The sequence below is a fragment of the Mustela lutreola genome, chromosome 13, assembly GCF_030435805.1.
Source record: "Mustela lutreola isolate mMusLut2 chromosome 13, mMusLut2.pri, whole genome shotgun sequence".
Lineage (NCBI taxonomy): Eukaryota > Metazoa > Chordata > Mammalia > Carnivora > Mustelidae > Mustela > Mustela lutreola.
The window spans coordinates 19,941,392-20,010,000 of record NC_081302.1 but is presented as its reverse complement, the minus strand read 5'-3'; the positions used below and the strand labels follow the sequence as shown (position 1 = coordinate 20,010,000).

Sequence of the window (68,609 nt, the reverse complement as noted above, 5' to 3'; positions counted from 1 at the left end):
TGGCCATCTGGCACACTCTGCAAGTGTGTGCAAGGACCCATGATGGACTGCCTCCCCAAAGAAATCATGTTCAGTGCTTATTTTTGTAATTTTCCTAAAGTGGGGGTTTAAATAAGACCCCCTCAAAGTGTTGCCACAGCAATGCATCAGCACTGATGGAAACTACAGTTAAGAATCTTGTTCACAGCATGGGAAGAAAACCACCAACTCCACAAATGTGATTTAATGGAGGCTTATTTTTCTTTTGGTGAACTACATATTACACAGAGAAAAAAATCTTTAGCTTTAGCATTAATTCAATACCCAAACTCATTATGCAAAAATCAAACAGTGGCCCTAATCATATTTTAACGATTTATTCTTGTCCTTATTTTACTACACATGTTCTGTGATTGGAGCAGAGGCTTGATTTGTATTCATACTCTATGAGAAGTAAGACCTTTATAACATGCAAGCTATTTTCAGAACCCTGAATTTTTAGGACCCAAAGGAACTTAAACATCTCCCATTGTTGTCTTCTTTTTCATTCTTTGTGATTTGTTAAAAATATCATTACAAACATTTGGTGCACATCCTTTCTTCATCCCTTATAATTAAATTGTGCACTACTTAATCAAATTGAAAATCACATCTTTGGGCTCAGTATCTAGTATCCATCCGTAGTACAAATAGCATGGTAGTTATTTATGTGAAGATAATATATTCAGTAAGAATATATATATATATATATATATATATATATATATGACTCTGGTCATAGAAATCTACTTATTTTGTTCAAAGATTATGAATGCAAATGTACATATTTCAATGAGCACATATACTACTATAGGACAATTTTAGAGCTTAAAGAACATAATTCATAAAATACTTAATTCTGTGTGAACTTATTGTGAATTATGACTCCAAGGGAAGTGGAAATACAATTTTTGTTAAATTATGTAAATAACACTATGTCATAAATTGCATTGCCATAATTTGTATAACTTGCAAAGATTGCAAATATCATTATTTCCATTGAAAAAATAAAAAAATAAAATGATATAGTAACTCAAAACATTTTTAGTGTGAGTCCTAGTTCAACTTTTGTTAATGGAAATATATCTAAGTAAGTCATGGAAATAGATATTATTGAGAATCTATTATTGAGAATCTATTATTACCTGAGAAATCTGGAGAATCAAATTTTATACTTTCTATAGCCTTAAATACATTTTTTTAAATTAATTTTTTATTTTTTATAAACATATATTTTTATCCCCAGGGGTACAGGTCTGTAAATACATTTTAAAAATACATATTATACATAGCAAAAATATATATTTACTATATACTTACCATCAATAACATGAATTATATTAATATAGTTTATTAATGATAATGATAAAAGTAATAAAAGTACTATTAAAAGTAATAGTGTTAACTATTCATAGATACCAATAATATCAATAATTTATATTAATTCTTTAGAATAATAAAAGTATAAAATTTCATATTATATTTTATACCAATATAAAATATAATTTTAATTTATATTAATACCACTAAAAATTATAATCTTTACATTCTATTTTCTTACCCTCCCCTTCATTTTAGACCTCTTCTTCCCCATCAAAAAACAATCTTTGACTTCAGAGTATATGTAGAGCAAAAGTTTGTGCAATAGAGGTGTTTTCACAGGTATTGAAAGTGGTGTATTGAGTGGTCATTACAGACAAATTACTGCTTTAAAAGAAGTCACCTGAAAACTTAAGGATGTTGCTGGGTGTCCCTAACATTTCTTGCTTGATTGGCTCATGTTCTTAATCACAGGATAGCAACTGTTCCATAATATTTAAGAAATGTTTCCCTATTATAATTGTCATAATGTAAAAATAAGTGCTGTTTCGTATTATTCTGCCTCATAAACAGATTTATATAACATAACTGGGGTATATTATGAATTATTTTATTTACATATTTACTTATGGCATATTTATATGACATTAAAATCATTAATGTCATTTATATTATTAAATGAAATATTATCTGTTTACATGAAGATGATTTTATGTATATTACATTCAGGATAAATTTAAATTGCAATTTAATATACTATTGAATTATAACAGTTTATTATATTAGTAATAAAAACTTATTTTAAGAACTTACTTAACATAACTAGTAGCTTTGATGACTTAATATGCCTAACAATTTTAGAGTAAAAAAGTATTTACAATGAACTTAAAAAAATTTACATTCTTAGACTTTCACATCATGTAATATTCTTAGTATACTGTTTGGCAAATTTGGAAGTTAAGAAAAACTACAGAATAGCACATCATGTTGTTTAGTGAGATTTATTGTTGATGAAATTGCATTAGGAAGAACAGTGATTCTTTTACTAAAAATGTAATGATTGTTAATGTAATATATTCTTTCTGAAAATCAAATTATTGTATAAAACAGAGAAAACAATCATAGTGTTTTAAGATTAAAAGTATTGACATAATATATTGAAATGACTTCTTTCATTTCATGGAAATTAAAATATAGCACTTTTAAAATAAAAGCAACTGCTTATAAAAGTAAAATACAAAACAATGTTAGCCTTAATAAATCACATACCAGGGATCTAAACACATATGAGGTCTCATTGTAACTTCCTTAATATGCCTATGGATTGTAAAAAATATACATGATCACTCTTTCTACTGAGAAACAAAATAAAGAAAAAAATAAAAGGATAAAAGGAGAAGACTGAAAATACAAATGGATGTTATTTCAAAATGACATTAGAACCAAATGTGCTAATGAAACAACAGAAATCACTATCACTGGGCATAAATTTGTACCAATTACTTAAACTGTGAGAATTATTTCTATATTTAATCCACAAATAATATACCTTTGAAGATCTACTTTTTATGAAATATTTGAATAATTTTTCCCTGCAAAGACATCAAATACTAGTAGTTTTTTCTCCATATAGTAATGTTCCAGATATACCATTATGGTTGTCTTTATTTTTCTCTCTCATAGTAATCAATAAAATTGCATAAAGAAAATGTTGTTACATCCCAATTAAAAATAGTGCATTGTATTTGTTAGCTAGCTGGTAGAGGAAGTTATTCTTTGAATATTCATGAGTTCTATTTACTACATATGTATTCCTAATTTTCAAAGAATTTTACTGCTGTAAATAAAGTCTATTAAATAGTAGATATGCACTGTACTGAATTTTATATTTTAAGAATTTAAAAAGTACTTATCTGAAAACCATCATTTCAAAATTGACTTCTTACTATGGATATTTCTTGAAAATCTCACTTCCTTACATAGAGATCTTTTGCATATGAGCAGTTTTAACTGTCGTCTTTGTGTAAAATATTTCCACATCAATATATTCTATCTTGTTCTTTATTACAAGCCTAGTCCTGCATTTCTAACTGCCAAGATTTCTTACACCTAAAATTTAACATAAATTCCTCAAATGACAATCATCATTATTATCCCATAAAATATGTTCTCATCCAGGGAAGTTGATCAAGGATGTCATTTTAAGCTGAACTTTGAAGACCAAGAAGTGTACCACAAGTGGAGGAGAGTCAAAAAGACACTCCAAAAGTGAGAAAAACAGAACTACAAAGATAAATGGGATAAAGCAGGTATTAAAAGTAAACAGCATATTTAAAAACATGTTTGGTATTTTGTGTAATTTAGACTGTCTCCCATGCTTTCTCAATAGCCTACTAAAATAGAGTTTGGAAAAAAATAGAGTTTGAAATTGCATACAATTTATCTAAAACTGTAGTGCAAGCTCTTTAAATAATGTGTGTGTGTGTGTGTGTGTGTGCAGCAAAAAGAATTACACTCACTTTTAAAGCTCTAGTCTTCACGTACTGGTTCATAAATTTGAAGCAGGATCATCTAGTGCCATCAGAAATCTTCCAAAGAAATTGTTTGCTAGTTCTTAGTTTTAGGAGGGTATGAGTATGATGAAGTTCTAGAACCTAGGTGAGCTTCAGTGGGCTGAGGTCCGGAGCCGATGACCAAGAAGGAATTCTTGAGACATCTTTGGTGCAAAATGGTGGTTTATTAAAGCACGGGGAAAGGACCCATGGGTAGGAAGAGCTGCTGCCCCCGGGTTGTGAGGGATGGCAGGTTCTGTACCCTGCGGTTGGAGGAAGGTGAGGGGAAGGGAGGTTTCAACGGAGTTTTCGTATGCTAAAGAAGGCCTACAAGGTGCAGGGAGGAGGTCTTGCCCTTGTGGCTTGATCAATGTCGTCTTTAGGTCAGCCATTAACATAAAGATAGTTGGGAGATTCTTGGTGGAGTGTTATGATCCTGCTATCATTTACATTCCCTTCTACCTCAGCCTCCTCCAGTTTATGGTGGGGAGGGAGACATTAGGGCTTCAGGAACTGAGAGTTATTTGCCTCTGGAAATTTGTGCTATTGATAAGGTAACTGCCCTGTTTGTAGATCTCTAGGACATCTGTAGAGCAAGGGAGATTCCTGTCTTGCAGGATTGTGATCTCTGCAAGTTAACTATTTGTTTATCATTCATGGCGGTCAGGGATGCTTGAGGAATGCCAAACATATTACTGAGGGGAGCGGGTGGAGAGGGGGGTGCAAGGCGCCAGCTTTTGCTTTGTCTTCAGCCAGCCTCATGCTCCCTCATCAAGTAGACAGTTCAGAGAAGACCTGGACAAAATACCCAAACAAACAAACAAAAAAACCTCAGCAGTTCAAACTTACTACTCAAAAGGCAAATTTTAAAAATCAAGTACACACTCAATATGGTATTATAGTCTTCAGAGAGGCAGTAATTAGAATTATTAATTTAACATTCTTTTCTGGCATCTATAAAAGGAAAAGGGATTTATATATATAATGTTACAACTTGGATGGGTTGTTGCTTTTCAGAAGGAAATTTGTTCCTATTTCTTGAATATTTAATAAAATTAACATGTTAATAAGATCATATTGTGTTATTAAAAACATATAATATCACATTATTGTGTGATATATATGTTGGGGTTAAAGTAGAGCATGAAATCGTCTGTAATACCTGGCTTGCTAAAATGTAACAAGGAGGCCACTGGGGCAAGGGAAGATTTGGGAGAAGAGGGTGTGTCTTTGGAATGCCAAGGCCTGGAAGACTACTCTGCCTTAGAAATGCCTCTGGGGCATTCCCTTCGGGAAAGTTGCCTTTGGGGTAAGCTTTTTTAGCCAAAACGCCCCGCCCCACCCCACCCCTTGATGTAAGAGTTGTAAGCTCTGTTTAGCAGACATGCAGATTAGCATAGTTTATCTTTTCTGTAAACAGATCGCCCAGCTTCAGTAAGACCCTTTGTCACACATCACTGTGCTTGAGAAACAGTGATATGGACTTGTGATTATCCTGAAGGACCAATTACGGTGGGAGAAAAGGAAGAGCAAAGGGTCTTGTCTCTGAGCATTGGCCCCCTTGCCTTTTCCTCTCTTTCACAGCAAAATCTGGAGTCATCTTTCATCCATCCCTACAGGGATTGCTGGCCATTCCCAGCAAAATACATATAAAATTGTTATGTGATTATATATATAATTTCCTGGGACCTGGAGATTTCATACATGGGAACTATCACATAGAGAGAATCCTGATATTCAGGGATGCGTGTAGAAAGATATTTGTTGAAACACTATTTAAAGATCTAAAAACTGGAAAGTGTCTCACTCCCACTATCTAGCTTGAGAATCCAGTAATAGAAATTCCAGAGATTATTTTCTCTCCCTCTCTCATTTTAAAGCTCAAGAAATGAAGATGAGATATTAAAGTCACACAGCTGGTAATTTGCTCAGTCATCTGGAATAGAAATACATTGACACACAGTTTCATTTTTACTGAAAAGGAATTTATGTACTGACATAAAATTCTCTTTTCGGAATTAATCTCTGAAGGTCGATGAGACATATTCTCTAAGGGTTCTTATCAGCATGCTCTATAAGAAGAAAAGAAGATGTTGAGGGAGACAGTGTTTCCTTAGTGTAAGAAAAAGCATTTATTTTTCATACTGCATTATTAAGATGCACAGAACATGCTTTCAGAAAATAGCAAAGAATAAACATTTTCATAATAAACACTTTATTATAAAAATAATATAGTCTTAATTAGGAATTTTGAAAAATGCAACAATGCTAGGAACACATTTTTAAATACCATTTAATGATATTTGATTACAGATAACGTCACAGGTAATTACTGCTAAAATGCTGTTAATATATGTTTGTATGTTTTATTTAAAAATGGGTTCATGTGCTGTCTACCAAATTTTTCAATAAATTCTGAACGTTTCTTCATGCCATTAAATACTTTAAATATTTTGCATGAATAGTTACTAAGTAGCTGAAGTAGATTTATTTATTAAATAAATTATCCATATTTGAAATTTGGCCTCTTCCCAAAGGAGTTCCCAAGAATACATTGCACCTATCCATTATTTAGTCAATAAGTATCCATAGAAATAAAATTTAAGATGAGAAATCCAGGTTGTATAAGTTTCTTTTGTTAATTTTTTTGTTAATTTTAGTTTTCTAATTGTTTAGGGCATTATTTATTTTTCCTTGCTTATTAATAAATAAAAATATGTTAGCAATTTGATAAATGAAATGGATAAATCATTATTTTATTTTGCTATGTCCTGAGATTGAACACCTTATTTTTTTTTTTAAGATTTTATTTATTTATTTGACAGAGATCACAAGTAGGCAGAGAGGCAGGCAGAGAGAGGGGAGGAAGCAGAGTCGCTGATGAGCACAGAGCCCAATGCAGGACCTCAGGACCCCCAATCCCAGGGACCTGAGATCATGACCTGAGCCAAAGGCAGAGACTGAACCCACTGAGCCACCCAGGCACCCTTAGACTGAACACTTTAAAGTAATATGTTTATTAGTAGCTGATCTGTGCTTCTTGTAATTTTATTTTTAATAACTATTTTAGGCCCTCTACAATATTTCTTTCTTATTTTAAAGTCTAGAATTCATATTTTTTTTCTTTCCATTTAAGAATTCACATACTCTCATTTCTTGACATTGGTGTTTGTCTAGTATTTTTAAGAATCATATAGAAGACCAAATGACAGAGAATAAAGAAGCTGAGCAAAAGAGGGACAAACAGCTACTGGACCACGAGGGGAGAATTCGAGAGATAAGTGACACCATAAGACGAAACAACATTAGAATAATTGGGATTCCAGAAGAAGAAGAAAGTGAGAGGGGAGCAGAAGGTATACTGGAGAGAATTATTGGGGAGAATTTCCCCAATATGGCAAAGGGAACGAGCATCAAAATTCAGGAATTTCAGAGAACGCCCCTCAAAATCAATAAGAATAGGCCCACACCCCGTCACCTAATAGTAAAATTTACAAGTCTCACTGACAAAGAGAAAATCCTGAAAGCAGCCCGGGAAAAGAAGTCTGTAACATACAATGGTAAAAATATTAGATTGGCAGCTGACTTATCCACAGAGACCTGGCAGGCCAGAAAGAGCTGGCATGATATTTTCAGAGCACTAAACGAGAAAAACGTGCAGCCAAGAATACTATATCCAGCTAGGCTATCATTGAAAATAGAAGGAGAGATTAAAAGCTTCCAGGACAAACAACAACTGAAAGAATTTGCAAATACCAAACCAGCTCTACAGGAAATATTGAAAGGGGTCCTCTAAGCAAAGAGAGAGCCTACAAGTGGTAGATCAGAAAGGAACAGAGACCATATACAGTAACAGTCACCTTACAGGCAATACAATGGCACTAAATTCATATCTCTCAATAGTTACTCTGAATGTTAATGGGCTAAATGCCCCTGTCAAAAGACACAGGGTATCAGAATGGATAAAAAAACAAAACCCATCTATATGTTGCCTCCAAGAAACACATTTTAAGCCCGAAGACACCTCCAGATTTAAAGTGAGGAGGTGGAAAAGAATTTACCATGCTAATGGACATCAGAAGAAAGCAGGAGTGGCAATCCTTATATCAGATCAATTAGATTTTAAGCCAAAGACTATAATAAGAGATGAGGAAGGACACTATACCATACTCAAAGGGTCTGTCCAACAAGAAGATTTAACAATTTTAAATATCTATGCCCCCAACGTGGGAGCAGCCAACTATATAAACCAATTAATAACAAAATCAAAGAAACACATCAACAATAATACAATAATAGTAGGGGATTTAACACTCCCCTCACTGAAATGGACAGGTCATCCAAGCAAAAGATCAGCAAGGAAATAAAGGCCTTAAACGACACACTGGACCAAATGGACATCACAGATATATTCAGAATATTTCATCCCCAAGCAACAGAATACACATTCTTCTCTAGTGCACATGGAACATTCTCCAGAATAGATCACATCCTCGGTCCTAAATCAGGACTCAACCGGTATCAAAAGATTGGGATCATTCCCTGCATATTTTCAGACCACAATGCTCTAAAGCTAGAACTCAACCACAAAAGGAAGTTTGGAAAGAACCCAAATACATGGAGACTAAGTAGTATCCTTCTAAAGAATGAATGGGTCAACCGGGAAATTAAAGAAGAATTGAAAAAAATCATGGAAACAAATGATAATGAAAATACAACGGTTCAAAATCTGTGGGAAACAACAAAGGCAGTCCTGAGAGGAAAATATATAGCGGTACAAGCCTTTCTCAAGAAACAGGAAAGGTCGCAGGTACACAACCTAACCCTACACCTAAAGGAGCTGGAGAAAGAACAAGAAAGAAACCCTAAGCCCAGCAGGAGAAGAGAAATCATAAAGATCAGAGCAGAAATCAATGAAATAGAAACCAAAAAAACAATAGAACAAATCAACGAAACTAGGAGCTGGTTCTTTGAAAGAATTAATAAAATTGATAAACCCCTGGCCCGACTTATCAAAAAGAAAAGAGAAAGGACCCAAATAAATAAAATCATGAATGAAAGAGGAGAGATCACAACTAACACCAAAGAAATACAAACTATTATAAGAACATACTATGAGCAACTCTACGGCAATAAATTTGACAATCTGGAAGAAATGGATGCATTCCTAGAAACATATAAACTACCACAACTGAACCAGGAAGAAATAGAAAGCCTGAACAGACCCATAACCAGTAAGGAGATTGAAACAGTCATTAAAAATCTCCAAACAAACAAAAGCCCAGGGCCAGACGGCTTCCCGGGGGAATTCTACCAAACATTTAAAGAAGAACTAATTCCTATTCTCCTGAAACTGTTCCAAAAAATAGAAATGAAAGGAAAACTTCCAAACTCATTTGATGAGGCCAGCATCACCTTGATCCCAAAACCAGACAAGGATCCCACCAAAAAAGAGAGCTATAGACCGATATCCTTGATGAACACAGATGCGAAAATACTCAATAAAATACTAGCCAATAGGATTCAACAGTACATTAAAATGATTATTCACCACGACCAAGTGGGATTTATTCCAGGGCTGCAAGGTTGGTTCAACATCCGCAAATCAGTCAATGTGATACAACACATCAATAAAAGAAAGAACAAGAACCATATGATACTCTCAATAGATGCTGAAAAAGCATTTGACAAAGTACAACATCCCTTCCTGATCAAAACTCTTCAAAGTGTAGGGATAGAGGGCACATACCTCAATATCATCAAAGCCATCTATGAAAAACCCACCGCAAATATCATTCTCAATGGAGAAAAACTGAAAGCTTTTCCGCTAAGGTCAGGAACACGGCAGGGATGTCCATTATCACCACTGCTATTCAACATCGTACTAGAGGTCCTAGCCTCAGCAATCAGACAACAAAAGGAAATTAAAGGCATCCAAATCGGCAAAGAAGAAGTCAAATTATCACTCTTCACTGATGATATGATACTATATGTGGAAAACCCAAAAGACTCCACTCCAAAACTGCTAGAACTTATACAGGAATTCAGTAAAGTGTCAGGATATAAAATCAATGCACAGAAATCAGTTGCATTTCTCTACACCAACAGCAAGACAGAAGAAAGAGATATTAAGGAGTCAATCCCATTTACAATTGCATCCAAAACCATAAGATACCTAGGAATAAGCCTAACCAAAGAGACACAGAATCTATACTCAGAAAACTATAAAGTACTCATGAAAGAAATTGAGGAAGACACAAAGAAATGGAAAAATGTTCCATGCTCCTGGATTGGAAGAATAAATATTGTGAAAATGTCTATGCTACCTAAAGCAATCTACACATTTAATGCAATTCCTATCAAAGTACCATCCATCTTTTTCAAAGAAATGGAACAAATAATGCTAAAATTTATATGGAACCAGAAAAGACCTCGAATAGCCAAAGGGATATTGAAAAAGAAAGCCAACGTTGGTGGCATCAGAATTCCGGACTTCAGGCTCTATTACAAAGCTGTCATCATCAAGACAGCATGGTACTGGCACAAAAACAGACACATAGATCAATGGAACAGAATAGAGAGCCCAGAAATAGACCCTCAAATCTATGGTCAACTAATCTTCGACAAAGCAGGAAAGAATGTCCAATGGAAAAAAGACAGCCTTTTCAATAAATGGTGCTGGGAAAATTGGACAGCCACATGCAGAAAAATGAAATTGGACCATTTCCTTACACCACACACAAAAATAGACTCAAAATGGATGAAGGACCTCAATGTACGAAAGGAATCCATCAAAATCCTTGAGGAGAACACGGGCAGCAACCTCTTCGACCTCTGCCGCAGCAACATCTTCCTAGGAACAACGCAAAAGGCAAGGGAAGCAAGGGAAAAAATGAACTACTGGGATTTCATCAAGATCAAAAGCTTTTGCACAGCAAAGGAAACAGTTAACAAAATCAAAAGACAACTGACAGAATGGGAGAAGATATTTGCAAACGACATATCAGATAAAGGACTAGTGTCCAGAATCTATAAAGAACTTAGCAAACTCAACACCCAAAGAACAAATAATCCAATCAAGAAATGGGCAGAGGACATGAACAGACATTTCTGCAAAGAAGACATCCAGATGGCGAACAGACACATGAAAAAGTGCTCCATATCACTCGGCATCAGGGAAATACAAATCAAAACCACAATGAGATATCACCTCACACCAGTCAGAATGGCTAAAATCAACAAGTCAGGAAATGACAGATGCTGGCGAGGATGCGGAGAAAGGGGAACCCTCCTACACTGTTGGTGGGAATGCAAGCTGGTGCAGCCACTCTGGAAAACAGCATGGAGGTTCCTCAAAATGTTGAAAATAGAACTGCCCTATGACCCAGCAATTGCACTACTGGGTATTTACCCTAAAGATACAAACATAGTGATCCAAAGGGGCACGTGCACCCAAATGTTTATAGCAGCAATGTCCACAATAGCCAAACTATGAAAAGAACCTAGATGTCCATCAACAGATGAATGGATCAAGAAGATGTGGTATATATACACAATGGAATACTATGCAGCCATCAAAAGAAATGAAATCTTGCCATTTGCAACAACATGGATGGAACTAGAGCGTATCATGCTTAGCGAAATAAGTCAAGCAGAGAAAGACAACTATCATATGATCTCCCTGATATGAGGAAGTGGTGATGCAACATGGAGGCTTAAGTGGGTAGAAGAAGAATAAATGAAACAAGATGGGATTGGGAGGGAGACAAACCATAAGTGACTCTTAATCTCACAAAACAAACTGAGGGTTGCCGGGAGGAGGGGGTTTGGGAGAAGGGGGTGGGATTATGGACATTGGGGAGGGTATGTGATTTGGTGAGTGCTGTGAAGTGTGTAAACCTGGTGATTCACAGACCTGTACCCCTGGGGATAAAAATATATGTTTATAAAAAATAAAAAATTAAAAAAAAAAAAGAATCATATTTTCTTTCTTTCTTTCTTTCTTTCTTTTTAAACAAGGAGTAAGAGAAGTTCCCTGGCCTTCAGAAACTTTTATTATTTTGAAGAGTCAGAGTTTTGTTGTTGTTGTTTTGTTTGTTTGTTTTGTTTTTAAAGATTTTATTTATTTGTTTGACAGAGAGAGATCACAAATAGGTAGAGAGGTGGGCAGAGTGAGGGGGGAAGCAGGCTCCCTGCCAACCAGAGAGCCTGATGTGGGACTCTATCCCAGGACCTCACGATCATCACCTGAGCCGAAGGCAGAGGCTTTAACCCACTGAGCCACCCAGGTGCCCCTTCTTTATTCTTAATGAATTATTTTGTCTTCATAATTCAGATATCAATCCCTTGTATTCATTTTGCCGTTTATTTTCTCCTGGCTTCAGAACACTACTTAATTCATATTCAGGATTTGATGATAAGCAACATTTTATCCTATAGTTTACTCATGAATTTAGCATTGGTCACATTCTCTGTATTTCAATGTAATATTGTGTTTAGTTTATTTTATTACTACTTTTTAGTATCGTGTTTATTTTTAAATGTCTACATACTTTAATTTTCTCCTTAAAACAAGAGTTAAATAATATAAAATGCTCTTTTCTCCATATAACCTTATGTCTCATTCTATATTTCTGCTGTAGTTTGCCTAACACATATCCATTCTTTGCATTATACATGTTATTCTTGTAATTTTTTTTTTTTTTCTGTTTGAGAGAAAAGATTGTCAAATTGCATCAGTCAGTGTTTCTGTCCTGGAAAACACACACACACACACACCCACACACACACACGCACACACACACACACACACACTCTAGAAATTTTAAGTAGGAAAGGAATCAATAGCCATGATTAACTGCTCACAAAATTATGGGAGCACTTGGAGGATCAAGTATTCATGCTGACCCTGAAGGACTATGTGAACATTTTCATCGTGATTATTAATGTATGACTCTGATTCAGAACCACTCAAATCAAGAAGCATTAAATCATAGTCAAGGATGTTTTCTGGATACACGAACTTTCTGTGATGCTGGAAAGCTTATGTCAGAGGTCTTTCTCCAGTGGGCAGTGGCTCTTTTCTCTCCCCATGAGAAATGTGAAAGGAGTGGTGTCTATGTTGTTATCCAGTCCGGTTTGATTCTGATATTTTCCTTATATTTCCTTATATTTTCCTTATATGTAAATGTGTTGAATTCATGTCGAAACCAAGTATTTATGGGAATCTTGAGTATATGAAGGAATTCATGTCAAAACCAAGTATTTATGGGAATCTTGAGTATATGAAGGATGTGGCATTTCTGCATTTGGTAATAACCTACCATGCAGAAGAAGAGACACTGAGTTTCATGTTTCCCCAAGAACCTGTGAGCTAAGGAAAGTTCTGCTTAGTGGAGTGCAGTGGCTCCCACTCTTCTCATCAGTCTTGGATCTCACAATTTCTGTGGGTTTAAATAAGCAATTTAATTAGACATTTTGGAAGTGTGCCTATGTGCATGTGTGTGGCTCTCTTTAAGCTATTAACAACAAACTAAACAAAGAATAAAACCAGGGTGTTTTTTTTTTCCTTTTCCTTAAACTCTGTAAAAAACACCATACTGACTCCAGTAAAGAAACATATGCAAAAATAAAAGGGTAATCCCTTCCATAATCAAAACATGCAGCAGTTTGGTTGTGCAGCTTGTGGACTGCATATCCATCTTCAGAAATATAACTGTGTATAATATATATGAGGGACAGAGAGAGAGACAAAGCAAAGACTTTTTAAAGAAGAAAGATCTTAATAAAATTATTCCTGGCTTAACTTTATAAATTCAGTTCGAGTTTGCAATTGTCTGATTTCCTTCTCTCCCATTCTCTCTCACATATAGCATACACAAACACACATACTTACCCCCTATATAATTTCATTAAATCTTCTCACTTTTCTACTTGTTGTCATTACCTATGTGCCTCATATGGAGTCTGGGGTCTGAGATCGTTCCATCTAGTCTGTGTATCTCTATCTCAAAGTGAACTTTTCTCCAGAACTCATGAACCCAAATGCAATGCATTCCATATACACTTCCCCGAATATAAACCACTCATACCTGCAGAAACCCATGCCATTGACTGTTGCCTGATTCCATGATAATATGAGAAATACTTTTTGATCTGGGTATATGCACATAATAGAATGAAAAACATCAAATTAATGGATGAGAGATGGAGCTTGTGGACTGCATATCCAAGGTTGCTTTAGTCAATGAAATATTGTCAGATTATATAATCACAACATATTTGGAAAATAGTTTAAAAAATGTAGAAGACAGAAAACAGTGTTTGATCTTTCTTAGAAATATTTTTAAAAGGTAATAGGGAGGGAGTAAATCAGGTTGAAGTATGCCAAATATTTTATTGACATTACATAAAATGTGAAAGTAAAATGATCAATTCTCTCTTTCTCTCTCTCTCTCTCTCTCTCTCTATATATATATATATATATATATATATGGGATACCTTAAATATATCTAAATTTAGACTAAATTTAGACTATGTTGCCAAAATGATAAGCCGTATTACAAAGAAATTATTATTTACAGTTATCTTTGTTAGTTATACTCAGAGTAAATATTACAAAAAAACCCAAAGGAATATATCATAGTTTAAAATATATAAAGGTAGTGTGTTCTGATTCAAAAGAAAAAAGACAAATATCCTTCATTTAAAGAACTTCTAGTCTATAATATCCATAGTACGAAGGAGCAGGAGACAGATGAATAAACCCAAAATTACTACAACAGGTAGAGAAAAATATATATAACTATGCTAAGAAGATACAGAGAAGAGAATTTAACCCATCTTCAGTGTTAAGTAAACTCTTGGACAAGTGAGTGTCATAGATTCTAGAGTATAAATTTAATTTACATAAATTCATTTTCCAGGAGTTTGTTCATTTTAGGTCAGCAAGGTCATTGAGTTGAACAAGATATTAACCTGTTACAGGCAGTGTATAACAGTGATACATTTCCACAGAACTGTGAAAAGTGAGGGTGCAATTCTGAATGGTGTGAGTTTCAGTGAATGCAGTACTATGCAATGCGAGAATTGCTTGTACTTAATAATAGATGATTATTCCATATTTTTATTATATAAAATTATTTTATAGCTAGAAACTTCCCTATGGCTTGTTAGAATCAATATATATTATGCGTATGAGTGTGTGTTTACTTTTATGGACTCAAGGACCACATTGTCCAAAAATAGCACTCTGGAAATTACTTTCTTAAGAAAATTATCATTATGCTCTCTAGCTTGGTATTATTCTGAAGAACATTATGCAGAAAATTGTCCTATCCATTTCATGGATATTATGAATAATTGGAATCTAACCAACAATAACAATGATTTCCGTAGACATTTTGTGTAATAGACTGGTAAGAACTAAATTAACCCACTTTCAGCTTATGTCATGTGTGGCCAATGTCTTCCAGGGTTCTGTATTAGCAGATTTTAATAAGGCCAAATGTGATGCTCTGTTGAATATTCAACTAACGGATGGGGCATTTTAAACACCGCATAGCTTAATATTATTTAGCCCAGCAGCCAGGATTCCACAAGTGCTGTGCCAGAGAACTTTCTCGTCCAGCGTGCTGCCACCAGATGGTATTCATCCTACCATATGTTTCAATGCCTAGAGAAGCATAATGGTACAATGCCTGCTACTTAATTCAATACTGAAATCATGTGAATTAATACATGCTGAGGGTAAATGATAGAAGTGAAGTAATGAATATGGAAAGAGAGCAATAAAATCCGCTGACGGATAATTCCAGTAATTTTTTTCTACTCTGTGTGGCTCTATTTAGGGGAAACAGGATTGAAAATATAAATTAGGATTAGTGGATAACATTTTGTGCTTTGTTAACTTCTACAAATATATATATATATATGACTTAAATACTCAGCAACTAGATTTTTCAATGTATAAAATGAAGAAAATATAGATGATGGCTAGCTTAAAATATTACCTGGTGCCTTAAATCTTACAAAGTTTCTGAGTTTCCTTAGCCAAGGTCTTCCAGGATCTGATGTGACTTTTTCTGCATAACAAAATTAACCTGGGTTTTCATCAATTTTTCTAATACAGGTACAAATAGTGAAGTACATTTTTTCCATTGTAAATACATTGGTTATTGCAAGGAAGTTATAATATTCTAGTCACAGATAATTATTCAATCAAATTTTTATAATAGAGTGAAATAATTTTGTTATAAAAGATTTAATATACAAAAGAGTTGTAAGTTAGTAAAAGACATATCTGATTTAATGTCTCATTATAAACTCACATGTGCCTGCTGTTGCTAAGACCCAAACAGCAGAAGCTATTCATACAAAATAATATTTATTTTTCCATTGAGGATAATGGGTTTGCATTTTTCAAAGCACATTCTTTCAAAAGTCCTCTTTTCAGCCAATGACATGTCTTTGCAGGTAAGCTAACATTGAATCCTAAATATTACTCACTAAAAAGTGACATCAGCAAAATGGTGGAGTAAGAGATCCCATCCTTCATTTTCTCACAGAAAGCAGCAATTACACATCTATCCACGAAGGAAAATAGCTTTGTGAGAGTGCAGGACACCAGTTAAGAAATGATAGCACATAGTGTAGTGAAAACATGGAGAAAACCACAAAGAAAGGGTAGGAAGAACAGTTTCATTTGGTCTGCATTATTCCCTCCCCCACCCCAACCCCACCCCAGGCTACACAGCTCCTGGCCAAGAGGAAATCCCAAACCCATGAGTGCTCCCTCACAGGGAAAAGGAGAGTAGGGTGAGCAACCAGCTTCCCCATATTTTCAGATGGGAGAAAGGACCCACTTTGGTTTCTCCATACCCAGATTGCTCAGGAGATCCTCATAGCTGAGATGTCTGGAGAAGGCTAGGATCAAAGAAGAAGGTCGGGGCTCCCTGCCCTGTAGCAGGTGCCACCATGGGCCACAGGGGTCTGTTCTACAGAGAACACCAATAGCCTGCACTGCTGAGAACCTCAACAGCCATCACAGCTGCCACAGACCCACAAAGCAGGAGATGTTTTGTACAACCCAGGAGAAGGAGTTGCTGCTGGGCTGTCCTTGGTCACAGCCATCTTCCCTCCATGCCTCTCCCTCCCAACTGCACAGGCAAAAATTCCAGATCCATGGTTGCTCTGTATGTGTCTATGCTCCAGAAGCTAACTTCATAGTCACTTCCCAAGTGCCCACCCTTCAGATATTAGCATACTGCTTCAATAGGCTTACTTGTGCCTTAGACACTGGCATTATTCCCCCTTGGGGCAGGCCAGCACCCTGAAACATGAGACCATGGTCACCTTCTGGAAGTCCGTGCTTTGGCCACCAGTTGCATAGCACCTCACTATTGCCAATACCTGGAACGGCTCTAGAGTAGGCATGCCTCTGTCCTAAACACTGATGCCACCATTTCAGGGGCGAGGCCTGTCCCCAGGCCCTAACGCCACAGTCAGTCAATGTGGGCCTGCACAGGGACACCCCAGTTCAATGGCTGCTCTGTGAGTGTCCCTGCCTGACACAATACTCCACCATCACAGTGAGTTCATCCGTTCACTGAATACTGCAGCCACTGCTGCAATGAGCATGCCTGTATGCCGGACCTAGGGCCAAGAGGAATGCCCTTGATTATGACTTTCCTCCACAGCGGAAAAATAAAACAAAAGGACCCCCCGAGCCCTTGCTGCTGTTGTGGACACCCCTAGCTTTGGCCACTGAGGACCTGCACAGTTTTTGCCAATGCTGACTTCAGCTGATGGATCCACATGGAGACTCTTCCACTGTCCCTCCCCAGAGCTAGAACCACTGCACCTCACCCCCACAGCACTTCCACCCACACATAGGTGAAGGTCTTTCCATAGTCATTCTGTGAAGTCTGGAAGAGGTAAATTCTTCCTCAAATGTACAGACATAAATGTAAGGCTACAGAAACATGAAAACATCATAGAACCAATGAAACACAATTAAAAAAAAATGGAGATCTTCAAGTGGCCCAGCAAATAATTTTTAAAAATTAATCTTTAAGTACCTGCGTGGCTCAGACAGTTAAGTGTCCAACTTGTTATTTCAGCTCAGGTCATGGTCTCATGGGTCATGGGATAGAGCCTTGTATTGAGCTCCTTGTTCAGCATGGAGTCTGCTGGAGATTCTCACCCTCTGCCCCTTCCCCACCTGCTACATGGGCATGTGCTTGCTCTCTCATTCTCTCTCAAATAAACACATAAATCTTTTAAAAAAAAAAAAACTTAAACATTAAAAAAAATTTAAAAATCATCTTAAAGAAGCTCAATGAGCAAGAACAAAACTGGATATATCATACTCCTTGATTTCAAAATATATTACACAGCTATGTAATGATGCAAATATAGTGTTGTCATAAAAATAGTCATACAGACCAATGGAACAGAATATAAAGCCCAGAAATAAATCCATGTATTTATGGCCAAGTGATATTTAACAAGAGTGCCAAGAACACATGATGGGGGAAAGGCTAGTTCCTTCAATAAATCGTGCTGGGAGAACTGAATACCCATATGCCAAGGGATGAATTAGGCTCTTATCTCATGCCTCATACAAAAATCAAAATAGATTATAAGCTTAAACATAACACTTAAAACTGTAAAACTTTTATAAGAAAGCATAGGGAAAAAGCTTCCCAATAATGGTCCTGGCAAAGATTTTTTTTGGATATGATACCAGAAGTACAGCTAAGAGAAGAAAATTTGCTAAATTGGATTGGATCAAACTTTAAAAAGCTTCTGCAAAGCAAAAGAATGATCAACAGAGTGAAAAGGCAATCTACCGAATGGGAGAAAATATATGCAAGCCATATGTCTGATAAAAGATTAGCATTCAAAATATATATGGAACGCATGCGACTCAATAGCAAAAGAAACGCATCACCCAATTAAAAAATGGACAAAGGACCTGACACAGATGGAGCTATGCTAAATAATTCAGAGAGAGACAAATAGCATATAATTTCATTCATATGTGGACTTTAAGAAACAAAACATGATCAAAAAGAAAAAAAAAAGGGAGAGGAAGAGAGAGAGGCAAACCAAGAAACAGACTCTTAACTATAGAGAAAAAAATTGATGGTTATCAGTGGGGAAGTGGAAGGGAATGGGTTATATAGGGTATGGGGATTAAAGAGTGCACTTGTGATGAGTACACAGTGCTGTATGGAAGCATTGAATCACTGTATTCTACACCTGAAACTAATATCACACTGTATGACAACTAACTAGAATTTGAATAAAAACTTAAAAAAAGGAAGCCATAAAGATAGTAACAGGTCAGTGAAAAGGTACTCAATCATGAGGGATATGCAAATCCAAATCACAATGACATATCACTTTGCATAAGTTGGGATGGCTGTTATTAAAAATACAAGAGGTAATAAGTGTGGCTGAGGACATAGAGCAAAAGGAACTGCTTCTACATTGTTGGTGGAAATATAAGTTGGTAGCTTCATTACAGAAAACTATACGGGATCCCCGCAATATTTAAAATAAATTATCATATGATAGCAATTCTACTTATGGGTGTATATCCAAAGGAAAGGAAATCAGTATCTTGGATAGATAGATACCTGTCTTCCCATGTTCATTTCAGCATTAACAATGGCCAAGGTAAAGAAAGTGTGATACACACACACACACACACTGAAATACTATTCAACCTTAAGAAAGAAGGAAAACCTGCATTGACAAAAAAAAACAAGGATATACCTGGAGGATCTCATCCCAAATGAAATAAACCAGACAGGAAGATGAATACTACATGACTTCATTGTATGTGGAATCTAAAAATGTCAAGATCATGGAAACAGAGAGTCAAACGGTGTTCACCCTAAGTTCAGGAAAAGGAATATAGGCAGATGTTGGTCAGTACAGAGTATCAATTAAGCAAATTAAAAAATTGTGATGATCTAATGACAGTGTGACTATATCAAATTATCAAGTTGTACACTTTAAATATATATGATTTTTAATTGACAACTATACCTTGATAAAGTTTGAAAAATAAATATAAATAAATATATTTATTTGCCAATTGTAAAATGAAGACATAACTATGACCAATCATTGTCATGTATTTTGCCAATATATAATTTATGAGATCTTGAGACTATTCCTTAATAAAGATTACTATTTTATAACCACAGGTGGATACTATGCTTATCATTTCATAGTTTTGTAAAACCAGAAATCTTCAGTCCATACTATATTCTTTCACTTTTCTCATTCATCTTTCATTAAAGAAATGACAAATCTATGATTAGCATGCAAATCAAAAACAAAATCAGTACACTGTTGGAATGCCCTTTTTTTTTTTTTTATTAAATGTACTTTTCAGCAAGAGAGTTTGTCAAAGTGAATGCGATACTCTCTCTGCAATGGCAGTTATTTGCAAGCAGTGAAACATTAACATCAAATATTCGAAGGAGACTTTTCACAGCTGCCAAGTTAATCTCCTTTAAACCTAAATTCTGTTCATGTTACTCTTTTGCTCAGTAACCATGATTTTCTCCCCCATTGCTTACCAAATTAATTAAAATTAAGATATTTTGATATTTAATCCTGGATACAATATGTTCTCAATCTGCCCTTCCCGTGTTCTCTATCATAGTTTCTCTAAATTGTAGTATACACTTCAGCTAAACTAGAGTACTTATCAACTATAGTCTTTAAACATCTGGACATTCCTAATTTTGAGTGTCTTTAGGTTGTTCATTCTGTCAACTGGAAATTCTTTAGGCATCATTTACTGTCAATAGAAATCCCTCTAAAAATATCTGAAATGTTACTTCCTCCAGAAAATCTTTGTTATCCTACCCGTGATTGCATGTAGCTTCCTCTCAAGACTCTTGATCGTCTCTGTTCTGTGTAGGTATGTAATGACTTTAATTTATACTGTATTTCATTCTATAACTTTTGTTCTCTACACTCCAATACACTATCCTAACATCGGATGCCTGATTAATTACAACTAAATAAAGCCATCTGAACCTTCAGCTATGTTTCCACTGCAGGTCAACTCTGTGTAGTCAGCCTAGTTGACTCTACCTGACCACCTGCCTGTGTCAATGAGATAATGCTTTCATCATCCTCTCTCCCAAGATTGTAGATAAACATTGAACACTGACGTTCTCCTTCATTATTAACTGGATGTCTTCCTCCTTTTCCTAGTTCTTGCATCTGATATCTCCCAGAGAGTCATGGATTTCCTCCTTGATTTATAGCTCAAAGGAAACTAATATGTCATTGTTTAGGATCTCATGGCTTGATGCAATCTCATGAATCAAACTCATTACATATATATATCAACCTGCATTAGATGAATGTATTTTATTATCCCTTGGTAGATTTGTTCATTTGCACTGCTGAACTTTCTCTTAAAAGGGATGATCTTCTCATTCTGATCAATTTTCCATCTCTATCCTTTATCTATCTTAGTATCCACTGTGCCTAGAATTTCACCAAACACGACAACAGATTTCAACTGAGAGGCCATTTATTTATCTTTTGCTTCAATAGGAACATCTACTTAAAAGGTATTTTATAAGGACATATAACCCTAGTGCAAGCTCATATTAAACTGATGTTCCATTGGGATGACACATGCACTATTTCTGACTTGAAAATTGGTTGTGTTAGAACCAGCATCTGTGTCACTATAGGATAGCTCTAGTTTTTCCTTACTTTCATGGGTGAACAAACTGTATGATGCTAAAAAACAAAAGTCACGGAGACTGTACTACAACTTCCCTGTTACTGAAATGATTTTTACCAACCCCTTTCCCTGACCTACTTAGCTAGCTCCTAGTAGCTATTCAGAATTCGGTTAATTATCACCATGGAATCCACCATGATAATTTCATCTCAAGAATCTGCCTACACAGTTTTCATCATGGTAATCTATAATAATAACGCCATTATTATTATTATCATTACCGCTTTGGTAATCTATATTCTTTTACTCATAGGCTTAATCACTTCCTGAAATTAATTGTTCATATATTTATTCACATGTAGGTATTCTACGATTATTACTTAAATAAATGGAGACATTGACCATTATGCTATCATTATAAATAGCATTCTATAAGTAGTTATTAATTCTGACTGGGAAAGAGAAATATTGTGAAATCCTTGGAAAGATGTTAGGTATTGAATTTGGCCCCCAAATGGGTAAAACTTGTTCCATGTGGAAAATATTTAAATATTTTAAAATATTATTTGTATTGGAACTGGCTTTATATATACAGGCTGCAATATAATGCTGTTTCCACATTTTATATAATTTTTTGATCATTTTTCAGGAGATTTTTTTATAAATGTTTTTATAAATGTTTCTTATAAATTGTCAATAAATTTGCAAATATGAAATGTGTTTTGGGTTCCTTAATCCTATCATAATAAAGTGATTCAATATCACTACAAAATCTTTTTACTTTAAACCCACCCCATTATTTTTTGCATTTTTTATCTCCTATATATCATTTAAATATTTTATCATATTTTTAAGTATTTAATATTAAGAGAATAAAGAGTATATAGGTGTGAGATAAAAATTAAATTTCTGAACTCATTCTTATATTGAGAAACAGTAATTCTCTCATCATTTCATGTTTGTTTCTATTTTTGCAGGTCTGCTTTTTTATTTCTAGCTATGATGATCGCCAGAAGTCTTTGTCACATTTTTGTCCTACTTTGTGATTACTTCAGACAAACTGCAGCTCTGAGAAAACAATCTGTTTTCTTCTCTTCTCTCTTATTCCTTGCACCCTTGTTCAGCTTCTCCACTGTCTAAGATGAGAGGTCAATGTCATTTCTAAACCTAAACTCATCCATTCTATTTCACATAGAAGGGCTGCTTTCATTTTGTTTGTGGCCATTATTTCTCAATATCCAGTCAAAGAAACAGGAAGATAATGCTCATGCTTTTATCACATTTTTATTTATTTTGAACCTGTCACTCAGTTCTTGCAGATTTTTATCACAGCCTTTGACTTCCTGTTGATGTTTTTCCTCCCCATGGTCAGATTTTTTAAAATTAATTTTGGTCAATATCAATTTTGGCAAAGATCTTTCAAATTGAATGGTTTTTTTTAAGATAACATATAGGACAGCCTATGCTGGGTGAGGTATCTGTCATAAGTTATATTTTGCAATATACACATACACACATTTACACACACTCAATCACTCACTATTTTAGTTTTCTTTATCTGTATTCCATGAATATAAACAAAAGGGAATGTAAGAATTAGGACAGTGGAGAATATAAATCTTACCGTCCTGATGCATACCACAGATCCTATTACCAGTGTATCAGTTAAAAATTAAGAGAAACAAACAATAAATTAAGGTACAAATGTATGTCTCATATTTATCATCTCATACAAAGAGATATAAGAAGCAAATGAGAAGTTACCAACTTAGCAGAGTTAACAGAACCATAATGTGAATCCTATAATCCCACAGTAGACTCAGTTGAGTCCACTGTTATCACGCATACACACACACACACACACACACACACACAGAAAGTTTTATTTAAATGACATATTTATTTGGATAAGAGATTATTGAAAATGGTCATTCTAAATATCAGGGCCATAGTGGTTTATTATTTGCATTTTTATTCTTAATAAGCCCCTATTAGTGTTTTATTCTTAATATTTTTTGTTGTATATGTTGAAATGAGTCACAGTAGAGTTAGCGATTATATTTTTATTCATTGAAAAAGTCAATCTTTTTGTAAATGTTTCTAGTTAATGTGGAATAAAATCATGAGTAATCAAAATCTGGTTTTTATTTGGAAAACAAAATGTTAATTTTTTTTTTTTTTAATTTAGCTAGTGGCTTGAGTGCCTAATTCTATCTCTTTTTCCTTCGATAGAAACATATACCAAAGACTTATATTAGGAAGCGTAGGGGAAGGGCAAGAAAGAATCTTTCAAAGGGGGTGTGGTTTTTGCTTTTGCACAAGGTGAACAAGGAAACATCTTCAATAGACTGTTACTTGATAGAGTCCCGAGGAATATGAGGGTGTGGGGAAGATTATTCTAAGTAGAAGGAAGACCAAGTGAATAAGGTCTAAAGAGTAATTTTCTCAGTGTTGTCAAAGAAGGGAAAATAGTGCCCTGGATGGAGGTGAATGAGAATGACCAAGATTTCTAGACTGAGCAGCTAGAAGTATTTAGTTGCCATTAACCTGATTGAGAGAAGAATGTAGATGAAACAAGTTTGGGGGTGGGGGTCAGCAGAGTAAAGATTTGGACATGTTAAGTTTGAGATAGGAGATCAATATTAAATTAAATGTCAAGAAAGAAACATGTACTTTAGAACATCTGTCAGAATTGGAGATATAAATTTGCAAGTTTTTATGGAATCTGGAAAAAATCACAAAACAAGGCTCTATAGAATGAAAACGGGTGAAGGCCAAGGCCTCTGCATTTGGGAACTCCTCCAAAAATAGAATAAGTGGAAGAACCAGCAAAGAGACTAGAACTAAATAAGAGGGATATATGAAGCCAAGGAAAACCAAGGCAGTATGCAATCAAAGAGGAGAGAGACACCTCTTTGAAATAGTGCTGATATGTTGTCATTTACTGGAATGAGCAATGGGGAAAGTAAGTTGGAATGCAGATTCAAATCAGACTGTTGCAGTTTCTGACAGGAATTAAAGAGTATTTATAGATTATCCTTTATATATATATACATGCACACATTCACATACACATAGACACACACACATAGACAAATAGATATAGATAGATGATACATATCTATATCTATCTATCTATATAAAATATATAATTAAAATAAATTTTAAGGAATGGCAAAGAAATGGGCCAATAGTGAGGCAAATGGAATTTTGAAAGTTTGCAGAAGTTATTTGGTTCAAAAGGAAGATATGATATTGTTTTGACATCGACAAGGATATTTTAGAAGATGGGAAACAGGAGATATTCTAGAAGGGAAAGTGTGAACAAACACAAATGGAGTGGTGTCCTTGAGTAAGGCAAGAAGGTCTAGGGCCTGAGTGCACTGCACGGGTAGAGATTGCTCATTTATGGTTCTAGGAAAAAGGAAGGCATATGGGTGCAGTCATTGTTAAGAAAGTACCATGTGCTACATTAAAGTAGAGCAGGACCTTGAGCAATAGAGCACCAGGAACCATCCTTCTCTTAGGTGCAATAGTATTGACCTGTATGATGTCAGAGTTAAGAGGACATAGGATTTGTAAAACCCATGTGATTTTTTGGGTCACTTTCTGACCATTCCTCCACAGTGTAATTTTAACTGTATAGTTAGTAAAACAGCTAGGATTCTTGTTACTGATAATTTTCTGCCTTACAACACTAATGAATTAATTCACTAAACAACACAAAACCTTTTAATATGAGATTACATGCTTCTGGTTGTTTTTATTAATATAACTAATGTTTATTGGGACTTAAAATATACTAGGCATAGTTATAAGCACTTTACACATATTATCATTTAATATATGACTTTTTGAAAACCAATGTGCATTTATTAGCATTCATTTTGGATTAAGGAATGTAATGCCTAGGTTAATTTTTTTTTTTTCCTCTTTGTGTCCTGTTCTAGTATGCTGGTATTTTGAGTATTAAAAATGAAAATCCTAGCCATTGCCCTGTCAATATTTCTCTTCTACCACTCTATACAAAGCAAAATGTCCACTTCCTTTTCTCACAAATCATACAAAGATTGGGGGGGGGAATAAAAAGATTTTGGTTTGATTTAGTTAAGAGAAGACAATGAGTTCCCATTCAAATAAATTGTTAAATCTCAGAAATACCTAAGCCAGCACTTTGATTTTAACTGAATGCTGTCACTCTGAATCTTATCTTGCATATGGCTTCTTGTGGATTAAAAAAAAAAAAAAATAGACAAACAACTTTATATGTTATTACTTTTAATACACCTTTCTTCTTGATTCTTTAATCTCATTCTATTTTATTTTTAAAGATAGTTGTATATGAAAATTTAATTTAAAAAATGGATTTATACACTATTTTTTTAAAGAATTTGATTGGATTTAAACAATCATTAAATGAAATATCCCAGTAAATAAATGTGAACAAGAGAATAACAGTAGAGTTGAATTCTTTGTATAGCATTCTACTGAGTCTTCTGGGTTTTTAGAAATCACATAGTTCACAAACATATACTGATATTTGGGATGCTTAGGTGGCTCAGTCAGTTAGGTCTCTGCCTTTGGCTTAGGTTATGATCCCAGGGTTCTGGGATCTGGTGCCACATGGGAGTCCATACTCAGTGGGAAGCCTACTTCTCCCTGTACCTCCTGCTCCCTCTGCTTGTGCTCCTGATCTCTCTCCCTCTCTCTTTCTCTTACCAATAAATAAAATTTTTAAAAAAATACATTGATATTTAATATTAAATTCAATATCCATGCAATTTCAAAAATAATTCTGCTTGTATAGTATATTGAAATCAATATACAAAAAGTTAATGATATATATAATACTTTAAGCAACTGTGATCATTTAAAATCCTACCCAGGAAATATTTAATTTTATTATAATACTCATAATGTTATTAATGAGAAATGTTTGCATTTGCTTTGATTTTTTTAACCTGGAGGAGGAGAACACCTGGTAATAGAATGTAAGCAAATTGCTTTTAATTCTTTTATATTCGTTATATTCCATAAGACAAATAGTAGGATTACTTGGATGGACTAGAAACAAATATTATTTCTGTATTTCTGTTTAATTCTTATTTCTGGCAGTTCAATTTGGTTACCATGATCCTGATGAAGACAACAGAAACTGATAAATACTTAAAATACCTGGAATCTCTTACTTTTTAAGAGAAATCCCCCAACAAATGGTCATTAAATAAAACTCTCTGGAGGTGCGTGGGTAGCTTGGTCCGTTAAACCTCCAGCTCTTGGTTTTGGCACGTTCATGATCTCAGGATCCTGAAATTGAGCCCCACTAAGGTGGCTCTGTTTGAGATTCTCCCCCTGCCCCCACCTTTATCCCACTCACACATGTGCACACACACTCTCTCTCTCTCAAATAAGTAAATAAGTGAAGTCTTTAAAAACAAAAACCTCTCTGGATTAGCTACATGGAATGTGTTCCAGTCTGGGGACAAGAGCTTGAATAACAAGTATATACAGAATTAGTTCACAATAAAAGGGCAGGGATTGAGTAAAAATTAAGGATCAACTTTTAGATCAGACTGGAGTTATCTGGGTTGTATGAAGGTACTGCTTTTCTCCACCCTAACAGAGAACAGAGGAATAAGGGAATTGGAGAAGTGAAACCTGAACCTAGAGCAAAAAAAAAAAAAAAAAAAAAAAAAAAAAAAAAAGGAAAATAGTAGCAAAATATACCAATAATGAAATTCAAGAGAACTTTTACATCTAGTTGACTCTGTGTGTGGTGTGTGTGTGCGTGCACGCACGCATGTGTGTGTTGAGGGAGGGGCATGTCTTCTTTGAAATGTGTCTTAAAAATCAATGCTAGCCAGTAGGTATTAGAAATGGGTACTTCAGTGATGTGAGTGTGTATATCTTTGTGTCTGGGTCTTGGGAAAAGGTTACTTACCATGAAAGATGTTCTATAAGGAACTGAGAAAATAAAGCAATGCTAGTGTGTTTTAAGATTGGCACTGTAATCGTGCTCAATGAATCATGCAAGGAAAGCAGAGGGAAAAGGAGGTAAGAGCAGTTTCTGGATATGAATCATGTGAAGTTCTTATCATGGTGACAGGTATTTGTATACATGGAAAACACTAAACTTTACCTTCCAATATAACGTGACTTGAACTTCAGGCCTCTGATGTATTACCAGTACCAGATGTTTTAGTTCTGGAAAGAAATATATATCATTAGTCTCCACAAATAACTATAATTATTAAATTAAAATGTCATTACACAATCTGTAAATAGAAGGCTGGGAGTGACTACATTCTGTGATTATTTAGTTCTATGCCACTGTTTCACTGTAGTCTTAAAGAGGCTAAAATGTAGAGTGGGTGAGAGTGTGGGGTCCCCAGCAAGGCTGCTGTGGTTCTCCCTCCCAGCTATGAAACTGACTGGCCCTGCTACCTGACACACAGGTCATAGTCTTCTTTGGCCCCTATGACTTCATCAGTAAAATGAGTACAGAAACAGTATCGACTTCATGGACATAGTGTTAGAATTAAATACACAAATACTCATAATGGGCATGTGTTGGGCACAGCAAAGATGGCGCTGGCCTGCCTTCTCTTCCGGCTAGAAAAGGCGCCACCGTGGCAGTATTGGCGCCAACGTGGTGGTTTCGGTTCCGCATATCTCTGATATTTCCTCCTCTCGCCCAACACACCCTACCCAGTTACTGACTACGTAACCAAACCCCATAGGCTCTCTCCCCGCTGACCTCATTTCCCATCCCCTACCCAATATAAGCTGCAACCCTGCTCAATAAAGTGAGATCCTGCTTCGACAGATCCCCAGAGTCTGGTGTGGTTTGTTAATGCGCCTGGACTCGCGACACTCGCCATCCCGCTCAGCCCCAAGGGGAGCTACCAGCTGGCCCGGACGCTCTCCTCGTGCCTGTCGGCCCGCAAAACCTACCGGAGTCCGACAGGCATGAAAAGTGCTTGACATTCGAGAACCCAATAAATGTCCAATCTCATAAATATTGGTGAGTAAAACTGTGATTTCAATGTGAAAGATAGAAAAGAAACCCTTTTGCAAAGTATCTATGCAGTAATTTAAGCTAAAGATTGCAGGAAATTGCTATTTATGACAATCTTCCAACTATCAAAATAAGACTTAAGATTTTTCATTTAAATATCATTTCCATTTCTGTGTAAAATGTAATGATTCTTAATACATAATGGTATGGAAAATTTTAGCTTGTACAGAAATTATCAATGAGAACTGTTTTATCCCTAAAGAGCAATTTGCTATTAGTGATAGTGAGATGGCACAACGCAGGTTAGGTTATCTAAAGCAAAATTATTTTTTATCTTTTACTCTTACATGTTAAATTACTATGATATTGCTACATAGCACCTACATATCCTTGGGATTTCGTTTGTAATTCTAGAGCAATATTAACATTAAAAGATTAGCCAATAAAGTCATTTTGACCCAAATAACCCAAAGTTTGAAATAAAGGAACAGGTAATCTCATTTCATTTAAATAAGACAATTGTAACACAATTTTTTTTTTTTAAATGTATATGTTGGGATTTTTTTAAAGATTTTATTTTTGGGGCACCTGGGTGGCTCAGTGGGTTAAAGCCTCTGCCTTCGGCTCAGGTCATGATCCCAGAGTCCTGGGATCAAGCCCCGCATCGGGCTCTCTGCTCTGCAGGAAGCCTGATTCCTCCCCTCTCTCTCTCTGCCTGCCTCTCTGCCTAGTTGTGATTTCTCTCTCTGCCAAATAAACAAAATCTTAAAAAAAAAAAAAAATTTCATTTTTAAGTAATCTCTATACCCAAGATATAGAGGTTGAACTTACAACCCTGATTTCAAACATGTTATCCCCTACTGATTTAGTCAATGAGACACACCTATATTAGGATTTTATATAGAACTTGGGATTCCAGTTTATATTATTATAGCCTTATGGTGAGCTTTGATAACAAAAGTTTAAAATCGCTTAATAATTATTTTATGAAAGGAAAAGTGGTATATAATAGTAAAACAAAAGATATAATGTAGTTTTTAGCAATACTGAGTTCTCTCACACCACATTTCCATGGTAAGATTAGAAAATTGGGCCAGAAGAAGAAATAAACCAAAAGTTTGCTTTATACAGAGGTAATTAACATTTATTATATTGTGGTTACCTTTGGTATTTAAGGAAAGATAAGGTCAAAATAATTAATATTAGAATTCAGAATGGGATATATATTTCAAATATATTGAGACAATAAAGGTGAAAAACATGATTCAACCAGAGAAAGACAATTATCATATGGTATCTCTGATATGAGGAATCTGAAAGTCAGGCCAGGTGGCTTGGAGAGTAGGGAAGGAAAAAAATGAAACAAGATGGGATTGGAGGGAGGGAGACAAACCATAAGAGACTCCTAATCTCACAAACAAACTGAGGGTTGCGGGGGTGCGGGGGGAGAGGTGTGTGGAGAGGGTGGTTGGGTTATGGACATTGGGGAGGGCATGTGCTATGATGAGTGCTGTGAAATGTGTAAGCCTGACGATTAACAGACCTGTACTCCTGGGGCAAATAATACATTATATGTTAATAAAAATAATTTTAAAAATATGATCCATGCAACAAATAAATAAGAGAAATGGTTGAAGGAACTGATTTCTAGATTGTTGGTAAAATATAAACTGCTAAGTCTTTGTTAACATAAATTAAAAATTTTGAAAGGGTTTTCTACTTTTCTATTGTAAATTCTAACTTTAGGAACTTTTTTTTTTTACTTTAGGAACTTTTTAAAAAAGCGACATAGAGAAGCATGATCTCTTAAAGGTATAATATTCCCCCTTTTCTCTGTAATAGAAACTATTTAAAAAACAAAGACCTAATATATTGTGAAATACTCATATAATGAACAAATATTAAGCTGTAACAAATTAAGTAGTGGTGTGTCTGGATGGCTCCCCCGTTTAAGTATCAGACTCTTGGTTTTGGTTCAAGTCATGATCTCAGGGTCCTGGTATCAATGGCAGCCCATGTAGGGCTCTGCACTCTTCACAACGTCTGCTTATCTCTCTCCTTCACCCTCCCTTCCTCCCCAAGCCCACGAGTGGGCTCTCTCTCTCTCTCTCTCAAATAAATAAATAAAATCTTTTTTTTTAATTTTTTATTTTTAATAAAATCTTTTTGAAGATAAATGAAAATATTAAGTAAAAACCTTCATATTCTAAAAGATTACCACAGAATAATCTTTCACACTAATGAAAAAATATCTTAAGATAATTGTTTTTATTATAGAATTACTGGGTGGTTAATTTTCTTTTGGGTGATTTTTCTTTTCCTTAATATTCAATATATATTTGAGGAATACAAAATTCCAAGGATGTGTTAGAATGTCTGCAGTCCATTTAGAGTAGGGTTGTTCAACCATGGTGCTATGGTCTTTCTTTCTTTCTTTCTTTCTTTCTTTCTTTCTTTCTTTCTTTCTTCTTTCTTTCTTTTTATTAACATTTGTTTCAGGGGTACAGGTCTGATTCATCAGTCTTACACAATCCACAGTGCTCAGCATAGCACATGCTCTCCCCAGTGTCCATCACCCGCCACCCGATCCCACCCATCCCCCTCCCCTCCAGCAACCCTCAGTGTGTTTCCTGAGATTAAGAGTCTCTTATGGTTTATCTCCCTCTCTGGTTTCATCTTGTTTTACTTTTCCCTCCCGTCCCCTATCATCCTCTGTCTTCTTTCTCAAATTCCTCATATCAGTGAGATCATATGATAATTGTCTTTCTCTGTTGACTTATTTCGCTTTGTTTAATACCCTCTAGTTCCATCCATGTCATTAGAAATGGTAAGATTTTAGGTTTTTTAATGGCTGCATAGTATTCATCTTTTTTGTACTTTCTAAAGATCTAGGAAAAATATGTTATCTTTATGCTCAAAAAATATTACCATCAAAAAGTAAATTAGATTGCCAAACTTTTACATTTGTTTCACATTAATAAAATTATCAAATTAAAAATAATCTCAGAAAGGCTTTAAGAGATTTTTCCTAAAAAAAAAAAAAAATGAACAAATGAAATAATATAAAATAAAAAGAAAGTTGATTTTTCCGTAACAAATCAACATTTAGAAAACATAACAATAGGGGTGCCTGGGTTGCTTAGTTGGTGAAGTGACTGCCTTCAGCTCTAGTAGTGATCCTGGAGTCCCAGAATCGAGTCCTGCATTAGGCTCCCAGCTCTGTGGGGAATTGGCTACTCCTGATCTTCTCCCCTCTCATGCTGTCTCTAACTCTCTCTCTCTCTCAAATAAGTAAATAAAATCTTTTAAAAAAAGAAAACATAACAATATACTGCAAAGAAAATTCTAAAAGACACACAAGTTAAATGGGAAAAATAATTATATGTTTATAAGGAAATGTCATTTAATATATGAAAAATTTTTTTTAATTTACAAAAAAACCCACACACAATATTCCCTATCTGCTGGAAGAGATTGGCAAGAAAAAGAACACATAGTTAATATAAATACTAGAAGCTATAAGGTACTGTATTTACAGGAAACCTATTTTCAATATTGCAAATGAAAAATTGAAGTTAAGACAATAAAATATCAATTTTTATGTCAATTAGTTGATTTTTTCCAAAATGATTTCACATATTTTGAAGTTTATATAAATTAAATATTAAATATATTTTGAATTTATTAAAGTATACATGTGTATCAGAGAATTAAAGAAATATACACAATATAATAACTTATTATTCTTTTCATATTTTGATATTTTCTAAGGTAGCTGTAATCATCATGCTTTTAATCAGAAAACTACAGTAAGAAAAGAGTATATGTAATTTTAAAACAAAATATTTATCCATTTTGAAAAGTAAATAGTTATTCAAGAAAATTTCTCACATTCTGGTTATTCCTGAGTCTAGATTCTAGCCTAGAAATATCTGATATGAATATTTTCCTTTTTACAAACTAATTGTAAAATATCACAACACACTTACTGTTTTCACTTGGTGTCTTGTAAAATTGTGGTATATCTTCCTCTTCCCGTTCTTTCTGTTTTTTTTTTATTGTTGAGATACTAAAACATCCTATTTTCAAATATGATATTAATATATGTTAAAATTACATTGCATTTCATTACTTTTGGGGTTATTTACTCCTGCCATATGGCGCTTTTCAGTTCTGGCTGCTATAATGCAATTCAGTATAATGGGTGGCTTAAACAGGGATTTATTTCTCAAAGTTTTGGAGTGTTAGTCAATTTGTCTCCCCAGTGAGGGATATCTTCATGGCTTGTACACAGCTGTCTTCTTGCTGTTATCTTTACGTGGCAGGGAGAGAACATGGTCTGTCTCGTCTTTCTCTTCCTATAAGGACCCTGGTTTCATTAGGGGACCCACCCTCACAACATCATCCAAAATTAATTACCTCTTACAGGCCTTTCTTTTCAACACCTTGTGGGTCTGGGCTTCAACATATTAATGGGGGGGAGAATGCACAAATTCAGAACTTGACACAGACCTAATAATTTTCCATAAGTCTTTGTGTAATCCTTGGCTTTTGAATACAACCAGTTACTCTGCTTGCTTTCAGTGATTAGATATTCATTTATACAAATTTATTTCTGAGTTTGCTAAATATTTGACCTACAACTACAGGGTACCTTAATCTATTCTAATTGTGCTTTTTGAAATTCTTAACTCAACTGATGAGAAAAAAATGTGGGAAACTATTCTGAGACAAATAATTATCTTTGTAATTTCACTTATTGTCTCATAAATAAAACAGTAAACTATTCAGCTGGAGGCTGTGTTATGCTGGTAGAAAATCCTACAGTATGAGATGTTGAGCCTCCACTAGAAACACAGAAAGTAGGGGGCCATGTGGCTGGTTCAGCAGTAGAATATGTGACTCTCGTTTAGGGGTTGTGAGTTTGAGCCTCACATGGGATATAGAAATTACTTTAAAAAAAAAAATGGAAAGTAAGAAACACTGAGCACATCTATTTTCTCTTTTTAGGACAGGATTATAAGTGGAAGGGTAAAAAACACAGGGACTATATTAGAGTCATGTTACATGGCACACTTTGAATCTTCCTAAAATAAGACCTGAGTTAAAAATGAATTTTAAAAATTAGTTATATTAATGTACTGGATTACAAGGCATTTAAGAGGAGGGGTTGACAATAGGATACTAGGTTGACAATAGGATACTAGTTATAAAATAGAAGGAAATCCTGCCATCTGCTACAACATGAAGGACCTTGAGGGGATTATGCTAAGTGAAATAAGTTAGAAAAAGACAAATATTCAGTGATTTCACTAATATCTGGAATCTAAAAACAAGCAAAAAAAATTCTGAAAATTAAAGAAAAAAAAGAGTTAGGATTGCTAGTCTGGACTCTGATGACACAGGTCAGGGGCAAGAAATGAATTTTTCCTGAATTTATTTGTTAGTTACCTCCAAAATGGGAGTTTCAGCAGTTATCAAAGTTAATCTTATCATCTAAGAATTAAAGATGCACTTTAATTAAAGGGGGACAAAAAAAGAAGGGTGAGAGTTAACAAGGAATTGATAGTTATTATTAGATCTATTTTGCTGGTAAACAACTTTTAAAAAAATGAATTGAATTAGAATTGTTAATTATCTTTAATTCCCCACCTATTTAAATATGTATAATAAAGAAATGCAAATCCAGAAAATGTCCAGGGCAATCCCCACAACTGAAATCTAACTGAACAATATGATTAGAACAATAGGTGTCTGATGTCTGTTCCTTTACTTATTATAACAGCGATAACAATAACAATGTTGATTATATTAGGCAACAAGGAATGTTTATTAGGAACCAGATACAGTTCTGTGCACTTTATAGGTATTAATTCATTGATTCATTCTTATAATAACCCAGGATATCACAAGATTTTTTATTTGTTCCATATTTCATTCAGTTATTAAACAAATATGTTTTCTTTGTAATTACTTTTTATTTCATCCCATCTCTGTCAAGGAATAAAATAAATATACCACATTTCATAAAAAGAAAATATTTTCAATAACTGAATAACTAGGTAATGCTGACATTTCTTTTTCATTCTCTAGAAATTTACCTGGAGCTTAAACTTACCCAATCTTTCAAATATCTTGCTTTTCTTAACAACTTCAAAATGTCAGAATATTGGGTTATTCTCTTCTGGCTTTGGATTTCTGTGCTTCTCTGAAACAGTTCCTAGTTCCTTTGCAGAACTGAAATACCAAATATTGATTTTTTTAAAAATCATGAGAGCTTTAAATGTTTTTAGATTTGCCATTCTAATAATTAATATTCTAATAATATTATAGAACACTTAAACTCGGCCTTTCTCAGTGAACTGAGCCTTTTTTTTTTTAAGAAAAAAATAAGCTAGAGCCTTCAAAGTTTTTCCAAAAAAAAAAAAAAATACCAATCCATCACCTCATTATTTTTTTAGAGAACAAACTTTTCTTGATTTTAATCATTTTCAATAAATCATGACAAATATCATACAAAAAATATTTTTAAAGTTACCTACCATCTGTTCTAAGGTAGTCTGCTGCAAAATGAAATGTCCATTGAGATCAACACATGAGTAATAAGTAAGCTTCAGAAGCGCTCTTGCAGATAGCACACTGAGGGAGCAATGTCCTAGTTTCTGCGGATCCTTGCTCACTCTTTAGAACATTCTGCAGAGGCAGCATGGAACCCACTCAAAATCTGGTTTGTATGTCAAAAATGATGATGCCAGCCAAACACAGAGAAGAAAGAATGGAAAAGTTTATTACCAGCAAAATAAGAGTTTTGGGGGAGAACAGAGTAAGCCTCCTGAGTGTGTCTGAAATGGTTTGTGAGAGGAGGGAAGGGTGATCTGCGTGGGGCTTTTATGGTGTGTGTGTGGGGCGGGGGAGTATGACGCTGGCTGCAACCTTTCCACTTGTGGGCACTGGTTTCCCAATTGTTTCTGGGGTTTGAACCTCACACTAAGTGACTTGACCATGTAGACTTTGTTCGCTGCCTGTCCAAAAGAGGGCCAGAAAGGGAGGAGGGAAAGCAAAACTTGAAAATATATAGCACCCAATATTAAAAACTGAAGTCAGACTAGATTACATTTGTTATGTAGGTATTTTTCTCCAAGTACTGTCACATTTGTTATTAACACAGAAAAATCGATCCATCTTTATAGATTTGCTTTAATAAAATAGGAAAACTGTATAGATGAATCAAATCTGTCAGCATCCTTATTTCAAACGACTCCTCTCCAGTTTGTGATTTGTGTACTAATGGTAGATCGAGAGTTATGTATGTCAGTAGATATTTTAATAAAGGTGATATCCTCAAGGAAAGGAATTTAGTCTGTAAAATGAAGATGATGAAGATAAAGTAGAGGGTTTAAATGATGGAGAATGACAGGTCAAATTAAGCAGGGTGATGAGAAAATAAATAAATTTCATCCACAAAGGGAGGAAGTAGAATACTAGTATTTAAAATGTAAATTTTGGTAAAATAGATTGGAAATTTAAATATAAATCATGAAAAGCCTTATAATAAAGACTATCCAGTTTCATGGAGGAGTTGGGTGTCATAGATGTTTTTCTGGGGGCTGACAAGAATATGAAAAAGGTAAAACATAAAACATAAAAGAAGGGATAGGTCTTCTCATACACACAGACATATATATTCTTTTTTTTCAGACATATATATTCTTTCTAAGTATTTTTATTTTGTTTTTAATAAACACATTGATTTATTTTTTGCAACTCTCTCATATTGTACACGAAATGAATCTTTCTTCTTGTTATTAGCAGAATGCTATATTTTCCTGAAGCTCATTATTATTTTCTGAGCTTTTTCCTTAAAATCCTCTCTAAATTCCCAATACCTTCTTGTTTATGATTGGTTTTCTGAATTGTCTTTTCTTACAAGTATCAACTACTCATACTTGTCAGTAAACTACTAATCTTATTCCCTGTATTGTTTATTTTATTAAACTGTCTGTCAGCCACATTATGCAAAAGTATTTGAAACAGATTGTATGCTGTTCTGCCATGTTTTCAGCAGATGTCTAGTTAATTGGAATTTCTCATAGGTGGACCAATTGTGCTAGCTTCCTAGAAATATAGAAAGACCACTACTGTATACATTTTCTGTTCAAAGTGGTCTAGCTCTGAAGGAGAGTCATGGACATACCAAAAGAGATGACACTCGAATAAATGATATGATGACATAGCAAAAAGTTATCCAAACTAAAATGTGTTGGTTTCTAATAAGCACTGATTTGTGAAATGGGAAAAGCAAATAGCTGAGCTCATTTCTTCTGTGCTAAACTTGGGTATAGAGAAACCATGTTTATCAAATTTGTAAATGATACAGCTTTTTGACATATTTTTACAGAAATCGGAATTCAGTATTATTTGATGACCTTATATAATGACATAAATACAATTTAATGAAATGTGTATTTAATAAGATGAAAAAATGTAATTTAAAGTTTTAGCAGGTTATAGTATATGTGTATGTGTGTGTGTGTGTGTGTGTGTGTGTGTATTTTTTTTTCCCGCAGTTCAGACCTTTCCTTTGAATTCCAGATTTGTGTTTTTAAATGCCTCCTCATCCCCATGTGGATATCAATCTTTTTTAAAGTTTAATATTTTATTTATTTATTTGAGAATGAAGGACAGAGAGAGAGAGTGCAAGAGCAAGGGGGAGGGGTAAGTAGAGAGGAAGAAGCAGACTCACCACTGAGCAGGGAGCCCCACTAGGGGCTGGATCTCAGGATCTTAGGATCAAGATCAGAGCGGAAGGCAGATGCTTAACTGGCTGAGCCACCCAGGTGCCCTAGGATGTCACTCTTTCATTCAAACTCTTCCAGTGGTTTTCCTTTTCATTCCAATTAAAAGCCTAATGTATCACAGTACCCACAGGTTCTATGCCATTAGGTGCCCGTTATCTTTTGGGAACTCTTTTTTTTTTTTTTTTTTTTTTTTTCTTTTGGGAACTCTTATTGCTCTCCATAGCATATACAATTGTCCTCCATATGTATTAAACACGTACTTGTGTTTGTGTTTGTTTTGATAGCAAAACAATCTCAATTTTCCAGTCAACCCTGTATCCATGTGTTTTGCAATGTGACTTTGCAGCTTCTCTTTATTTTTTTTGTTTTTGTTTTGTTTTGTTTTGTTTTATAATGGCATTTTTATACAAGTGACTCATTTGCAGCTTCTCTTTAAAAAGTAAAACCTGTTTCTCCATGCCTTGCATCTGGACTGGTCCTGTGATTTTCTTTCACTTAATGAAGTGTGTGTGGGGTAATGGTTTGTAATATTTTTTTAAAGATTTTATTTATTTAAGAGAGAGAGAGAGAAAGTGAGGAATAGAACATGAGCAGAGGGGGAGGGGCAGAGAAAGAGGGAGAAGCAGACTCTATTGGGCCCAATATGTGAGGGATGATCCCAGGGTCCTAGGATCATGAACTAAGCCAAAGGCAGATGCTTAACCAACTGAGCCACCTGGGCACCCAATGGTGTGCAATTTTTGAGGCTATGTCTTATGTGCCTGGTCCACTTCTATCGTTTCTCTTGAGTACCTGCCTCTCTTATGAGAGGACATTAATCTAGGATGATGGAAAATAAGAGATCATTTGGAGAAGAACCTGTTTGCCCTAGCCAAGGACATTCTAGACCAGCCTGCAGCCAGCCAAGCCCCAAATGTGTGAAAAGCGAAAACAAAAACCCCGGACAAATTTACCAGAGTTGCTTATTTTGATCCACAGCCAAATGCAGGCACATGGGTGAGCCCAGCCAAAATTGGAAAAGCTACCCAGATGATGCATAGATTCAACAATAGAAATGCTTATTGTTAAAAGGTTCATAACAAGTTTTTGTTTGGTTTATTTGTTTTGATTGTTGTTATCGCTACTACTTCTCAGCATAAAAATAATATCTGATTCATTTTAAGTGCTCAATAAATTATTTTATATGTTTTGGATCATTTTAAAATCTAATTAGAATTTTTTTTTCATAGAATATGTGTGTTCTAAATGACTTTTGATATCCATACGGAGGCTTGTGTTTTTTTTTTTTTTCCTGAATATATTTTGAGTACACAGACTTCACCGTCAGGGAAAAGAGCACTTTATATAAATTATAAAAGCTTTAATACATACCAGAATGGTAAAAAGTAAAATTTCACAATGTAAATAATTTTGATGAAAATAAGTGATACAGAATTCCCATTGTTTGCTGAAATGAGTATAGACTGATGCAGATATTCTGGAAAGAAGAATGGTGGTTGGGCACCTGGGTGGCTCAGTGGGTTAAAGCCTCTGCCTTCGGCTTGGGTCATGATTCTGGGGTTCTGGGATCAAGCCCCACATTTGGATTTCTGCTCAGCAGGGAGCCTGCTTCCTCCTCTCTCTCTCTGCCTGCCTTTCTGCCTACTTGCGGTCTCTATCTGTCAAATAAATAAATAAAATCTTAAAAAAAAAAAAAAAGAAGAATGGTGGTAATAAGTAAAATTAAATACATTCATTAGATACTGCAGTATTCCTTCCAGGTAAATATCCAAAATAAAGTACATAAGTCTCTAAAGGCAAATTTACTAGAATGTTCACCATTGCTCTGTTTTGTTGTAGGTGACTGTAGAGGCAATGGTGATATACTCATCAGTAGTGGAATGAATTAGTAGCCTGCGGTAAATACACACTTTTGAATGATAATGGTATTTAGTAGCAACATACAAGGTGAACAGTTGTAAACATGAGTAGAGCTTAAAATCATGGCTCCTAATGAACAAAACTAGAAAGATAATAAAGTCTATACCACATTACATTTTATTTTGCATATTAAAATCTAAAACCATAAGACAAAATAACACATTGTACAAGAACACACACAAGTGAAATTATTCTCATCAAATACATTCAAATCTTTTCTTATGCTGCAAATAGGGGATGGAAGTAATAAGTGGAAATAAAATGGCATGAATAAATATATAAACAAAATAAATGAGGGTATTGTGCAAACCAGTGCTATATTGTACCATATAAAAATTATGATTAATTCTCTGTATCTGTGGTTTAAAAAGATATGTAATAATAATTAGACTAAATAGACGGATAAATTTTACACATTACAGACCTCTTTTTTGAGAAGAAATAACACAAAGAAAAATTGATATTTATTTCTATAATATTTGTTGAGATTTGAGATAGAAAAATTTGAGACTCCTTAATGTTTTGTAGGAACAATTTATTTTTTTATTCTTTGGCTTTGTAACTTTAAATTGTTAACCTTTGAAATTTAAGTGTGTATGTGATTCAGAACAATTAATTGATTGAAGATTTAAGGGGAAATATTTACTACTACTTGAGAGAATCATAGGAATCAAGCACCTTCAAATATTTCAGAACCTCTTATTTGTCAATATCTGATATTTAATTTCAAACAATTGTCTTTGTCTACTATCGTTAATATAAAATGAGTTTTCTTGGATTGATTTATGTTCCTCTGATGATGCTTATTGCATTCAATCTAGATTTAATGCTATTCTCTATTTCAAAATACTATAATTTAAAATGTTCAATTAATTCCACTTGTGCTATCTTCATCACACTATTGATTTTTTTCTTTTCATGCTTTTCACTGTATTTTCAATATCCAGAATGTTTTCTCTGATCATTGTGTTGGTCTACTCACTTGCTGTCAACATAGTTGATTCCCTATTGTGTTTTGAAATACCTTCTGATTTCAATCTGAAGTCATTTGATGCTCTATTGAATTCTTTCTATTCTTTTTCCTTAATGGATTCCCTTACTCTCAACTTCTCTAAATATTGGTGGGTTCAAGATTCAGTTCTGGGTCTTTGCTCAATATATTTTTGATATCTTCATTTAGATTTTGCATAGGCATTTCAAGCCTAAATTGAAATGGATATTTGGTTACTATCTCTATCACCCATATCTATTAGTAGACTTCTCTCAGATAAAGTTATTAGTATTTAACAAGTTTCACAGTCCAGTGATCTTGGCTTTGATCTTGTCCTGAAACCTGTACATAAACAATCTTGACATTTCTAATTCCAAATCATATTTCATTTTTTTTTCAAATGAATTTGCTTATCTTCATCTTTACTACTACTAATATATCCCAAGTCCCTATCATCTCTAATCTCAACTATAATACTCTTCTAATTTGTCATACAGCCTCTTTTGTCTCCAAACCCCCAATTCATCACACTTAATTTAAGTTAATTCACTCTTAGAAGAATTAATGGCCTTCCCTTTGCTCCTCACCAGCACTATTAAGGAGTTGCATGATATGGGCTATTTATTTCCTTCAAATTAACCTATCCCATTCTTTACTGTTTTATTATTCACCACCTGTATTGATATATTCTCTTTTCATCAAATACTACTAATTTACATTCTATCTATGTATTTTTCAGGTTATTTTATATAAATGGAATCATGTAACATGTGCTTTTTTTTTTTCATTTAGAATATTTTCAGAGTTTATCAATGTTGTATGTATCAGCACTTCATCCCTTTTATGCACACTTAGTATCTAATCTGTTTGAGCCAATATTCCATTTCAAATAAATTACTAGTATCCTTATATTTGTTTGAACAATAAAATAGTATCCAATGTTTCCTAACTTATTTTAGGTCACAGGAAACAACTTAAGTGTCTATCTCAAAAGAAGTGGAAAGGAACCACTACTTTGAAGGTGTAGTAAAGATTTCAGAAAATCTGATCTTCCATAAAAGTAACATGAATCCTGGAAATTTTTTTTTAAATAAAGTTTTTTTTTTTTTTAACTCTGGAAATTAATGAAAAGCTTATGAAAATCTGAGAAGTTATTTAAGAAATATATCTGAATGTCAGGATGAACAGCCAGTTTCCAGGTTTTTAACTTGCACTATTACATTTACCTCTCTCCAGCTTTGTGGGAGCTTTGAATACCAACAGTTAGTTTTACAGTGAGGTAGCTGAGGAAACCAGCAGCCTAATATCCACTGAAGAAATGAGAATGGGTGTGGGTGTCCCCCAAAACACTCTTCCCAAATAGTTATAACTCTCTGAACAGTGAAGCAAACATATTTGAGGTCTATGAACCTAGTTTGTATGATACTGTAATGGTGAGGACATGACACTACGCATTGTCAAAACCCATAGGTAGATGGGTTTTGAAATGAAACCCATCAGCAAAATGAAAGAAACTTAGTGTATAGAAATTTTTTAAAATGAATTAGGAAGATGAGTGGTTCCACAATGGAATACAGAGGGACCAAAAAAAAAAAAAAAAACCCCACAAAAATTTATTTTAGGTATTAAACATAAATGGAAGGGGTGAGCAGAAATGTTACTGACCTAAGCAATTCTGGAAATGAGTGGAAATTTTAAGACTAAAGGCAAAATCATCATAGATAGGCATTGTACTCTAACTGGCCAAGTTGTTTCTCAGTGGGTCAGATTAACAGTTCTGAGCCACTACACATGTGTTCTGGGATTGAACAAATATGTAAGTGGATGGTGGATGGCAAGAGCTAGCTTTCTCATTGTTGGAATGAAAAGTTATAGATAAGCAGAGTTGGGAAGGCTAGAATAAACCATGTGTTGGAGGGCTGGAGTTGGAGACATGAGTATGGACTCATGTTTAGTTCCATATAGACACAAAAGAATAATTATGAAAGTGAGCTATACCCACCCAAACACATACGGATTTCCAAATGCTGTTTTCTGAGAGCCTGGAAGCATTGACTCTCTAAGTACAAGTAACCTAACACTCAGATGCTCATATCTTCTCTTCAAATACTATTGCCCAGTAAGAGGAGCTAGGAATCCCTGAGGAATTACAGATTCTGAGATTGGGCCAGAAAAATATAACATCTGAGCCTGGAGTCTTCTGAAAATGAGGATATGCTAAAAAATCAAACTGGTATAAATATGTCAAAGGGGCACAGGATCCAATTAAAAGGGCTTTCAAAGGTCAAAGCTAGAAAAATGTAAGCAACACAATAAATAACACTGAATTATAAACTAAATCCAAAATTCATATCTACAAGTCCATTCTTTTTTTTTTTTAGAGACTTTATTTATTGACAGACAGAGATCACAAGTGGGCAGAGAGGCAGGCAGAGAGAGATAGAGGAAGCAGGCTCCCTGAGGAGTAGAGAGCCCAATATGGGGCTCCATCCCAGGACCCTGGAATCATGACCTGAGGCGAAGGCAGAGGCTTAACCCACTGAGCCACCCAGGTGTCCCTACAAGTCCATTCTGATATAAATGATTAATAAGTTAATAAATGAGGAAGGATAGCCAAAACCCTCCCATTCAGAATTCTAAATAATTTATATATATACTCTCCTCTCAAGAAAGTAGAATGTAACTCCCCACTCATTATGTGTGCGAAGCACATGGTGATTTCTTCCCAAGGAGCACTGGATGGAAAGGGTGGACAACAAGTAACTTTATAGTAGACATCCTGACAAATATCACCTCAGCTAGGTGGCCAAGGTCAACATGAACAGTCATAAATCATTTCCATGGTATGTACTCTGGGTAGTATTTGATGAATATGGTTCTTTTACTCTCTGTCTCCCCCATAAAAACCCCAAATCACAGTCTATGAGAAAGACCTCAAACTTGAATTGAGGGAAATTATACAAAATACCTGACTAGTATTGATCAAAACTGTCAGAGCTCTTTAAAACAAAGAAAGTCTTGGGTCACCTGGGTTGCTCAGTGGGCTAAAGCCTCTGCCTTCCAGCTCAGGTCAAGATCTCAGGGTCCTGGGATCGAGTCCCACATTGGGCTCCCTGCTCAGCAGAGAGCCTGCTCCTCCCCCTCCCACTCTCCCTGCTTGTGTTCCCTCTCTGTCAAATAAATAATTTTTTTAAAAAAATTAAGGATCTAAGAATAAAGTATGAACTCTAACTAATAATAATGCATCAACATTGTTTTGTTAGTTGTGTTGAATATATCGTAGTAATCTAATGAAACAATGTTGAATTGAATATTGGGTTGAATATATCATAGTAATGTAACATCTTAATGAGAGGGGAACCTGGGTAGAGGATATACAAGAATTCTGTGCTAACTTTTAAAATGTCTTTAATTCTAAACTATTCTTTTTTTTAAAGATTTTGTTTACTTATTTGACAAAGAGAGACACAGCGAGAGAGGGAACACAAGGAGGGGGAGTAGGTGAGGGAGAAGCAGGCTTCCCTCTGAGCAGGGAGCCTGATGCACAGCTCGATTCCAGGATCCTGGGATCTTGACCTGAGCTGAAGGAAGACATGTAATGCCTGAACCCCCCAGATACTCCATTCTAAACTATTCTTAAAGAAAAAGAGTATCTGAAAATATCACAAGATTGAGAAAAAATAGAGATAAATGAAAGAGAATATAAACACGATTAGATAATATATCCTGGGATGTGTATATTTATATATCTCTAATGTGATATATAATAATAATATAACTATATGATATAATATCATAATTGTGATAATATAATCATATATAGAATATATACACAGGTATATAGAGAGAGTTACGCTATCTACTTGGGTAGATATATAGTAATAAACTCAGATCTCAGGCATGGGGGGAAAATGCTCATTTAGCATCCAACAAAATTAAGGAAATAAATAGAAAACATATAACCTGATAACATGTTTGAATTTCCAGCATACAAGGAAATATAAGGATAAATTATCTCTGTGATGCTGGTAATGTCTTAAGTGTTACAGAGAAAAACACTACTATTAAATATTCACTGAATCAACATATTACTCAGTACAAAATAATATGAAAACACTTTTTTTCATGCAGGAGTGTTGGAGGTATTTCAATGAGAGTCTTCTCTGATTTCTCCATCATCAGTCATAATTTGGCCATCTTCTCATCAATATAGTTAATATTTGAATGCTTATTACATAGAAGTCCTTCCCTAAACTTTGTTATGTATTCTTTTGTTCACACTTCTGGGCATTCAGTTCTTACTATTACTGCTTCACGGAAAAGTAAAATGAGGCTCGGAGAGTTTAGTAATACCAAATCATGAGACATTTAACTATTTAAATCTACTTGTGTTTAAGAGACACTGTAGAAAACGAAGGAATTTGTAATATTTAAATATTCAAGAATTGAAAAACATCTATAGATCTATAATCAGTTATATTAGGTTATCTGACTAGTATCCGATAATATGATTTTGAAACAGCAATAAAAAACAATTAGTGATTTTTTTAAATTTGCAAGATTCAAATAAATTGAATCTGCATTGTTGACAGAAACAGAACATTATTTTTTTCAAATGGGATTATTTTTGTACACTAATGCTTACTAGGTCACATGATGATGTGTTGGGTTTTTTGCATGGGCTCCATTCAATTTCATGTTCTGTCTCACTTAGTTGAGAATGTAGGAAGATGAAAAACTATATGGCCCAAACTCTTGCAGCTAGGGATTTCAATTACATATTTTACGTACTTTTTTTTTTGAGACTTAGAAGCAAAAATTAGTTATAGGTCACTTTACTGCGGTATTTGAGTGATGCTGGTGGGAGCAAGGACATGGGAGTATGAGCCCTCCCTGGGACATCCTTCCACTCCAATTTGTCTGCTGGGTGTGAGGAGCAACTATGGAAACTATGGTTCTGGCTGAGCCCAATGTCAGCAAACTGAGAGGCAGTATGGTTCACTCACTTCTGTAATGTTCTTGCAGGAGTCTCGGAATAGAGCCTGCTTTTCTATTTTTCCATCTATTTTGTAAACACTTGAGATGAAATTCCTTACTATATAAAATGCCCAGACTGTTTTCTTTCCTTTACCCATATGATACATCACATGTTATTTTATACTGCTATTAATGCAAATTAAAAAATAAAGGTATGTATCTTAATGTACACAGCAAAATCCCCTTAAAATATTTATAGATCACTACCTACATTTGCCTGCTGTTGAAGAAGTCATGCTAGAGATGGACCTTAAATTCTAGTTACAGAGCAGAGGCAAATAATTATGCTTTTGAGATTCAGAAAAAAATGGGGATCTTTTCCTGAGCCTTGAATGCCTGCTGGCACAGGATGACAGCCTGAGTTCCATCTTTGACGTGATTCACAGAAACAAAGCACTCAGGACAGTTGTACCATTTCTTGTAACCAATTTTATTTTCTCAAAATCATTCCTGCTTGGAGCTCTCCAAACTCTCTAACAAGTTATGACATGAACTCCCTCTGATTATAATACTCATTAAGTTTCCAATAGTTTCTGGATTTCTGGAGTGACCAGTTTGATATTCCAAGTGCTACTATATATTCCTCATAATACCTACCATTCACTCATGAAAGTATGTGAGAGTTGAGTGAGAAATGGAATGTTCTTCTATCCTTTCTCAAAACTTTGTGAGTGTAGGGGTTGCAATAAGCCCTGTATAGAAAGGCAGTGTGTAGTGTCCCAGGGTGCAAAGGGGAGATGTAGACCAGGGCCACTCTGCCCTCAGACAAATAAAAAATGCCTTTGATCACCGGCTCAGACACAGAACAAGAGAGAAGGTTGGGTATATATTCTTTCAGGCCACTCCATATTCTACAGAATTTCTGTTTTGGGTTTCAAGTTTTTAAATATATCTCTCATAATCTAAATACTCCTTTTCATATCTCATTGCCCTACTTATACAGAGGAAAAATATGTCTCTTAATTTGTTCCTGAATGGCTTAAAATAATTATTTTTACTTGTGAAAACTTGTCTAAGAAACCATTTGGCAAATCTAAATTTATATTACCTTAAAAATCATTCTTCTGAATAAACAGGTATAAGCTATTTCAAAGAAAAATAAAACTTAGATGTGACTTTCTTTTTCTACTGTCATTAACCTCAAAAGAATATTTGGAGAACAGTGTGGAGATTCCTTAAGAAATTAAAATTAGAGCTTCCCTGTGACCCTGCAATTGCACTACTGGGTATTTACCCCCAAAGATATAGATGTAGTGAAAAAAAGGGCCATCTGTACTCCAATGTTTATAGCAGCAATGGCCACAGTCGCCAAACTGTGGAAAGAAGCAAGATGCCCTTCAACAGACAAATGGATAAGGAAGATGTGGTCCATATACACTATGGAGTATTATGCCTCCCTCAGAAAGGATGAATACCCAACTTTTGTAGCAACATGGACGGGACTGGAAGAGATTATGCTGGGTGAAATAAGTCAAGCAGAGATAGTCAAATATCATATGGTTTCACGTATTTGTGGAATATAACAAAGAACTTGGAGGTTATAGGGAGATGGGGAGAAGGGAGTTGAGGGAAATTGGAAGGGGAGATGAACCATGAGAGACTATGGACTCTGAAAACCAACCTGAGGGTTTTGAAGTGGCGGGGGGTGGGAGGTTGAGGGAACCAGGTGGTGGGTATTATAGAGGGCACGGATTGCCTGGAGCACTGGGTGTGGTGCACAAACAATGAATTCTGTTATGCTGAAAAGAATAAAAATAAATTAAAAAAAGAATATTACCAATTCACTTCTCCATACACACACACACACACACACATATTTCTTAGAAAATTAATGATATTTATTCGTATGCATTGACTGTGGTTTTGGTTCAGGTTTGTCTTTGAGATATGTGTTCATTTTGTATTTTTATGATCAAATTCCCCTTCAGTTCATTATGGAGCAATTCTTTGGACACATTGATAGTATCATTTAAATAACAGAATTTGCATCATAAATTATTATGAAAGTAATTCTTATTGTGTTTCCTAGTCATTTTCAAAGGGTTCAGTGTTAGGAATCTCAGTGTTTTTAGAGTAACGTTACTCAAAATGATTTTATTCAAGAATCTCACTTTGAATGACTGGTCAACCTTGATAATTTTTATAGTAGTTGCATGCTTCAAAAGGAGTTGATGGATGAAACTTTCCATGATATTTCATGTTTTAGCCCCAGGTTGGGAATTTTCTAAGATGGTCATTGACACTTTTAGGATCATGATATTAATTTTATTTTGCATTGAAAGTGAAGGTGAAATTATCAGTGTATTTTTTAATGTGTTCATTTATTATATTTCTTTTGAAAAATTTTACCAAAGTATTTCCTATGATCTTCATTTTATGTGTGCAAAATATAATTCTAGTTATTTTGTGGTTTTATATTTTATGGTATTCAATTTACAACAATAATTTCAAACAACTTCTTTCATAGAATTAGTAACTAAGAAAATATTTTTGTCATATGAAATTGGAAAAAAAACTTGGAAATGTCTAGGAAACACAATGAGAATTTGAAACTACTGTAGAAAAGAATGTATATACATATAGAAACAGACCTATACATACCATGTTTTAATGGGAGTTTCTTAACTATCACCTGCTTTATAACTGGAGAATGGCCACAGCTGCATCATGGTTAATCATCACTATGGTTATAACTAGGAACATGTTTTTTGATTCTTATAACATTACAATTTTTTTCTGTAGTATTTTGTTGCATCCTCCTCCTGCCCTATTTAAGAGTAAAATAATGTATAAGAGCATTAACAGCTTGTCATTTTGTACGTCAATATAACCCTAAACTGAGTCCTGCTAGACCTGGCAACATTGTTCAGTCTTCCATAATAGTGTGGCTAATCCAGAATTCTCGAATGGAAAGGAATGTGACAAAAATGGGCAGGAGGCCCAGGGAAGTGGTTTGCATGAAAGCTTTATGTCAACTTGGACTATGCATGTTGGAGTATCCTGGTAGGGAGAGAAAATCACCTCTTTTAGATAAATCCAAATAAGCACAAAAATCAGAACATTGTATATATATTATTTATTTGGAAGAGTAAAGATTCAGGTTAATGTAGATGAAGGGTAGGGTGGTCCAGCTAACTTATTTTGTGACTATCCTTATTATGAGAAGAGAAATAGAATAAACACTAAGAAAAAGTAACCCTCAGACAATTGGAGTCTCCTGGTCAGTGGAATAAGCAACCCATATTAAGGAATCTCCCTTTCCTTTTCCAGGGCAAACCTATTTTATTGTTGCAGAAATGAAATATGTGATACCAGAAGGAATCTCTTCACACAGAATGTATCAAAATTCAACCCCAAAAACATGCAGATTAAATCTTCCTTCAAGAGGTGATCTACAAAATAAACCCTCTCCACAGGCGAGTCCTGATATGAGGTGATTACTTCACATACTAAAACAGTTGTGTTTTCATGCTGACTTTTAGAAATCTCCCCATTTGTAACATTTTCTATACTCAGTGAATTGATTTTTTTTTTTTTTTGAGGGTCTTTTCACACCGTGCTGATTGTATCCACGCCTGGAACTGCCTCATTCATTTTTATACGGCAGCATGTGGCAAATTTTAGAGCCTCTGGATATACTTTTCATTGGATGAAAGACTAAAGTATAAAAGGGAATAATAATAAGAAAAATAATAGTAGATGCTACCAATAATGCAAAAATCCCACAACTTTTTAGCAGTTATTTAAATCTTAAAATAATATGTATTCCTTGTCACACTTATTACAATACTTACAAAATTCAGAAATCTCAACACAGTGTAAAAAGAAACTAAAGAACATGTGTACTCTTTTCACATATAAATACCAAATTTCAGGCTATATTTTAAAAATAATGTTATATGCTATGTTGATCTCTAAATGCATTCGTCTTTATAAAAATCAAGCACCCCACTTTTTTCTTTGGATCATCTATACAGTGGACTTGTGAGGAAACAAACCAGAACATGGAAAATATTAAAGAACCACAATAACTACTCTTGATATTTGGTTTGGATAATTAAGTCTTAAGAACAAAATATGTCTCCTAAATCTTGAATAATTCTTTCGTGGCTAGTCTGCCAACTCAGCCTTCACTTTGCTCCTGCAGGCCTCAGGCAAACAATCTGTGTCCGCTTTTCTCCTCAGCCCACAACACACACTGCTCCCACCTGGCCTCCTGTTTCGCTGGAGCCTGCAGCAGACCAGAATCCGTGTCCTCGGCTTGTCTATTTTTTATTAATTCGTAAAGATAGCAAAGAGACCGTTTTAGTTTAAACCAGTTTACTATTAATTCTAGAGAGGAGAGAGGGGAAAGAAGCAAAAATAAACCTGGTTAAAATATAAGAGATACAAAAAGGGAGATTTTAAAGGGCCCTAACATCTAACAAAACTCTCACTGTTTCTTTCTATAGCCTCTAGCCCCCGCCTCACTTTTATAGACAGTGTCCTGAAGGTTTCAAATATTTCTTGAGGTCACTCTATTCTAAAAGGTTGCAATGTCTTTCTCCCTCTTCAGTATTGTGCAGGCCGAATTCTAAAGCTCTGCCTCTCCCCCACAAGGTGGCTTTGCTTTGCCTTTGTTATTCGAGAATTTGATCTAGGTATTGTCCCCAAGGGAAGGAACTTTGCAGATGGAATTATGGCAAAGAGTCAGCTGACAACAAAGTGGGGAGATTATTTTTCAATAATCCGGGTGGACCTACTATGGTCACAAGTGCCTTTATAAAGCAGACAGGAGGGCAGAGGAGTCAGCTCCAGAAGCAGCTCTGGAAGTTAGGAGAGATGACACAGGAAGGAAGCTGCCATTGGGGAAGGGGAGCAAATGGGGAAGCTTGGACAGGAGCAGCAGGCTGCCTTTTGAAGCACACATCAGTGGGGGTAGAAACCTCAGTCCTATAACAGCACAGCAATCTGGTCACCACTCTGAATGAGCCTGGGGACAGATCCTCTCCAGCATCTCATGATGCGAGTAAAGCCAGTTGCTACCTTGATTCTGGCTCATGAAACCCACAGCAGAGAAACCAGTTACACCAACTCAGAAGTCTGCCTACAGAATGAGGAGACAATGCATTTGTGTTGTTTGAAGCCTCTAAGTTTGCCGTAAATTTTTAATGGCAGCAGGGGAAATCAAATACAAGTCCCAAAGTTCTACATTTAATTCCCTATAAGCTACGTGAGCCCCTTGGCCATGCATTCTAAAGTATTAGACACACACACACACAGTGAACTAGAAACATTTAATTTAGAATTTGTAGGTTTACATATAATTGTTCATTTATTCAACAAGATAGGAGGTTGCTGGCAGATGGCACAGACTCATTTCAAGACAACAGATGTACATTTTTAATACTCATTTTTTATCTTATTTTTAATTAGAAAGTGACACTTCAAACTGAAATTGCTAGAAACCCCTATTAAGTCAAGGAGGAAAAGAAACAAAGCAATGGCAAATTTGTTGGAAAACAACAATTAACTCAGTACAACATGATTTTTTGGGGGGTGTGTGTGTGTGTGTATGTGTGTGTAAATGGTAAAGGAAGAAATTAAAAGAGAAAGACCAGATTCTAAAGGCTTTTTATCCAACCACTGAAGCATAGACTGTGCCTATCAGTGGATATTCCATAGGAAGCAGGAGAAATCCTGGCGTCTTAGTGGTAGAGCATTCAGTCATGTGGGGAACTTCAAGTTCAATCACATTGTCACTCCTATGTGTGCAGTCTAGGCAAGACCTTGGCAACCAATTCCAGGCATTTTACTTTTCTCCAATAAACAATAAGAAACAAATGCACAATTCGACTTCCTATCTTAAGATTTTGTGTTTGGAAGAAAAGTGGAATGATGAGATTATGTTTTGGAAAAATCACTCTGATGACTGTAGGGTAAAATGACTGGGGGACAGTGAGTCCGATGACAGGAAGACTGCCAAATTTCTCATGGTAAATGAGCAAGAGATGAGACAAAAATTAAAAATAAAACTCAATGAGAATTAAAAGAAGGAGTGAGTTCAGCAAATATTCCAGGGAAATGTAATAACGGATTTAGAAAATTATTGGATGTGGAGGAAAAGAGAATATAGGTTGATGATCAGGCATGCTCTTGAACAAGTTCTTCCATCAACTGAGATATATAAGAGAATCTATGTGAATATTAAAATTAAACATGACATCTTTTAATTGAAATTCCTACGGATCATGAAAATACCAAAGTTAGTCAGATGTCATAAGCCAAACAATGATGCCCCCAAAACACGTGTCCCAAACCCCAATGAAAGTTAATTTATGCAGCAAAAATGATTTTGGGGATGGAATTATGTTAAAGGTCTTAGGATGGGGAGATAATCCCAGATTATTTGCGTCATCTTAACATGATCACAAGGGTCCTTGTGAGAAAGATGCAGGTGATCAGGGTGAGACATGTAACAATCAAAGCAGAAGGTTGGGGAGATGTGAAGGAGCCATGAGTCAAAGAATGCAGACAGCTTCTAAAAGTTGTTCCAGAAGGACTAGCTCTGTCAAACCCTGACTTTAGCCCAGTGAGACTGATTTTGGACCTCTATCCTCTAAAAATATAAGGTAATAAATTGTAAACCACTAAGTTTGTGGTAACTTCTTGTGATAGCAATGGGAAATGAATACAGCATATGTATACATATGTGTGACCATGAGCATAGAACTAAGAGACAGGAGTGGTTCATATACCCCAGCAGCAAATCTCCATCACAAGTGTGGTAATGTACTTCATGGTACGAATTTATGTTCTACCAAAAACCATTGATTTATAAGCACTATGTCTTCTTTCAAGCCCCTTCTCCCCATGACACCCTTCTCCCTAAACAAACATACTAACAAACAAAAACAGAAGTTACTTGAAATCAGCAGCTTTTTGTGTTATTCCATAAAACCTAAATTATTTAAAGAGATTATACTAAGATGATGTACAGAAATGGGGGTATACCGTGCAGAGCAGAAGATAGAGAGTCTCAAGGACAGCAGATAGGAGATGGTGGGTTCCAACAGCTATGGAAAGTGTCCAAGAATGTTGAAAGCATTCACAAAGCTCTCTGAAGCATCCTGATGAAGGAACAACAGTCCACAGGGAAAGGCTATGTGGTATATCTCTGGAGAGGCTAGTGTGCCAGAATTTTGAGAGTTGGCAGTTTCCTAACCATTACATAGAGCATAAAAAGGAGTTGTCAAGGATCCATGAGGGCTGGAGAAATAAAGGGGGCACTTACAATGGGCTAGGGACTTGAGACTCCTCTTTTTAAAAATATATATGTATATTTTAAAATATATACTTTAATATTTTATTTATTTGATGGGGAGAGAGTGACTAAGTGGAAAAGAGAGAAACAAAACATGGGGGAGGGCAGAAGGAGAAGTAGAGAGAGATAGACTACCTGCTGAGAAGGGAGCCTGACATGGGGCTTCATCCCAGGGCTCCAGAATCATGACCTGAGTGAAGACAGACACTTAACTAACTGAGCCACCCAGGAGCCCTGAGATGCCCCCCAGCCCTTTTTCTTTTCTTTTCTTTTCTTTTCTTTTCTTTTCTTTTCTTTTCTTTTCTTTTCTTTTCTGGAAAACATAAACTTTCCAAACTTTATGCAAGTAGAGGAAGAGTATAAGAATGATGACAGGAATGGTAAAGATTACATATTCCTGCCAGCTATTTGGAATAGGGACTAAAAGCAGGGTTTAAGGCTAATTTTAAAATATCGAAATTATAATAACTCTTGCATGTCTTTTCTTGTGAAATAAGGTTGTCTGCATATGGAACAGAAAATAATATAATAATTCAGAAATTATTACAATTAATAGAGCTCAGCAGGTTGATGGACATAGGATGACTGCATAAATCCATTGAATTTCTACATACTAGCAATATAGTATCTTATTTAAACAATTGATTATAAAATTGTTTTACAAATACTGAAATTTACAAAGGCAAAAAAGCATTTGGGATATGAGATATTGAGGTTTACAATGAATAATTTATTTTTAGGGGGATACAGAATTCATTAAAGACATGAGATCAATATAGATGTAATATTGGTGTATAAGAAAATTCAGTCTCTTAAAAAAGATTACCATTATCTCCAAATTGATCTGCTAACTTAGAGTAATGTCAATAAAAATTCCAAAATTGGTCTTCATGGAACTTGGAATATATAAGGAAATACAAAAAGCCAATAAGGGCCAAAATGTATTTCTGTGAATATTATCTACATGAGGTAATTTTCTGTACAGATATAATGATTAACTGTAAAGCTACAAAATTTGTTTTAAGATTTTATTTATTTATTTGACAGAGAGAGATCACAAGTAGGCAGAGAGGCAGGCAGAGAGAGAGGAGGAAGCAGGCTTCCTGCTGAGCAGAGAGCCCGATGTGGGGCTCCATCCCAGGACCCTGAGATCATGACCTGAGCAGAAAGCAGAGGCTTAACCCACTGAGCCACCCAGGTGCCCCAAATATATATATATATATATATTTAAATTTAAGAGCATATGTATATGTCCTTAGCATAAAGAAGCATTTCTTAAATAGAACACAAAAGTAAAACTATAAGGAAAAGACAAATAAATATGGCTTCATTAGTGTGAAGAACTTCTGCTTCTCAATCTAATCTCAATCAAAATCTCAGCAAGTTATTTTGTGGATGCTGACAAACTGATTCTAAAGTTCATATGGAGAGGAAGAAGACTGAGAATAGCCAACACAATATTGAAAGAGGAAAAACAAAGTTGGAGGACTGATGTTATTTGACTTTAAGACTTACTATGAAGCTACAGTAATCAGGACAGTGTGATACTAGAAAATAGAAAGTTGACAGATGGAACAGAATAGAGAACCCAGAAAGAGAGCACTGTAAATATAGTCAGCTGATGAACTAATGGGATGATTGTGACATATCAATGTAAGTTCATCCTTGGTAAAAAATGTTCCTTTCTGGTGGTGATAATGGGGGAGGAAGCTATGTGTGCCTGGGATCATGGAATATATGTGAAATCTCTGTCTTGTTCTCTGAAATTTGTTGTAAACCTAAAATCGCCTTTAAAAATGAAGTCTAAAATTATCTTATGTTAAGAAAGTTTAACAGTTCAACTAAAAATTAGGTAACAATAATCGTGACATGCATAAATTAAAAAATAAAAAATAATCTGGAATACATTAGCAATTGTAAAAGCAAGAAGAGAAACAAATGTCAGTAAAAACATGCAGAAGATAATGCATCACAAACAGGAAATTTGAAAGATAATAAATGCATTAAAATATGTTCTAATCATCATTGAGAAGAACAACTTAAATACAGCAAAAATTAAATTTAAGAAAACTAATATATTGCTAGTGGAAATATTTATTGAAAAATAATTAGCCATTTTTGATGATATATTCTTAATTCTATGTGCATAGTCTTCATATTTAATGAGTCTTACAAGTGATTCAGTGTTATTTAGAAGACTTTTCTTCATTTCCTCATGATACATAAAAAAATGATGCAGCTTATAATCAATTGCATCTTAAGATTTGAATAAAATATGGCAATATATTTGAAGATATGTAAATTTTACATTGCAGAATTTCTGCTTCCAGTTTCATATCCATTTTTGCACATGTCATTTTTACTTAACTACATTAGTCATATCCAAAAATGTAAGCAGAATATGATAAATACCATCATGCCATGGAAGTGAAAAAACAAACAAACCTACCTTTCAAGAATGACAGACAACTTATGTTAAAAAAGTGATGAATGTTATCCCTCCATTGTAGTAAAGCATTTTTTTTCCTTCTATGTTTTCATGACATTAATCAATAAATCACTTATATTTAATCTAGTAGAGACAGTTATGAAACAGGTTCCCAACCTGGCAAAGTGTTATACCTATAGACGCTCTCTTAGCGAATGACTTTCAATCAAGCAAGGATATAATAAATATTTTATAGGGGATAAAACACAGATAGTTAAACATTTAAAAAATGTATTTCTGTCAGATTGGAAAGTAAACTATATTACTAAATATAAAGAAAGGTAGAGAGAATTCAGGTGAATTCTTTTACACCTATAAAATTTTGTTCTTTTTTTAAAATTTAAAAATAATGGATAAATGGTGGTTTTTATAACTGTTCTCTAAGGACTCTGAAGACAGCAAAGTTACGTTATGAGGGGACCACTGAAGGGGAAGATGGGTTTTTTCAACTACAGTGGTGTTTTTGATTTTGTATTTTTCTCATTGGAAAATGTGAGTTATGTATATTGGGATAAACATCCCAACATTTATCTAAGAGCTTTTATAAAACATTAAGATAAAAAAAGAAACTTTTTTTTACAGTTTCCATTAAGTGGATTTTTATAAGGATTCTTTCTGTTGCAAAAGGCAGAGGAACACAATGAAACTTGGCTGGAGCAAATGGAGAATTCACTGTCTCTGTTGATGATGTTCAGAAATTTGGCCAACTTCCAAAGCAGCCTGTTCTAGGAGCTCAAATGGTGGATCAGGAACCTGTGCAAATCCTGCCTCAGCACTACTCTCCTCTTGATGTTGGCTGGCAACTTACCGGGACTTTTTCATCATGGCCCCAAGATGACTGTGTCCATTCCAGATCTAAGACCCCTTTAGTGTCTCATTCAAAGGACAAAAGCAACTTCAGAAGTGTCAGAATACTTCACAGTTAAGAAGAAATCAGCATAGGCCTGACTTTTACTCATGAATCTCTCCCTGAATTCGGATAATGTAATTATCCAAAAAGCCCAAGACAAGTCGGGGCCCATTCAAAGGAGAGGAGGCTGTATGTTTCCCCCCAAAAGCTAAATGTGCTATCTGGAACAGTTGCACAGTTTAGGGGGGTCAAGTGCAAAATGAAATTGCAGGGTTCTTTTTTTTTTAAATGATTATTTATTTATTTGACAGAGAGAGACATCACAAGTAGGCAGAGAGGCAGGCGGGGTGGGGGGGGGGGAATGGGGCTCGATCCCAGGACCCTGGGACCATGATCTAAGCCAAAGGCAGAGGCTTAACCCACTGAGCCACCCAGGCACCCCAAAATTGCAGGGTTCTGTTTTAAAAAAATATTAAGGATTTCAAGACAGCAACAAGAGAGCATAAAACCAAGCATGGTGCCCTTCTAAGCACAAAGCCCTGTGCTACGGCACTGGCCATGTGCCCAGGAAACCCCCATATGCTGCATATTGTTTAGCCAGAAGAAGGGTAAATAGATTCTTGGTGGAAGAAAATAACACGTGTCCAATACAGAAACTGAATTCAAGCTTGGACTCGCCCTTCACAGTTTTAATTCCAATTAATGTTTTTGAGCTTTGAAAAAGTCTGACACTTGTAAAAAGGAATTTTAATCGTAGAAAATGTGTAACACATTCTTTTCTTTCATAAACTTTATGTTTTTGTGTCTCTGTATTTTAACTTCCATATTTTTGGGGATGTATTCCCATTTGTCCTTCATTTTCACGTGTATATACCATTATCTCCTCTTCTCAAAGAAGCAAGAAAAATACTGCCCCCTTAATACATATTTTCTTGCTTGTTTCCCCTCTGCCTTCATTTCATACTTTCCAATCCTTAATTATTCTTATCTCCTCTCTTTTCCCAAAGCACTCCACATGTTCCTCATTTTTGTCACCTATAAAATTCTTTCCCAGTGACAGGTTTCAGTTTTAATTATCTCTGAATCTAACCATAATGTACGAAGTATGGAGCTCAATGCCTTTCACCTGGTAGGGTCCAATCAATATTTGATGAGTGAATGAATATCATTATTTTCTTACCCACTGTTACACTTCTTTACATTCTTGGCTCTGTTTGAATCCCCCTGTTTAATTAGATAATATATAACAGAGCACCGGCATAATCCTAGGTACTAGTTAGTTCTCAATACAAAATATAACATGATTTAAATTTGTATAATTGTATCATTTACTTAAATGTACATAAGCATACTGGGCATAATGTTTTATCTTAAATAAAACTTGTTTCTATAAACATAGTCATATTCTATAATTTTCTAAACTCAGAATTCTTTATCTACAAATTGTATTGTTTCTTAAGTTGTGTGTGTGGGTGTGGGTGTGTGTGTGTGATTTGCCTTGTGTTATCTTAATTATGTCCCAAATGCCATTATATTTTAATTTAAAAAAGCATTATACAAACATGAAAAAGACTGGCTTGTTGGATGACTTTATAATTGTTTCATATACCAGGTTGTCATGACTAATTAATCACTTTTATACCTTAAAATGAACACCAAGTTAATGACACCTCATATTCTTAAACAAAATGATATTAACACAACATTATTTTCTGGTTAAAGACCTTACTGGAGTACAAATATGTTTGCATACTTTATCTGTAATTGCAAGTGTCACTGTGGTAAGAAAACTATTAACATTATGCAGTGAGCATTTAAAGAAATATTCATAGTCAAAGAGATAGTACTAGGCAGATAATTTAATTATTAGTTTGATTGCTTTTTAATCTGACTCATCAGCCTTCTGCTTCGGTGCTTATCATAATTTGCATTCTTGTGATGAAATCTAAGTAAAATGACCAAAAAACCTCAATATATTTTCTAAGCTGTAAGTCTAACAACATTAAAAAAAAAAAAAAAAAGTGGCCAAGTTTAGATTTTATGTTAACTGGATGAAGCTTTGCCTTAAAAATATATTATTTTATAACTGGGATCACTTTGAATGTCTACACATGTTAAAAAAAAAAAAAAAAAAAAAGGAAAGAAAAGAAAAAGTAAAACGCCACCTCATACTGCTCAGTTTTTGTTTACTATCATTAAGAACCTAATTCATGGGGCGCCCGGGTGGCTCAGTGGGTTAAAACCTCTGCCTTCACCTCAGGTCATTATCCCAGGTTCCTGGGACACCTCAGGTCATGATCCCAGGGTCCTGGGATCAAGCTGGCATCGGGCTCTCTGTTCAGCGAAGTGTCTGCTTCCTGTTTCCCTTCCTCTCTTTCTGCCTGCCTCTCTGCCTACTTGTGATGTCAAATAAACAAATAAAATCTTTAAAAAATAAAAAAAACTAATCCGTAATATTTTCAAGAAATTGGATTGTACTACTTAGTACGAAAAAAACCCTCTATATGTTAATTTACTATGTTCTATTTATGTTTATTATATGTTTATCTATACCTACATCTACCTATCTGTTACATATATATGTTCATCTACTTGCAATAAGAAGAATTAATGATATTATATACATAGATCTACAAATACATACACAGAAAGAGATCAAAGAACATGTTTTCAGAACATTTCCTGAAGTGAGACTCTGTAATCATGAAACCACTGATTGTATCCATATGATCTAAGTTCAACTGCAGACAGGTTAATTTTATAAGTTTTCCTTAAGGGCTTAAATGTTGGGACTATAGATAAGTCAATAACATGACAATGCACTTGATGAAAAGTTGAAACATATTTGGCTGTTTCCAAGGCTACACATACTTTATATTGTGTTGGAAAATGTTTGTATTACAAAGTGATCTTTATATTCATACTTTAGAACAAGAAAGATTGTAAGCAACTTGAAGAAACTGACAAAATGTCTGTGGAAGAAAAGAGGATTTGGCAACCCAAATTATTCAGAACTTGTCATGAACATTGATTTAATTCAAGACTGTAATCACACAATAATAATCAAATGAAGAATTAAGGAATTATTTAGTCTGTTATACCAATCTGGATACTCTAGGACAAAAATCCTTCTTGATTTTCAATAGCCTGAGAGGATTTCAGAGATCTGTATTTTTCATATAATTGCCTTACTGCTTTCTTTTAATCTTTCCTTAATATTCAAAGCTGAACTTATCTTGCATCAAAATTTGTCCCTCAAATGTATGTAACAAAGTGCTCTGATGTGGAATAAGTGGTAAAATTAATATTTTAAAAATAATTCATGAGAGTATCATAGAAAAGCAAAGGGATTTACACAAATATTCCTTTTGGAATGATAGGGAAACAGACGTCTCCTTTTCTGCTGGTGATAGAAAAATATTTTCCCATGAAACCTACTTTATTAGAATTTTAATTGATCAGTGGAAGATCAGTAACTATTGCCTCATGCAAATTCAGCAAATACAATGTGAATGCGTGTGTTTGTGTTTTTAATTGGGAACGTTTCTACATCCCAGTAACAGTAACTGCAAAACACTATGTATGGGTATATGTATGTAGTACATTTTAAAGAACCATTTTGTTTCTTTATGGAACTGGTAGATTCTAAGAAAACCAGTTAAATATAGTATACTTATTATGGTAATTGCGTTACATAAATCGGACAAATTAAGATGTTATAAATGTGATATGCCATCTGTTTCTGTTTTTGTTCTATTCGTCACATGCATCTGTTCTTATTAAGCTATAAGGAAGCACTTTGTCTTAATTTACACATCAAAATATTGCAAAAATATAAATTTTGTACACATAAAAACTTCTTTTCCTGAAATGAATACTAAAATCAAGGAGTAACAAATATTCAAATTAATACTCTATCTTTAAAATTAAATTAAAAAATTATATAGATGACTAGGTAAGAGAGATCCAAATCACTCAACTAAGTACAGTTTGCTCCAAATTACTTAAAATTATATAGGCATCATTTGTATCACTCATTCTGGACAACAGTAAAAACTGATCTTAGAAAGTTGAACTAAAAATGTTTTCTCATATTTGATTGTGTTGGTATCATGAAGAATATAAATGTGTTTTCTAATAATGATATTTATATACACACAAATATATATGTTATTATTTCAAAGTTTATCTTAAGTGATCATCACCCTAATGCTTTATTTTGACTTAAAATCATCTGATACAACCTTCATATTCTGAAAACTGACAGAATCAAATGAACCTACCTGCATTTCAAGTGAATAAAATAATGGCACAGAACAAAAAAAGGAACATTAATCCAAATAGGTTTTGATTATAGTATTATGCTGACTACATACTTTCAGGGTAAAGATAAATACAATCACAAATAAATCTTAAAATCTAATTTGGAGTTTTGCTGTTCCTAGTGGTATTCGTTTAGCAATATTGTAACTCTATGAGTACTTTATCAGTAGCAAATGAATAAATGTTTGATATAATTAAGAGACAGGGTTCTAACACTGTAGAGAGATGGAGATGGAAGGAAGAACCCTGTACTCTTTTTTTTTATTTTTTTTTTATTTTTTTTTTTTTAAAGATTTTATTTATTTATTTGACAGAGAGAGATCACAAGTAGACAGAGAGGCAGGCAGAGAGAGAGAGAGAGGAGGAAGCAGGCTCCCTGCTGAGCAAAGAGCCCGATGTGGGGCTCGATCCCAGGACCCTGAGATCACGACCCGAGCCGAAGGCAGCGGCCCAACCCACTGAGCCACCCAGGCGCCCCAAGAACCCTGTACTCTTGAGTTAGCATGTAGAGGTATGAAAAGAAACTCACACATGTATATACATACACAAATATATTTTTTAGTTATTTCTGCATCAGTGAATACAATAACTCTTAAGTCTTGGTTTCGAAATACCTCATTAAGCAAAAACCAGTGTTGTCTGGAGTAATGGTTGATTCTAGCACTGGGGTAGGGTCAGTCTCAGATGACCCTGGAACTTCCTGTGTTCAAAAAATAAGGAAATGACTAAAAAAACTGAGATAATAAAAAAATACACAGAATACAGGTTGAGGTGAATTTCATTGGCGAATTTGTAACAATTGAGAGCATTAAAATGGATATTAACTAGAGTATAATACATTGAATAAAATTAGACTGATTTCACAATGGCACTTCATACATATGTAACAGAAAATGTTAATTAATAAATACTAGAAGAATGACAAAGTTGGAAAAGTCAAAATTCATAACAATCATTTTAATAATTCAGGTAGGCACTGTTAATAAGTGTAAAACTATGAGTGAAAATTAATGGAATGCAGGATAATTTCATAGTCGACATTATTTAAAAATAATGAATTAAAAAAAAAAACTAAAGGCCATATTAACTAAATGCAATGGATGATGCTAGGAAAATTCAACAAGTGGTTTTATTGAAAACTACCTTAAAACTATGCAAAGAAATGATAAGGGAATGATCATAAGATCTGTATTTCATGAAACTAAGAGACACTGAAAATTATAGAAAAAAATCTAATGAAAGAACAGTGAGTAATTTGTAGATCAGGAAACTCTAAACTACAGATCCACAGAAAGAAAGAACAGAGAAGTCAGGCAGTTCAGTTTGACTATTTCATTAATTTCCAGGAATTGGATGCACCAGCTACCACAGCAGGTGGAAGAGAGATAGAATGGGGAAATAATCACTGTTTCTTTATAACCACCATTTCTTTAAGTCTTTCTTAAAGCAGGGAGCCCAGTGAGGGGCTTGACCCCAGGACCCCTGGACCATGACCTGACCAGAAGGCAAATGCTTAACCAGACAGAGCTACGCAGGTGCCCTCTTTAAGTCTTTCAGTGACCTCTGGATATGCAGCATTACCCAACAGGATCCCTGAAAGTTGTTTTTAAGCAAGAGTGTTCTGAGATTAGAAACCCAAGGGGCTGATGTAGGGGGTAAAATCCCCCAGTCTACATTTGGGGGATTAAGAGGATGTCCTCATACAAATGTTGAAGCTTCTCGGTCCTTTCTTTGCTTCACATCTGAAAGTCCCCCTCCCAAGTTGGTGACTAGAGGACTCCACAAATACCCGAGAATTCTCAGAGAAAAGCTGACTGACCACTTTGCTGTTCTAGAAGAAAGTCAGTCTCTTTTTCTCTCCTATTTTGTAATTATTTAGGCTATAAGTTTATAAAATGTATTAATCTCAAGAAAACAGCACTTTGCTCCATTTTGTCTATAGTTTTTATTTCATTATTCATTTCTCCTTTTATCATTAATTATTCTGTTTCTTCTGCTTACTTTGTATTTTGTTTGTGCTTATTTATGCCATATCTTAAGGTGGAAGCTAAAGGCATGATTTGAGAACATTCTCTTTTTAAAATATGAATATTTCGTATCATAGAAATCTACCTAAGTGTCGTTTAGAGGCATTCCACAAATTCTAATCTATCATATTTTCATTTTTATTCAATTCATAATACTTTTTGATTCACTTTTTAATTTGCTCTTTAACTGGGTTATATACATATATGTTATTTAGTTTCCAAATAGTTCAAGATTTCTCCAGATTTCTTCTGGTTGTTAATTTCTAATCTGATTCTTTCATGGTTAGAAAACACTGGGCTCAGCTCAAAATCTTTTAAATTTACTGACACTTGTTTTTGTCCCTAAATATATTTTATCTTAATAAATGTCGCATTTACACTTCAGGAAGAATGCACATTTGGCTGTTTCTTCTGCCAATTCTAGTGCCAATCTATTCATGTAGATTGACAGTGTTTTTAAAATCTTTATCTTTTCTGTCTACTTTCTCTATTAATTAATTAAGAAGGGGTACTGGATCTCTTGACTAAAAAGTAGATTCATCTCTTTCCCTTTGAAGCTCAATCAATTTTTGCTTCATGCATTTTTTAGATCTATTATTAATGAATTAAAAAAATTATAATGGGATGTGCCTTTTGACGAATTGACTCTTTTATTATTATAGAATAACCCTTGATCCTTAATAATGTTCTTTGTACTTAAATCTACTTAATTGATGTTAGTATAGGCATTTTTTCTTTTAACTTCTGATAGCAAGATCTACTTTGTTTGTTATTTTTAAAAATCTTGTATTTGTATTTATTTTTATTTATTTATTTATTTATTTTTACCCTTTAAAAAATTTTATTAATGCATAATTGCCGTACAGTGCTATATAAGTTTCAGGTGTACAATGTACTAATTCAACAATTGTACGCCGTGCTCAGGGCTCACCACTATTAGGTTAGTCACCATCTGTCTTACAATTGTTGTTACAATGTGATTAACTATATTCCCTATGCTGTACTTCTCATCTCTGTGACTTAATTATTTTGTAACTGGAAGTTTTGCTTCTTAACTCCTGAATCTGTTTTGCCCACCTTCCCATCTACCTCCCATCTGGCAAATACCAGTTTGTTGTCTGTATTTAACGGTCTTTTTTTTTTTTTTTTTTTTAGACTTTAATTTTTTATTTTTTATAAACATATATTTTTATCCCCAGGGGTACAGGTCTGTGAATCACCAGGTTTACACACTTCACAGCACTCACCAAATCACATACCCTCCCCAATGTCCATAATCCCACCCCCTTCTCCCAAACCCCCTCCCCCCGGCAACCCTCAGTTTGTTTCGTGAGATTAAGAGTCACTTATGGTTTGTCTCCCTCCCAATCCCATCTTGTTTCATTTATTCTTCTTCTACCCACTTAAGCCTCCATGTTGTATCACTACTTCCTCATATCAGGGAGATCATATGATAGTTGTCTTTCTCTGCTTGACTTATTTTGCTAAGCATGATACGCTCTAGTTCCATCCATGTTGTTGCAAATGGCAAGATTTCATTTCTTTTGATGGCTGCATAGTATTCCATTGTGTATATATACCACATCTTCTTGATCCATTCATCTGTTGATGGACATCTAGGTTCTTTCCATAGTTTGGCTATTGTGGACATTGCTGCTATAAACATTCGGGTGCATGTGCCCCTTTGGATCACTACATTTGTATCTTTAGGGTAAATACCCAATAGTGCAATTGCTGGGTCATAGGGCAGTTCTATTTTCAACATTTTGAGGAACCTCCATGCTGTTTTCCAGAGTGGCTGCACCAGCTTGCATTCCCACCAACAGTGTAGGAGGGTTCCCCTTTCTCCGCATCCTCGCCAGCATCTGTCATTTCCTGACTTGTTGATTTTAGCCATTCTGACTGGTGTGAGGTGATATCACATTGTGGTTTTGATTTGTATTTCCCTGATGCCGAGTGATATGGAGCACTTTTTCATGTGTCTGTTCGCCATCTGGATGTCTTCTTTGCAGAAATGTCTGTTCATGTCCTCTGCCCATTTCTTGATTGGATTATTTGTTCTTTGGGTGTTGAGTTTGCTAAGTTCTTTATAGATTCTGGACACTAGTCCTTTATCTGATATGTCGTTGGCAAATATCTTCTCCCATTCTGTCAGTTGTCTTTTGATTTTGTTAACTGTTTCCTTTGCTGTGCAAAAGCTTTTGATCTTGATGAAATCCCAGTAGTTCATTTTTTCCCTTGCTTCCCTTGCCTTTGGCGTTGTTCCTAGGAAGATGTTGCTGCGGCTGAGGTCGAAGAGGTTGCTGCCTGTGTTCTCCTCAAGGATTTTGATGGATTCCTTTCGTACATTGAGGTCCTTCATCTATTTTGAGTCTATTTTTGTGTGTGGTGTAAGGGAATGGTCCAATTTCATTTTTCTGCATGTGGCTGTCCAATTTTCCCAGCACCATTTATTGAAAAGGCTGTCTTTTTTCCATTGGACATTCTTTCCTGCTTTGTCGAAGATTAGTTGACTGTAGACGTGAGGGTCTATTTCTGGGATCTCTATTCTGTTCCATTGATCTATGTGTCTGTTTTTGTGCCAGTACCATGCTGTCTTGATGATGACAGCTTTGTAATAGAGCTTGAAGTCCGGAATTCTGATGCCACCAACGTTGGCTTTCTTTTTCAATATCCCTTTGGCTATTCGAGGTCTTTTCTGGTTCCATATAAATTTTAGCATTATTTGTTCCATTTCTTTGAAAAAGATGGATGGTACTTTGATAGGAATTGCATTAAATGTGTAGATTGCTTTAGGTAGCATAGACATTTTCACAATATTTATTCTTCCAATCCAGGAGCATGGAACATTTTTCCATTTCTTTGTGTCTTCCTCAATTTCTTTCATGAGTACTTTATAGTTTTCTGAGTATAGATTCTGTGTCTCTTTGGTTAGGCTTATTCCTAGGTATCTTATGGTTTTGGATGCAATTGTAAATGGGATTGACTCCTTAATATCTCTTTCTTCTGTCTTGCTGTTGGTGTAGAGAAATGCAACTGATTTCTGTGCATTGATTGTATTTGTATTTAAAGTGCAATTCTTATAGATAGCATACAGTTGGGTCAAGGCATTTTTAATGGCAATGGTTAAAACATTTACATTTAATGTGATTATTGATAGAGTTAGGTTTCAGTCTTTCATTTGCCACTTGTTTTCCATTTGTCCTATCAATCTTTTGTATCTGTATTTTATTGATAATTTAGAATGAGTTAGAGAATATGTCTTTAATTTATCACAGTTTACCTTAACATGATGTTATATAAATTCACATGTATAAAAACCTTACAGTAATATACTTCCATTTTTCCTCTCCTGAACTTGTTGCTATTGTCCTGTATTTCATGTATACACATATTTTAAAGATTTATTTATTTATTTGAGAGAGAGAGATAGTAAGTGGAGAGAGGAGCTGAGGGAGAGAATTTTCAAGCCGACTCCTCAATGAGCACAGAACTCAATGCAAGGCCTGATCTCATGACCCATGAGGTCATGACCTGAGCTGAAACGAAAAATCAGATGCTTAACCAACTGAGCCACCCTGATACCCCAAATGTATACATATATTTTAAATGCATAATATATTGCACTTGTATAAACAATTAGATTTTAAAACAATATGTAATAAGAAAATGATCTTTTAAAATTACAATTTGGTTACAATTTCTTGTGCTTTCTTTAACATTTCGTATAGTGAAGATTTGATGATGATGAAGTCTTTTACCTGTTGTCTGAAAATGACTATTTAACTTGAAAAATACATGTACCGAGTATAGAACACCAGCTTAGCAGATTGTTTTCTTTCAATAACTTAATGATTTTGTTTCATTCTCTTCTCCATTGCATTATTGTTGATGAGAACTTTGCTGTCATCCTTGCTTTTATTTCTCTGAAGATAACACATCCTTCTTTGATATGGTTTAAGATTTCTGTTTCTGAGTTAGAAAAAAAAAATTGCTTATGGTGTGTTGTGGTATTGTTTACTTCAAGCTTCTTATGTTTCGGATTTCTTAATCTTCTCAGATATATTGTTTAATAGTTTTCACCAAATTTTGAAAAAAATTCAGACATTACTATTTTGCCTTTTTCAGTTTTTTTTTTTTTAATGCTTATGTTGCTTTTATCTATTTCTTTTTTTTTTTTTAATTTTTTATTTTTTATAAACATATATTTTTATCCCCAGGGGTACAGGTCTGTGAATCACCAGGTTTACACACTTCACAGCACTCACCAAATCACATACCCTCCCCAATGTCCATAATCCCACCCCCTTCTCCCAAACCCCCTCCCCCCGGCAACCCTCAGTTTGTTTCGTGAGATTAAGAGTCACTTATGGTTTGTCTCCCTCCCAATCCCATCTTGTTTCATTTATTCTTCTTCTACCCACTTAAGCCTCCATGTTGCATCACCACTTCCTCATATCAGGGAGATCATATGATAGTTGTCTTTCTCTGCTTGACTTATTTCGCTAAGCATGATACGCTCTAGTTCCATCCATGTTGTTGCAAATGGCAAGATTTCATTTCTTTTGATGGCTGCATAGTATTCCATTGTGTATATATACCACATCTTCTTGATCCATTCATCTGTTGATGGACATCTAGGTTCTTTCCATAGTTTGGCTATTGTGGACATTGCTCCTATAAACATTCGGGTGCATGTGCCCCTTTGGATCACTACATTTGTATCTTTAGGGTAAATACCCAATAGTGCAATTGCTGGGTCATAGGGCAGTTCTATTTTCAACATTTTGAGGAACCTCCATGCTGTTTTCCAGAGTGGCTGCACCAGCTTGCATTCCCACCAACAGTGTAGGAGGGTTCCCCTTTCTCCGCATCCTCGCCAGCATCTGTCATTTCCTGATTTGTTGATTTTAGCCATTCTGACTGGTGTGAGGTGATATCTCATTGTGGTTTTGATTTGTATTTCCCTGATGCCGAGTGATATGGAGCACTTTTTCATGTGTCTGTTCGCCATCTGGATGTCTTCTTTGCAGAAATGTCTGTTCATGTCTTCTGCCCATTTCTTGATTGGATTATTTGTTCTTTGGGTGTTGAGTTTGCTAAGCCTTTTTCAGTTTTTAAAAAAAGATTGTTTTTATTGATTTGAAAAAGTGAGAGAGAACATAAGAGGAGGGAGGGTTAAAGGGAGAAGCAGACTCCCCATGAAGTGGGAACCCAATGCAGGGTTCAATTCCAGGACTCTGGAATCATGACCTGAGTTGAAGGCAGATGCTTAACTGCTTAACCCACTGAACCAAATAGGTACCCCCAGACATTAATTAATGTGTTTTTTATATCTTCCTTCTCATTGTCCTTTGTAGTCACTCCAGTTTTATGTATTAAATAAATTGGAATTTTTTCTCAGAGCTCATCTTTGCTCTTAATATGTTTTATAAATTCCATTTTATTTGTATATTTACTATTTCAAGTTCATGAACCTTTCTTTCTTCAATGTTTAACCTATTAGTCTAATCCAATATATATATTTTTAATCTCAAACATTATACTTTTCATCTCTAGAAGCTTGATTTAGTTTTTTTTCCTTCCATGTGCCTACTTAGTTTTTTGAACATATGGAATATAGGCGTAACAATGTTTTAAGGGGCACCTGGGTGGCTCAGTGGGTTAAAGCCTCTGCCTTAGGCTCGGGTCATGATCCCAGGGTTCTGGGATCAAGCCCCACATCGGGCTCTCTGCTCAGCAGGAAGCCTGCTTCCCCCTCTCTCTGTGCCTGCCTCTCTGCCTACTTGTGATCTTTGTCTGTCAAATAAATAAATAAATCTCTTTAAAAAAATGTTTTAATGTCATTTTCTGCTAGTTTTAGTTCTACATCTATGTGATTTTTGTGTAGATTTCTATTCATTGAGTCTCAACTTCATTATGTGTTATGTTGCCTGCTTCTCTGTATACTTGGTTATTTTTGATACGTTACCAGACTTTATAAAGTTTAGCTTTTGTGCACTGGGTAACTGAGTATTCCTGTAAATCATCTTCAGCATTATTTTACGAAACACTTAAGTTACTTAGGAAAATTTTGACCCATTTGAATCTTGCTTGTACATTCTGCTTGCAGGACCTAGAACAGTATTCAAGTGAAACATTAGTTATTCACTTCTGAGGTCAAGTCATCCTTAGTTCTATTTATTACCCCAGAAATGAGAAAGTTTTCTCCATTTGGTTGTGGCAATTTATATTA

General features: G+C 34.8%; 1 long non-coding RNA gene across 1 annotated transcript; it reads right to left on the bottom strand.

Moving 5' to 3' along the window:
• Positions 1-13,145: 13,145 nt before the first annotated feature.
• LOC131814039 (uncharacterized) lies at positions 13,146-35,273 on the bottom strand. Its single transcript, XR_009347102.1, has 4 exons — positions 35,180-35,273; positions 34,756-34,874; positions 27,759-27,823; positions 13,146-13,333 (listed from the first exon to the last, which is right to left on the bottom strand). It is a non-coding gene; the product is annotated as an uncharacterized LOC131814039 (long non-coding RNA).
• Positions 35,274-68,609: the final 33,336 nt, after the last annotated feature.